General features: G+C 46.0%; 1 protein-coding gene across 1 annotated transcript; it reads right to left on the bottom strand.

The window, feature by feature from the left end:
- Positions 1-52694: 52694 nt before the first annotated feature.
- On the bottom strand, positions 52695-60055 carry LOC122937551 (ras-like protein family member 11A). Its single transcript, XM_044292670.1, has 4 exons — positions 59792-60055; positions 57659-57715; positions 56304-56383; positions 52695-53273 (listed from the first exon to the last, which is right to left on the bottom strand). The coding sequence occupies exons 1-4, from the start codon at positions 59910-59912 to the stop codon at positions 52806-52808; spliced, it is 726 nt and encodes a 241-aa protein (XP_044148605.1). The 5' UTR covers positions 59913-60055; the 3' UTR covers positions 52695-52805.
- Between the last annotated feature and the right edge of the window lie 12034 nt (positions 60056-72089).

The following is a 72089-nucleotide window of genomic DNA, read 5'->3' as shown; positions in this document are numbered from 1 at the left end:
GTCAGCACACTCCAGTTGTGGACTGGCACTCCGGTCAGATTTTGTGTTGGGGATCATCCTGTCAGTCCACCTGCTTATCGGAGGTCCGACCTGCTTCCTCGCCTACTGTACCTGTAGACCTGCCTGGACTTCCGCAGCAGTATGCCAGTTTTGCGGATGTCTACAGTAAGAAAGAGGCCAAGACCCCGCTTCATCATCGTCCATATGATTGTCAAATTGACCTTCTGCCTGGTGCTACTACTCCTTGTGGTCGAGTCTACCCACTCTCACTTCCCGAGACTCAAGCTATGTCTGATTACATCAAGAAGAATCTCGAGAGTGGGTTTATCCGGAAATCTACTTCACTAGCCGGTGCCGGGTTCTTCTTTGTGCAGAAAAAATATGTATCCTTACGACCCAGTAGCGATTATCGAGGTCTGAGTAAGGTCACAGTCAAGAATTGATACCCTCTTCCGCTAATCTCCGAACTCTTTGACAGGATCCGGGGAGCTAAGGTCATCGCAAAATTCGACCTGCGCAGCGCATACAACCTTATCTGCATTCAAAAGGGCAATGAGTGGAATACTGCTTTTAACACTCGTGATGGACACTATGAGTATCTTGTTATGCCCTTTGGTCTGTGCAATGCTCCTGCGGTATTCCAGGAGTTAGTAAACAACATCTTCCGGGACCTGCTCTATGTCTGCGTAATAGTGCACCTGGACGATATACTGATCTATTCTCCAGATTTGACCACTCACCGGAAGCATGTATGTTTAGTTTTACAGCGGTTGAGAGAGAATCGACTTTATGCCAAACTCTAGAAATGCATCCTTGAAAAATCTACCGTACCGTTCCTCTGATACATCATCTCGGATGCCGGGTTGCAGATGGATCCTGAAAAACTTAATGCAGTAATGGACTGGCCCCGCCCACAGGTCTTCATGCTATAGAGCGCTTCCTTGGATTTGCTAATTTCTATCGTCAGTTCATCCCGAATTTTTCATCTCTTACATCTCCGATCTCCGGTCTTACTAAGAAAGGGGTGAATGCCAGAGACTGGACTCCTGAGGCGGAGGCCGCCTTCATCCAATTAAAGAGGTCCTTTGCTTCTGCGCCTGTTCTGCTTCATCCCGATGTCTCCCGCCAATTCTTTTTAGAAGTGGACGCCTCCTCCATAGGAGCCAGTGCTGTTTTACTACAAAAAGGTTCCAAGGGCAAGATGTTTAAATGTGGATTCTCCTCCAAGCTCTTCTCCCTTGCTGAGAGGAATTACTGTATAGGAGACAGAGGGCTTCTGGCTATAAAACTTGCCTTGAAGGAGTGGCGTTATCTATTGGAGGGGGCCCAGCATCCAGTAATATTCTTCACCGACCACAAGAACCTTACATATCTACAGACGTCCCAACATCTGAACCCTCGCCAACCTAGATGGACACTCTTCTTCTCCCGTTTTGATTTTGAGCTTCACTTTCGCCTGGCTGAGAAGAATATCAAGGCAGATGCTCTGTCTCGGTCATTTGACTTCTCCGACCAGCAGGAGGAGCCCCAGTACATTGTAGATCCTGGTCGCTTGATCACAGTGGCTCCTGTCCTGGTAAAAAACATCCCTCCCGGGAGGACATTCATGCCATCTGCCAAGAGAAAATGTATTCTAGCTTGCGGGCGAAACTCCAAACTGGCTGGTCACCCAGGGATCCGCAAGACCACAGAACTTTTGTCTCGCCACTACTGGTGGCCCACACTGTCTAAGGATGTGCATGATTATGTGTCTGCCTGTACTGTCGATGCTCAGAATAAAGTCTCCAGGACCAAACCACCCGGGCTGTTGTTACCTCTTCCTGGTCCTGATGCCCCATGGCAACAAATTGCCATGGACTTTGTTACAGATCTGCCTTCTTCTGCCAGATGTACAGCTATCTGGGTGGTTGTGGACCGCTTCTCCATGATGGCGCACTTCGTTCCTTTGGCTGGACTTCCCTCGGCTGCTGAACTTGCTAAACTGTTCGTGAGACACATATTCCGCTTGCATGGACTACCTTGGCATATTGTTTCCGATCGCGGAGTCCAGTTTATCTCTGCTCGAAATTGAGCTGGACTTCTCTTCCGGTTATCATCAACAGGCAAGTAGAGCGGGTAAATCAAATATCAAAGAACTATCTCCAGCATTTTGTTTCAGCCCAACACGACAACTGCGTACAATTGCTACCTTGGGCTGATTTCTCCTATAACACTCTAGTGAGTCTACTGGATCCTCTCCATTCTTTGTCATTTATGGACAACACCCTCGTACTCCTCTGCCTGTTCCTACATCTTCTGGGGTATCAGCTGTGGATTCCTCTTGTAGGGATTTTGTGAAGATTTGGCGTGACACCAAGGACTGCATCAAGAGGTGACCCACATGAAAGCGAATGCAGGCAAGAGAAGAAGAAAACTGCCTCAGTTCTCGTCTGGAGATAAGGTATGGCTCTCTTCTAAAAACATCTGCTTGAACTTCCGGTTCCGGCGCCGCCATGTGAGGACGCAGCGCTCAGAGCTCCTGCATATCGCCGAATACCCGTGTCATTTTGCAGCGCAGGGATCTGCTTACCGATCCTGAGGAACGTCCGACTGACACCACTTACCTGCCTTGAGGAGCTGATGGAAAGATACCTCCTCCGGAGCGGGCAGAAGATCACAGGTGCGCAGCTAGCAGCCTCACAGAGCGCGGCAAAAATGGCGGACACTCAGCCACTGCTATTTCGGGAGGAGGGCTCTCAGAGCACCCAGGGAGAGGGGTCCCCTTTAGGTGGCTCGGCCACGCTGGATTACAAGCAGCTAGCCATCGAGGTGGCGTTACGCATAATGCCGGACATCCAGAAAACGCTGGAAACAACAATACTGGCCTCATTTAACTCCCTAAGGGAGGAGGTAAACCAGACCAGCATGCAAGTGGGGGCCCTTGAAAAAGAGTTACGCTCCTTGCAGCAGCAAGCAGGGAACACTGAGGCTGTTTTGAAATCACAGCAGCATGACCTGGAATACCTACGGTTTAAAGTTGATGATCTTGAAAACAGGTCACGCCGCAATAACCTGAGGGTGGTTGGTCTGCCTGACTCCATTAAACAACTGGACCTTTTGGATATATGTGAGAGAGAACTGCCCGAGGCCCTGGGCCTGAAGTTTTTTTGTCGAGTGGAGAGGGCCCACAGGATTGGCCCAGATAGAGGAGCTTCTAGGGACTCAAACTCTGAGTCTCCACGTGGTGGGGATGCGAGGCCTCGTCAGGTTATTTTCAAATTGCTGGACTTCAATGATAAGGTGGCATTACTCCGCAGTTTCCGTAAAAGACGGCATCAGATAACAATCAGAGGCCACAAAATCTTATTGTTTGAGGATTTCTCGGCTGAGGTGGCGAAGAAACGCAAGGCTTTCAGCCCAGTCTGCACTGAGTTATACCACAGAGACATCAGATTTCAGCTTCTTTTTCCGGCGGTTTTGAAGATTCACAGAGCAAATGGGGGGACCATTACCTTTAGATCCCCCACTGAGGCAAAGGAGGCCTTGGACGAGATTGTGGATGCGGAACCGCATGATGTGCCCCTCTCTCCCCAGCGGTCTACTTTGAAGGACTCATTGGATCCAGCTGCTCGACGAGGGAATGACCGTTTGCGCAGTGGCCTAGAAAGGCCCTCCAGAAGAGGACGTTGATATTCCTCAATTCAAAATGTGGTTGGGACTCAATCCTGAGGGGCAGTATTTGTCAGTGTTGCTGACTTTGTTCGAGATTCAGGTTGTTTTGTTATTTAGCTCTGTGCCCCACGCTAAGGCCTTTACTGTTCAGTCGCACAAATTGTTATTGTTTTAGGCCAGGTATGTGAGAGCTCTGCCATGGTGGAAAAAAGGAAAGTTTATAACTAGATCTAGTCACTGCTGCCATCATATAGCCATATCCGGCCTGGCGGGTTGGCTTCTGCTGCCACTCATCTAGGCAGGGCTATTTGGTTGCACGTGTTTTGGTTTCTGTTTTGTGTTATTTGATCTCCTTCCCTCCCTCCTTTCTCCCTCCTTCCTCCCCTCTCCCTTGGCTTTCTCTGCTCAGGGATCCGTACGTACCAGGGCTACAATGAAAATTATATCCTGGAATGTCAAGGGTTTACGCTCCCCGCAGAAGCGGTCTAAGATTTTGCGCCACCTGAAGCGTTTCCAACCTGATATAGTTCTCCTGCAGGAGACTCATTTGGAGGAGAAAGATTTCTTCCGAATGAAAAAATTCTGGGTAGGTTCTGTGTGCGGATCCTCGGCCAGGGAGCGCAAAGCTGGAGTACTCACATTGCTACATAGGAATTTTTCAGGGAAAATATTATCGGAATCCCATGACAGTGAGGGCAGGTGGCATAGGTTATTAGTAGAGATTGGAGGAATTTCTTATAGCATCCATAATGTGTATGCCCCGAATGATAATAATGCCCCCTTTTACGCTCTTCTGGAGAACAGACTGCATTTGGATGGAACTCACAACAGAATTGTGGGTGGTGATTTTAACTCAGTTGCCTCTGTTCTGGAAGACCGGAAGAGGGATGTGGGGATGGTCAGTTCGCAAAGGCTCTCTGACAAGGTTCTACCTCCCTTATTAACCTCTACAGGATTGTATGATACCTGGCGCTCTTTACACCCTGATGACAGGGAGTATACGCATTTCTCACATGCACATAATGTATGGTCCCGTATTGATTATCTTTTCCTTCCTTTGCACATGGCATCTAGGGTGGTCTCCGCCGAAATTCATGACTTACTGATTTCCGATCACTCACCTATTTCCATTTCCCTGCAGGATACCTACCCTAGAGGAACTGATTTTCTATGGCGCTTTCCTTCTTTTCTGGCCGGAGACGACAACTTTAAAGATACACTGCAAGGTTGGTGGTGGGAGTTTCAGGGTGACAATCCCCGGGATGCATCAGATGTTTCGACCCACTGGGAGACTTCTAAAGCGGTACTGAGGGGTCGAATTCTCAGTTATGTCAGCAATCTGCGCAAGGTAGTAGCTAAACAATACCAGGAGGCTAGCTCGGCTCTTAGACAGGCGTACACTCAGTTCCTTCGGGTGGACACCACTAGGAATAAGGAGGCCTGGATTGCAGCTAGAAACAACTTTGAAGTTTGGGTGGATAAAAGGGAGGCGATGTACAGGTCGGAGTTCCAGACAGATCTGTTCAGATTTGGGAATAAGTCAGGCAAAATGTTGGCTAACTTAGCGCGGGGCAGAAGGGCTCCTACAGTCATTACAGCTCTGAAAGAGGAGGGGGGAGTGACCCAAACAAATCCTAAGTTGATAAATGATCTTCTGGGAAAATATTATGAGCGTCTCTACAGTGACACTCCAGTGGACCCGGAAAAGGGTAGGCGGTTTCTGTCAGGCGTTAAATTGCCTTCCCTGACGGAGGAACAACAGGGATCTTTGAATGCGGAAATAACGGCTGAGGAGGTGCTACATACAATACGCTCCTTGCATAATGGTAAGGCGCCAGGCCCTGACGGATTCTCAGGAGAATTTTATAAAGTCTTACAGGATAACCTTACCCCCACGATGACGGAGTATTTCAACCATCTTTTGCACACGGGTAGTTTTCCAGCTCATGTTAATGTCGCCCACATTAAACTGATACTTAAACCTAATAAGGACCCGCAAGATCCAGGCTCGTATCGCCCGATATCACTCATTAACCAGGATCTCAAGATATTGACTAAAATATTGGCTGACAGATTGAGTCTCTTAATGCCTACCCTGGTGGGTCCTTCCCAAGTAGGTTTCATTAAAGGGAGGTCGGGGGTGGCGAATATTAGGAAGGTACTGGCTACATTGGACTGGGTCAGGCGCCGCCCTCAGCCAGCCTGGGCCCCTATTTTGTTGGCTTTAGATGCCGAAAAGGCTTTTGACTCAGTGCGTTGGGACTGGTTGGGGGCGGTGCTAGACAAATTCCAGATTGTTGGGGATGTCCGTACTTTTTTGGGAGGTCTTTATTCTAGTCCGGCTGCGCGCATTCACACGGGAGGTTTTTTGTCTCGGGTTTTCCCCCTTCAGAGAGGGACTAGACAGGGCTGTCCGCTTTCCCCCCTTCTTTTTGACCTAGCCATCGAGCCTTTAGCCAGATTTCTAGAGGATTCTGACTTATACAAGGGCATTACCATAGGCAAGAAGGAGGTCAAACTAACCTTGTATGCTGATGATCTTTTGATTTTCATGGATACCCCCCAGCGTCACTTGGGCCCCTTAATGGAGTTCCTGAGTTCTTTTGGGTCCTTTTCGGGGTATAAAATTAACTCGTCTAAAAGTGAGATTCTTGAGCTACACGCCGCTAACCCACCGCAGCTTTGGCGGGATGCTGGTCTCTCTTTATCTGTTGTTAAGAAACAGGTTACGTACTTGGGGGTCAAAATTGGTAAGCTCCCGGGGTCACTGTATTTGCTAAATTATCCTCCCCTCATAACGAAAATAATTTCTGAACTAGAGAGATGGCATTCACTCCCCTTATCTCTGCTGGGGAGGTGCCAGCTCATCAAGATGATGAGTTTTTCTAAGCTGCTCTACCCTCTCCAGACGCTTCCGATCCTACTGAAACATACAGATGTCAATGCACTAAATAAGGCTTTTACCAAGTTCTTGTGGTCTGGCAGGCGCCCTCGTATCTCTCTTTCGAAGCTTATGCTATGGAAACCAGAGGGAGGAGTAAAATTCCCGATTATACGGGGATACAATCTAGCATGTCTCATGCGTCACGTGTCCGACTGGGTACACGACACGGATCTTTTCTCTAATAGGGAGGTGGAACAAAACCTGGTTGCCCCATGGAACTTGGTGTCGTGCCTTCACTCTAATCTGTCTGCATTGCCTGGGGATATTAAATCTTCGCTTTTATTGAGAGATACGATAGCAACCTGGAAGGCGGTTAGGAAGACATTTAACTTGCCTCATGCAATCTCCAAATGGATGCCGTTATGGGGTCATCCGGAGTTCCCTTCCGGAACTAGTTTGAGACCTCCTGAGCTGTGGATATCTAGGGGTTTGACTAGGGCGGAACATCTGATGCATCTGGGAGACAAACGCTGGCTGACTCCAAAAGAATTGAAGGAAAGATACGCTCTGCCGGATTCCCATTTCCTGCAAATAATGCAGATTGTGGGTTTCTGTTCACATAGATTGCGTGATTTGTCGAGGGAAGCGACCAAAAATTCCTTCGATGAAGTCCTCAGTTTCTCCCCCCAAACGGTTTCACTCTCTAGGCTGTATAGGGCCTTCTCAGGAAATTTCACGAAGGTCAAGGCTTCCACACTTTTTAAGAAATGGGAACACATCACCATGGATGATGAGATTGGGGTTAAGATCCTGGAAGGTTGGAGTAAGGTACGCCAGTGAGTGGTAGGTGAGACTTGGCGTGAAACCTTTTTCAGGATGATGCACCGGGCAATCTATGGTTTTAACTTTCCGGCCTCTCCCCAGTTTCCGGATCGTATCACACATTGTCCCAATTGTAAGTTGGCGGCTACGGATTTCTGGCATGGCATTTGGACGTGTCCTGAGGTAGTCAAATTCTGGGCCGCTGTGATAGATTATATTAAGAAGAACTGGTCGGTGGAATTGTCTATGGAACCCCAGGCCCTGGTCTTTCATTATATCCGCCCGGTGAACCAGACTCGGATCCCGATTTTGTTGCACTCAGTCTTATTAGTAGCCAAAAGAGTCTTGCTCCAAAGATGGCTTACAGATGCCATGCCAGACATTCCTGATGTGGTCTCTGAATTGAAAGTTCTTTTGGGATTTGAAAGGATTGAAGCGTCTAGGCACAAAGAAGGTTCAGCTTCCAAATTCTTTAATAAATGGCGTACTTTTATTGCTGCGCACTTTAGTCCGCCAGAGACTAGGGAATTGGTGAAGCCCTTTCAGTATACCTCGTGGTATCTTAAAGCTTCTCTGGGTAATACCCTGGGACCCCTGGCAGTATAGTCCTGCCTCCCCCCCCCCCCCCCCCCTATTTCTGTCCCTCCCCCCTCTTTCCTTTCTTTTCTTTATTTCTTTCTGGTTTTTATTTGCTTTTACTTCTTTCAGAAAAATTGGAAAATGCAGTCAGATTCATGTATACTATACTCATGTTCCTCATGTAACTGTTTGTGCCCCCTGGTTTTCTCTGGAACCCATGCGGGGAAAGTGTGTGTAATGATTGATATGTGGGTACATGACCCGTGCCTTGTTTCTTTTTGATGAATCTGCTTCAAATAAACAGAATTTAAAAAAAAAAAACATCTGCTTAAGGCTTCCCAGTTTCAAGTTTGCTCCTAGGATCCTTGGGCCCTTTGAAGTGGCACGTTGCTAAGGGGCACGTTGCTAAGGCTGAGAACAATACTGTAAAACAAAACATGCAATGCAACAGCTCTCTGCAAACCAAATAAAGTACAAAAGCGAGAAGACAGAAAAAATGGAGCTCAGAGGACTCAATAGTAATAAAAATAGAAATAGGTCTCGCAGTAGATCCTGCTCGGTATCCTCTGTATCATCAGCTGGAGACTCCCAGCCACAAGGTACCAATCCAACCCGTCTGACCCGTAAAAGGAAAAAGATGGAGCAGGGGAATGGACCTGGGAGAAAGAGACAACCCGAATCAACTGTGAATGTGAGAATGCCAGATAATGAGCCAAAGGTAATCAATCTATCTGGCTATACTTTCTCCAATGTAGACATTGCTCTATTGGAGAAAGGTTTATTGTATGCACCTAGCTGCAGGTTACGTTTTACTGCCATTAAGGATTTGCACCTTTTTGGGCGCTCCTTGATGATGAAGAGGGGGTGATTCTGTTGGGGTCCTTGGCACTAAGGAGGAGCAGCGAGCCCTTCGTGTGCTGGAGGATTTACTGGCAGAACAGGCAGGACCGATTACCAATGTCACCCACACTATACCACCGGAGATTAGGAGGAGGTCCACAAAGTTACCCCCCTTGTCACTATGTCCTGCGATTGATCTCTTTGTCAAGATGGTTAGTAGGGATTTTGAACATGTCCCTACATCTATTCGATATGTTAACCTTGACAGGGATCAACGATTGAGTCTTGACAAACTTAAAAGTATCACAGATGTGATTTATAAACCGGCTGACAAGGGGGGAAATCTGGTGGTCTGGCCTCAGAGCATGTATTTGACAGAGGCATACTGACAATTAAATAACTTAATTTGTTATCAGAAATTAACTTTTAATCCCTCCATTTCCTTTAGAGGTGAACTCATGAAAATTCTGGACACTGGTCTGGAGGATAACATCATCTCCAAACAGATGTATGAAGCCCTTATTATCCAGGAACCTTCAATTCCAACTTTGTACCTTTTACCTAAGGCCCATAAGAATGCCTCTATACCTCCAGGTAGGCCCATTATATCTGGGTGTAACAGCATGGTGGAAAATGTTAGCAAATTATTGGATTTCCATCTAAAACTCATTGTGGAAACCCTACCCTCGTATGTCAGGGACACTGATTTTTTGCAGAGGATTCATATGCCAACCTGTTCCTGGGGCTGTGGGAAAGGGACCGTTTCCTGTCAGACAGACACGTCATCATGGACCGCAACATTTTATGGGCGCGGTACATTGATGACGTCTTCTTGATCTGGCAGGGAACTGAGGAACAACTTCACGATTTCTTCAGGGCACTTAATACTAACTCCAGGAACATCAAACTGACCTATACATGTCACAAACAGAGGGTTGACTTTCTTGATGTGTCTGTATTTAGGGAGACTGGTGGCCATCTTGGGACTGACGTCTTCCGCAAGGAGACGGCTGTCAATGCCTATTTGCATGCCACTTCCCTACATCCCAAAAGTACCATCTCTGCCATTCCCATTGGCCAATTTCTACGCATTCGCCAGATATGTTCCGACGATGCGACTTTTGAAAGACAGGCCAGTATTTTGAGGGACCGTTTCCTCAGGAGAGGTTATAGCCACCGGTCGATCAAAAAGGCCTATTGGCGGGCTAGGGTTCAGAGCCAGCCCCAACTACTACAAACGAAAAGTGAGAGGGTATCTGACAAAAAAAGTTAGATTTATAAGCACATACCACTCGCATTGGGATGAAATGAGGAATTGTTTGGCTACACATTGGCCTATTTTACTAACTGATCCCCTTTTGGAGAAACTCCTGTCCACATGACCCTTGGTCACAGCACGCAGGGCCAATACCCTGCAAGATAATTTAGTTATAGGGTATTTACAACCAGTCTCTCCACAGCTTTTTGCTGGACAGGGAAGTCCTAGGATTGGGTTCAGACCATGTGGCAGATGCGCTGCATGTCCCAATATGAAGCGCTCTTTTGATTTCATGGATTCCTCTGGAACTAGGTCCTTCAGAATAAATCAGTCCCTCACGTGCTCCAGCACGCGGGTGGTATATTATGCCCAATGCCCATGCCCCAAGATCTATGTGGGTTTAACAACACAAGAATTGAGGGACATCTTGAATGCACAAGAATTGAAGGAGGGTGAGGTTTACAAACCTATTGCGAGACATTTCAAGGAATTTCATTCCTGTAACCCGAGACTCCTCAAGGTGAGGGGGATTGACTGTATCCAGGTGGATTTGCGTGCAGGCAATGTATCTAAGCGGCTGGCCCAACGGGAGAGCCGTTGGATTTGGATCCTGGGGACCTTACGTCCCAGGGGCCTTAATGAGAGTTTAGGATTCTCTGCTTTTCTGTAATCGCTGGGTCCACAACTGTGGATTTCATTCTTTTAACAGTTTGTTTGTTTAATTAGTTTATGAGTTTTACTGATTTTTTCTATTTTGTCTCTCTTTCCAGCATTGCATTTTTTTGCAGGACATCATGTTCATCTACCCCTCATCGGATTACCATTCCCTATACTGAATTATAGTCCCATCATTGGAGCCTTTGCCGTATATCATTATTTTAGTTTATCCATGTGATATACATGTTTTTATGATGTGTCCAACATATTCTTTGCGTCTTGGTTTACACATTTTTCTCATGTTTTCCTTCCCCTTTTTCCAACTACGATTGTCCCCTCCCCAAAGCATATACAGTAAGCAGGTTAATGTATAGGCATAGTCCCCGTGCTTAAATTCTATTACCAAAAGAGTAAAGGGGTCATTTATCAAACTGGTGTAAAGTAGAACTGGCTTAGTTGCCCCTTGCAACCAATCAGCTTCCACCTTTCATTTTCCAAAGGAGCTGTCCAAAATGAAAGGAGGAATCTGATTGGTAGCTATGGGCAACTAAGCCAATTAAACTTTACACTATTTTGATAAATGATCCCCTACGTGTGGAAAAATGTATAATAGACTCTAATTTCAAATCAGTCTGCATAATGAATCGTATTTAGGTACAATAAATAATCATTTACACAGGCCAAGTGACACATACTTACAGCTCCAAATAGACAAAAATGGGGGATAACCAGAGCAAAGTGGGGGGTATGGACCCACGCGTTTTACCACTTTCAGTGGCAGCTTTCTAAGGGGTCAGCTGATATTGTCGGTATTTATATTAAGACTGAGAAAACATATTTTTTGCACCTTTTCCAGAAGTTCATGCTCGTGAGATGAGTGGTCCTTGACCCAAACTTGGTACGAACCCTGAGCTTAATGAAGTGCCACTTGTCCTCATGTGTAGAAGAGGATGAGTTTCATGCAGCGCATTCATTTCTCTCATTTCTATAACACTTGCTCAGTTGCCTCCTATGTCACATTACGTCCAAGCTGCAGAATGTTCCCATTTTCCGTCACCTAAGTGAACTACACTAAATGATGGCAGATATACTTAAGCAGAAACAGCTTTTAGTTTATTGCTAACTGATTTGGAAAGATGTCACTTTACTCCCATCTTTCCACCAGACTGTGCTCCGGAGGATGTCTATCTAATTTGTAGGAAGTGAAATGAATGCACACTGCGCTTTTCAAGGGACAGCCAAGTGCGTGTGCTTACCATAATGAGGATACACTCCGTACCTTTAATGTCTCCAGTCTTCACATCTGCACCAGACCTCCTTACATTTGGTAAGACAGATTTCCCCTAAGAAGGCTTTTAATACCCATTGATAAACATTCAGCAGTTTCCTTCAGACGTCAAAAATGTTGCTGACGTTGTTTGGCCCATTTTTTTTTTTCAGGCCACCACCAAGCAAATGAAATAACTGGAATCTTATCAATTTCGTACTTTTATGTTTCAAAGGCCATTTATTGGTATTTTAGTATAAGCAAGCAAGTAATCACAATAAGTTTCATATGATAACAAATCATTTTACATAGAACAAATATCTTCTCTTGGAGATATACACTTCATTAATCAGAGTATCCCATACACCAGAAAAAAAAGCAATCTACTTCCAAACAAGAAGCATGACAACGGAGCGAGGCACAGATGTAGCACAGTGTAAATTGACTGAAAGGGGGAAGTTTCTAGGCCAGGTTAGGGTTAAGGTGTTTGGGAATGGGTGGAGTGTTTTAGGGGAGGGTTTGGGGGGTGGCCTGGCAGTTCGCACGCTGTATATAGTCTGGGGTTAGAGGCGGGAACGGCACCAGTGTCCGTTGCGTCTTGGCCAGTTGCCCACCCACCCGCCCTGTTTTTGAGTTACTTTGTAGCACTTTCATGTCATAGCAGGGGGCAGGTTAACGGGGGTCTTGGAAGGCAATTCTACGTTTTAATAGGTGCATGACACGTTGGAACGTGCATCTTATGTGGTTTGGTAAGCTGAAAGCTGGGGGGCTCCTGTTGGGCTAAAAGGCCTACAGGGGTAGAGGAAGATATTGATTCTGGAAGATTCGGTGCCCTTGGGTCGGAGAGTGCGGCCGAGGGTAAAGATAAGATGTGTGGAGTGAAGATAGCAGCTTGCTTGGGTTGGCTTCTAGGATCCTTCCGCAAAGTGAATGTTGGTGCATTGTATTGATATGTTTACATATATATTAATGTATGCATTATAATGATGTTGGATAATATTGTTGTTTAATAAACGGCTGCTATGGCCTTTTCCACCAAGAATTCGGGTTCCGTGTGTTTACTGGGGAAGGGAGTAGTTGGTGGTGGGAAAGGTCTGGAATGATCTTACCTCCTTAAGTCAGTATGAATATGGTATTCCATCAGAGCTGTAATGAATCATAGTGTTAAAATCAGGACTTGCAAAGTAATGCTGTAGCGCAAATCTAAAGAATGGAAGGAAGACAGCCAAGGCTCCCACACCCTTTCAAAGTTAGGAAATGTGTCAGTGCATATAGCCGACATCTTTTCACATAGCAAAATTCTATTGATCCTATCCAGCACTGCTTGAAAGCTGAGCGAGTTAGAACGCCATTTGAAAGCAATGTGGATTCTAGCAGCTAACAATATGAATTGGGATAATTTAAATCTGGCATAGGTCAACCAGTGGGGCTTATCACTCAAAAGGCATAATGGCAGTGTCATTGGGTAGTTACAATCTAGCACTGATGATAGCAAGTTTGTTATTTGAATCCAAAAGCGTTTAGCAATTGGGCATGACCACCAAGTGTGAAGCATTGAACCATCTTCATCACAACCCCTAAAGCACCTAGGAGAGATTTCTGGATATATATGGTGGAGTCGGGTAGGGACCATATACGTTCTGTGGAGAACCTTAATACAAGTCTCCGCTAATGTAACTTGCCATGAACCCTTCGTAAGGATCCGGGAACGTTGATACCATCTGGAGGATGAGTATTCTTGTTGCATGTCCTCCTCCCATGCCCTCATATAAGGTAACTTATCTCCTTCTGAGTGTCCCATATATCCTTGACAACAATCCCTGTCTATTGAATGAATAAGTGATAGTACGTTAAAACGGTGTAAATTCTCTGGTTCGGTCAGATGTTTGTAAGGTTCGTAAAAAAGAAAACACCTGATTCATATTAAAGTGTTCCCTATCAGGAGGTGAGTATTTATCTTTGAAATCCGCGGGGGGAAGCAATTTACCTCTAATTAGGAACCTATGTAATGTACACAGACGGTTAGTTAGCCACCAAGCAAAATTGGAGTGCTGGAGGCCCAGGGGAAATGCAGGGGTTCCTAAAAGATACAATAAAGGAGAAGGTTTGGATTGTAATGCAAATTTAAATCTAACCGACCTCCAAAGTATCAGCGAATAGTATGACCGGAGGGTATTAGTGCGTATGGTAGGTGGAATAGAATTAGTATTCCAAATCAGGGCTTTCCATGTGTAGGGGGTAAGATTGGAGTAAGATTGGGGGGCGTCTGTGGGTCCAGGTGAGTTAGGAACATTTGGGCTAATCTAGCTGCCTTGTAGTATTTCACAATATCTGGGACTGATAGTCCACCTTGTGACTTGTGTCTGCACATGGTCAGTTTAGAAATGCGTTGACGTTTGTTTGCCCAAATAAACCTAAGCACATCCACTTGAATGGACTTTAAATCACTAATGGGGGCTGGTATCGGGAGCGACCTAAACAAATAAAGAAGTCTCGGGAGGACTACCATTCTGATAATATTTATCTTCCCCATCCATGCAAGGATTTCCAGGAGGTCAAATCTTGGCGCATCTTTCGGTACAGTGGTATGTAGTTAGTTTTATAAACAATTTTGTACTTTTAAAGGTAATGTATCATCGGATATATTAAAATCAGGTTTACATTGGGTTTTTATTTTTATTTTTTATGTTAGGATTAACATAAAATATTTCCAGTTTGCACACTGTCCACTAGGACAGATTTAATAGGTTGATGCTTTCTGTTTTCTATAGCTCACCTGGTTAGCTCTGCCGTATATAGTGGGATAGAATGAACAGAGTCATCTCATTATCATTAGACACTGGCAGGTGAATGATAGCTGGAAGCCTAGATAATGCAGGATAGAGGAACTGTACACACAGATGCAGTTCTGTATGCATCTTTCTTGTCAATTCTTGGTCTTTTGCAAATCTGACCAGTGTCACTTTAAGTGGTGATAACTTTAGGGACCATTTCACGTCTGAAGTCACTTTGCGAGGCTTACATAATAGAAACCACCCAAAAATTACCCCATTCTAGAAACTACACCCCTCAAGGTATTCAAAACTGATTTTACAAACTTTGTTAACCCTTTAGGTGTTCCACAAGAATTAATGGAAAAATAGAGATATAATCGTTAATTTCTAACGATAATTTGTTTTCCCTTAGTCCTAACAGCAGCACAGATGGGGTTAACTGCCCCTGTGGACTGGTAGGACCGGCGGAATTTTAATGAGCCCAAGAACCAATAAACGATCTTCAGCTCCCTGAAAGGGAGGAGATCACCCCCCAGCCCACCGTGTTTTTAACAAGTATAATGTATTTAGGGTGGGATATTTGTGTGCTGCTGTTAGGACTAAGGGAAAACAAATTATCGTTAGAAATTAACGATTCCCTTACGTCCTACCAGCAGCACAGATGGGGAGATAGCAAGAAGAAACCCCTAGGGAGGGTCCTCATGCCTGGCAGAACTAAGAACTGTCTAACCAAAAGCCGAAAACTCTGCCATCCTAGCATCTATCCTATAATGGGAGATGAAGGTTGATTCAGAGCTCCAGGAGGCCGCCTTACAGATCAACTCTAAGGGGAGAAGGCTTCTCTCCGCAACCGAGGTGGAGACCGCCCTAGTAGAATGGGCTCTCACAAACTCGGGAGGATCTAAGGATTGGGAGACAAAAGCTTCCCTAATGGCCTCCTTGATCCAGCGACTAATGGTGGCTTTAGACGCTTTACGGCCTTTAGACTTACCGGCGACAGGATAAGGAGATTCTCATCTATCCTGAACTCTCTGGATCTATCCACATAGATCTGGAGGCATCTTGAAATATCCAGCGGGTCTCTAGCTGGAGTATCAGAGGAGGAGGCTGTAAACAAAACTGGTAAAGAGATTACCTGGTTGATATTTTGGAAGGTAGGCACCTTAGGCCTGAAGTATGGTAAAAACTTCAGGAGTACTCTATCCTGTAAGAAAATAATGTATGGATGAATTGCAGAGAAAGCCTGCAATTCAGAGATTCCTTTGGCTGAAGCTATAGCCAGAAGAAAGACCATCTTTAAAGTCAAAAATTTGAAATCTACCTCCTCCAAAGGCTCGAAGGGGGGAGATGCTAACCCCCTGAGCACTACTGAAAGATCCCTTCAGGAAGCGTTTAATGAGTGGGTCCCGAGAATGTGGCCTGTTGAGACAGGCCGAGATGGCACAAATCTGTACCTTCAAGGTAGCTGGAGATAGGCCTCTGTCTAATCCATCTTGAAGAAATTGTAGTATCGCAGGAAGGGGCGGATCTGCGGACGCCACCTGTTTGGAATCACACCACGCCACAAAGATTCTCATGATCCTGGAGTAGGCCTTCTTTGTAGACTCTGCTCGGGAATGCGACAAAGTTCTCAGGACCGACTCGGAAAACCCTTCTATGTTGGGAAGGGACTGATCAACCTCCAGGCTGTCAGGTTGAACCTGTGCAGATCTGGGCAGAGGTGAGTGTCCCGCGACACCAGGATCTGCTCCGGGGGGAGTCTCCAGTATTGTCCCCGACTCATCTGAATGAGCTGGGTAAACCAGGATCTCCTGGGCCAAAACGGTATGATGGCTATTACCGAGGCCTGATTCTGACGGATTTTCATCAATACCCTCGGTATCATGGAAAACGGAGGGAAGATGTAAGCCAGCCTGAACCTCCACGGTATCGACAGAGCATCTATCACCAGGGGGTTGTCTTCCCTGTACAGGGAACAGAACCTCAGCACCTTGGCGTTGAACCTGGTTGCCATGAGATCCACCTCTGGCATACCCCAACTGTGAACTAGCTGCCTGAAGATCTCCGGATGCAGAGACCACTCCATGGTTGGTAATCCTCGACTTAAGCGGTCCGCTATCATATTGAGGGAGCCTCGAATATGAACGGCAGATAAATGGGAAAGGTTCAACTCTGCCCACCGAAGAATCACCCCGATCTCTGACAGAAGGGGCAATGACCTTGTGCCTCCCTGCTTTTTTTATAGAGAACCGCAGTCATATTGTCTGACTGGACTTTCACCGCTTTGCCCCGAATCTGAGGGGCGAAGTGAAGGAGGGCTAGCCGGATAGCTCGCATCTTGCGAAGATTGGAAGAAAGACGCCGCTCCAGGGGGGGACCAGAATCCCTGTACTGGGGATCCGTCCAGGTGAGCGCCCCAGCCTACACGCGTCTGTAGTCAATATGACCCAAGCTGGTTGGGTCATAGACTTCCCTGCTGGCAGCTGAAACCACCATCTGAGGGAATTCCGGGTTTGACCGGACAGGGAGCACAGGGAATCTAGCCCCGCAGGGCTGCCGTTCCATAGGTGTAAAACCTCCAACTGAAGAGGACGGAGGTGCCATAGCGCCCAAGGGACTGCGTCCGCAGCCGCTGACATGAGCCCCAGCATCTTCATGAGAGTCTGGATAGAGACTCGACGAGGGACGTGTAGGACTTTTGCCAGGTCCTGGATCCGTGCTCTCCTTTCTAAAGTCAACCGGAGGGACATCTCCACAGAGTCGACCACGAATCCTAAATAATGGATTGAAGTCGATGGGCTCACATTCGACTTCTGCCAGTTGATAATCCAGCCCAGGCGGAGGAGAAAGGAGATTGCGATCTGAAGATGGTGGGTAAGGATCGGAACTGAAGAGGCTATGAAGAGCCAATCGTACAGATAAGGAATAATAGTCAGTCCTTGCAGTCTCAAAGCTGCCACCACCGACACCACCACCTTGGTGAAGATAAGGGGGGCAGAAGAGATTCCGAAGGGAAGCGCGGTGAACTGAAAGTGCCTGCGAACCCTTGAAATCTGGACCGCGATCCTGAGGAGTTTCCGGGAAGCGTAATGGATCGGAATGTGAAGATACGCATCTTTGAGGTCCAGAGTAGCCATGACATCCCCGAGGTTGAGGATATGGCTGACTGACCTTATGGTTTCCATGCGAAACCTTGTTTTCCTTATAAATCGATTGAGATATCTCAAGTCGATGATCATCCGGAGATCTCCCGACTTCTTGGGAACCAGGAACACTGGTGAATAAATGCCTAGGCCTCTGTCCCCTGCCGGCACCTCCTCCAGGGCTCCCTTGGAGATATAGTCCTGAATGTAAGATTCTAGGACCACTTGTTTGGCCGACCCGAAGTTTCGTGTGGCGATGAATCTCTCTGGGGGGAGAGAGATAAGGTCTACCCGGTACCCGACGGAGACTATGTCCTGAACCCAGGGGTCTGCAATCAACCGGCTCCAAGAGTCTTTGAAATGGGAGAGACGGCCCCCCACGGGAATCTGGGGGAGGGGTACGGGAAAATCTAGAGGAGACACTGCAGGGGCAGCAGGGCTTATCCAAGAGTCTCGAAGAGGCCCATAGTCAGGAGGGTTTTGCCTCTCTGGTGGGTTTCGCATCACAGAGAGAAGGGTCTCATCCGCTCTAAAGACACGCTGTGTCCGTCCGGCGGGATCGGAGGACTCCCCCATGTCAACATCCTGGTCCCCCGACCTGATGGACTTAAGTAACTTCTGCGTCTTTTCTGGAGGGAAAAAGCAAGAAGTAAATTCTTCTTCCTCAGAAGAAGACCCCACCGAACAGGGGGTAGGTCTTTCGACTGGTGCGACCACATCCATGGAAGTCTGAGAGGGTCCTGGTAACCTCTCATTAAGCAGTCGCACCACTCCCTTAATGGAATCATCCACGTATGTCTTCGTCCACTGAAACATTTCTTGCATCGTGGGTTCCGTGGATGCCGTGCGACAACTCTCACATCTAGAGTAGGGACAGCTGTCGTCTAAGGGCGTGTTACACGCGAAACACGCCAAATGCTTCCTCTTGGCCCCAGCCTTTCGCTGATCCGGATCCTTAGGGGAAGCCATAGTCTGTAATTAGAAAGAAAACAGGTCATAACACCTTCAATAACTGGAGGTGGTGAAACAAGACCTTAAGGGGGCCCACCAGCACTAGAAGAAATAGAGCTGTGAAAGAGGAACAACAAACCCAAGCCAAGCAATACTACAAGAATATCTCAAGGCACAGGGAACTCTGGAGCTAGCTTGTCAAAGTGATGCAACCAGAGCACTGACTGACAGGCTCTGGGCGCTAAAAAGGAGAAAGCCCCGCCCCCTGGGCGGGTCCTCGATCGTAAGTAGCCCAGAGATATAAGAGAGCCTATACTGGCTCAGATTGCTCTAAGTGACTCCCCCGATTAATCCTGGATCCCAGGATGTTTATAGGGGGACAGTTTAAATAAAGGTGGTGAGGTTAAAACCCCACACCGCAACGGCTACGAAAAACCGGAAGTGACGTAGCGCACCCAGTGCGCGTCACTTCCGGAAGATGGCGGCGCCCATAGCGCCGCACACATGTGGCGATGGAAAGACGGGACACCGCACTGAGTTGAAAGAAGAGGGGAGGGTGACACCCCACTCCCCGACGGTACCCCAGACACAAAAATCGCCGCAATCAGGCCTAAAATAAAGGCAATGAGAGCCAAAACGGGGCGATCCTTCTAAGGAAAAAAGAGCCCCTAAGCACTCTTCAGCTCCCTGAGGGGGAGCGATACGCCAGTCCACCTGTCCAGAGGACAGAAAAAAACACGGTGGGCTGGGGGGTGATCTCCTCCCTTTCAGGGAGCTGAAGATCGTTTATTGGTTCTTGGGCTCATTAAAATTCCGCCGGTCCTACCAGTCCACAGGGGCAGTTAACCCCATCTGTGCTGCTGGTAGGACGTAAGGGAATTTCTAAATTTCACTTTTTGGCAGATTTTCCATTTTAATAATTTTTTTTTTGTTACAAAGCAAGGGTTAACAGCCAAACCAAACTCAATATTTATGGCTCTGATTCTGTAGTTTACATAAACACCCCATATGTGGTGGTAAATAGTGTTGAGCGCGAATATTCGAATATCGAATTTTTTTCGCGAATATCGGCACTTCGCTAATTCGCGAATATTTCGAATATAGTGATATAAATTCGATATTTCGAATATTCGTTTTTTTTTTTTTTTTTTTAGTGTTATATTTTTTTCTTTCCCACTTCCCTAAAGTTGTGCTTACCTGTCCTTTGGATTCCTGGCTTCCTGGCTGCTCCAGTCAGTGCCCGTTGCCGCTTCTGCCGACTTCCATGCTCATGGAGCGTCCCCATCACCATGGGAACATCTCCATATACTAGAATGTACTGTCGGATTTGAGAATTACGTTGAAATCGCAATTCGATTTTTTCAAGTTATAATAATCGAATTTCGATTTTAACTTAGCACTGCTATATGCCATATTAGTTAGCCTAATATGGCATATAGCAGTGCTAAGTTAAAATCGAAATTCGATTATTATAACTTGAAAAAATCGAATTGCGATTTCAACGTAATTCTCAAATCCGACAGTACATTCTAGTATATGGAGTCGTTCCCATGGTGATGGGGACGCTCCATAACTAAGCATGGAATATGGCTTCAATGGCTTGGTAGAATTAGCGAATTGACGAATATATTCGTTATATTCCACAAAACGAATATAACGAATGTATTCGTCATATTCCACAAAACGAAGATAACGAATGTATTCGTCATATATCACAAAACGAAGATAACGAAGTATTCTGCATCTTCATTTTAGCTACCTATTCATCAATTTCGCTAATTCTAGCAATGATATAGGAAAGTTGACTATAGAGACAGCTAAGTTTAATTCGCTATGCGATTATATGACTGCTTTTTTTTATAAACAGTATAATTATAATAATTATCAGGTATTATAATTATTCTATTTATTTAAAAAAAAAAGCAGTAATATAATCGCATAGCGAATTAAACTTAGCTGTCTCTATAGTCAACTTTCCTATATCATTGCTAGAATTAGCGAAGTTGATGAATAGGTAGCTAAAACGAAGATGCAGAATACTTCGTTATCTTCGTTTTGTGGAATATGACGAATACATTCGTTATATTCGTTTTGTGGAATATAACGAATATATTCGTCAATTCGCTAATTCTACCAAGCCATTGAAGCCAACCATATAGTAAACCAGGTCCAAGTTGGAATCGCAATTCGATTATGTCAAGTTATAATAATCGAATTTCGATTTTAACTTAGCACTGCTATATGCCATATTAGGCTAACTAATATGGAATATAGCAGTGCTAAGTTAAAATCGAAATTCGATTATTATAACTTGAAAAAATCGAATTACGATTTCAACGTAATTCTCAAATCCGACAGTACATTCTAGTATATGGAGATGTTCCCATGGCGATGGGGACGCTCCATGAGCATGGAAGTCGGCAGAAGCGGCAACGGGCACTGACTGGACAGCTAAGTTTAATTCGCTATGCGATTATATTACTGCTTTTTTTTTAAATAAATAGAATAATTATAATACCTGATAATTATTATAATTATACTATTTATAAAAAAAAGCAGTAATATAATCGCATAGCGAATTATACTTAGCTGTCTCTATAGTCAACTTTCCTATATCATTGCTAGAATTAGCGAAATTGATGAATAGGTAGCTAAAATGAAGATGCAGAATACTTCGTTATCTTCGTTTTGTGGAATATGACGAATACATTCGTTATATTCGTATTGTGGATTATAACGAATATATTCGTCAATTCGCTAATTCTACCAAGCCATTGAAGCCATATTCCATGCTTATGGAGCGTCCCCATCACCATGGGAACGACTCCATATACTAGAATGTACTGGCGGATTTGAGAATTACGTTGAAATCGCAATTCGATTTTTTCAAGTTATAATAATCGAATTTCGATTTTAACTTAGCACTGCTATATGCCATATTAGTTAGCCTAATATGGCATATAGCAGTGCTAAGTTAAAATCGAAATTCGATTATTATAACTTGAAAAAATCGAATTGCAATTTCAATAGGAGAGTAGCCTTTAAGTTAAAATCGAAATTCGATTATTTAAATCGCATATTAATCGCGATAACAAGAATAATGACGAATATTCGATTTCGACGAATATAAAACGAATATTCTATCGAATATTCGCGAATTTCGTCGAAATCGAATATGGCACCTGCCGCTCATCACTAGTGGTAAACCGCTGTACAGGCACACGGCAGGGCGCAGAAGGAAAGCAATGCCATATGGTTTTTGGAAGGCAGGTTTTGCTGGACAGTTTTTTTGGACACCATGTCCCATTTGAAGCCCTCCTGATGAACCCCTAGAGTAGAAACTCCATAAAAGTTACACCATCTAAGAAACTACACCACTCAAGGTATTTAAAACTGATTTTACAAACATCGTTAACCCTTTAGGTGTTCCACAAGAATTAATGGAAAATAGAGATACAATTTCAGAATTTCACTTTTTTTGGTAGATTTTCCTTTTTAATATTTTTGTTTACTTTTACAAAGCAAGGGTTAACAGCCAAACAAAACTCAATATTTATGGCCCTGATTCTGTAGTTTACAGAAACACCCCATATGTGGTCGCAAACTGCTGTACGGGCACACGGCAGGGCGCAGAAGCAAAGGAATGCCATACGGTTTTTGGAAGGCAGATTTTGCTGGACTGTTTTTTTTTTTTTACACCATGTCCCATTTGAAGCCCCCCTGATGCACCCCTAGAGTAGAAACCCAAAAAAAGTGACCCCATTTTAGAAACTACAGGATAGGGTGGAAGTTTTTTTGGTACTAGTTTAGGGTACAATGATTTTGGTTGCTCTATATTATACTTTTTGTGAGGCAAGATAACAAGAAATAGCTGTTTTGGCACCGTTTTTATTTTTTGTTAATTACAACATTCATCTGACAGGTTAGACAATGTGGTATTTTTATAGACCAGGTTGTCACGGATGCGGCGATAACTTATATGTATACTTTTTTTTATTTATGTAAGTTTTACACAATGATTTCATTTTTGAAGCCAAAAAAATCATGTTTTAGTGTTTCCATAGTCTGAGAGCCATAATTTTTTCAGTTTTTGGGCGATTACCTTGGGTAGTGTATGATTTTTGCGGGATGAGATGATAGTTTTATTGGCACTATTTTGGGGTGCGTGTGACTTTTTGCTTGCTATTACACTTTTTGTGATGTAAGGTGACAAAAAATTGTTTATTTAGCACAGTTTTTATTTTTAGGTCATGTGATATTTTTATAGAGCCGGTCGATACGGACGCGGCGATACCTAATATGTATACTTTTAATTTATTTATATAAGTTTTACACAATAATATCATTTTTGAAACAAAAAAAAATAATGTTTTAGTGTCTCCATAGTCTGAGAGCCATAGTTTTTTCAGTTTTTGGGCGATTGTCTCAGGTAGGGGCTCATTTTTTGCGGGATGAGGTGACGGTTAGATTGGTACTATTTTGGTGGGCAAACGCCTTTTTGATTGCTTGCTGTTGTACTTTTTGTGATGTAAGGTGACAAAAAAATGTTTTTTTTTAGCACTGTTTTTATTTTTTATTTTTTACGGTGTTTAGGGGGCTGGATCTCACAGGCTTCTCACCGGAAGGCAGCGCAGATGCCTCAGGAAGGCATTGCGCTGCCTTCCATGCCATCGGGTCTCCTGCACAGCCCCATGGGGACCCGATAGCACCGCCCGCTGCCGCCGCCGCAATAGACAAAAGCCGCAAACTGACATGGGGGGGTCACGGGACCCCCCGGGCATTTAGCCGAAGTGCGCGGCGGTGATCGAAAATACACAGGGCGTACAGGTATGCCCTGTGTCCTTAAGTACCAGGACATAAGGGCGTACCTGTACGCCCTATGTCCTGAAGAGGTTAAGGGGATGGGGCTAACTTGCAATTTACACATTTAAAGAGGACCTTTCACCTCTCCTGACATGCCTGTTTTAACAACGTCATGCATTCCCTATGTAATAACAATTCTGGAGCATCTATTCTTATGGCTCTATGTTGTGCCATTCCTTTATTATTTCTACTAGAAGTTATGAATGAACTTCAGTAAAGGTACAGAGTAGTGGTAACCAGTTGGGGGGGGGGTGTACCTGCACAGTCTGAAAATGGCAGCACTGATTGGATAGAGTCAGACTGTGCAGGTACACCCCAAACTGGTTACCTCCCCTCTGTACCCTTACTGCAGACTGCTAGCAATTCATGCATAACTTCTAGCAGGAATAATAAAGGAATGGCACAACATACAGACATAAGAATAGATGTTCCCAAATTGTTATTACATGGGGAATGCATGAAGCTATTAAAACAGGCAGGTCAGGAGTGGTGACAGGTCCTCTGTACTCTTTCTAAGTTAAGTAGCCATGTGGGTGGTCTTATCAGTGACTGACAGCTATCTTTGTATACACACTTTTACAGGGAAGGCTGTCAGTCACTGAAAAGACTGCTCATATGGCTGCTGAACTCAGGAAAGGTACAGATTTAGGCTACTTTCACACTAGCGTTTTTACTGGATCCAGCAGGTTTCAGCAAAAGCGCTTCCGTTACTGATAATACAACCATATGTATCCGTTCTGAACGGATCCGGTTGTATTATCTTTAACATTGCCAAGACAGATACTGTACTTCATGAACTCCATTGAAAGTCAATGGAGGACGGATCCGTTTTCTATTGTGACAGATTGTGTCAGAGAAAACTGATCCGTCCTTATTGACTTGCATTGGGGGTCATGCTGGATCCGTCTTGCTCCGCATCCCAGGATGAAAAGCGGTATGGGAATGCAACTAAACAAAATGGAATGCATTTTGGAGCATTCCGTTCAGTTCAGTTTTGTCCCCAATGACAAATAATGGGGGACAAAACTGAAGTCTTTTTTTTCTGGTATTAAGCCCCTATGACGGATCTCAATACCGGAAAATTAAAATGCTAGTGTGAAAGTAGTCTAAAATGAATACATTACAAATAATAATGCTGAATAATTTCCCATAAAACTAAACATCAATCTGCTCACCTGCTCCCGCTCTACAGGGAGTGCAGAATTATTAGGCAAATTAGTATTTTGACCACATCATCCTCTTTATGCATGTTTTCTTACTCCAAGCTGTATAGGCTCGAAAGCCTACTACCAATTAAGCATATTAGGTGATGTGCATCTCTGTAATGAGAAGGGGTGTGGTTTAATTACATCAACACCCTATATCAGGTGTGCATAATTATTAGGCAACTTCCTTTCCTTTGGCAAAATGGGTCAAAAGAAGGACTTGACAGGCTCAGAAAAGTCAAAAATAGTGAGATATCTTGCAGAGGGATGCAGCACTCTTAAAATTGCAAAGCTTCTGAAGCGTGATCATCGAACAATCAAGCGTTTCATTCAAAATAGTCAACAGGGTCGCAAGAAGCGTGTGAAAAAACCAAGGCGCAAAATAACTGCCCATGAACTGAGAAAAGTCAAGCGTGCAGCTGCCAAGATGCCACTTGCCACGAGTTTGGCCATATTTCAGAGCTGCAACATCACTGGAGTGCCCAAAAGCACAAGGTGTGCAATACTCAGAGACATGGCCAAGGTAAGAAAGGCTGAAAGACGACCACCACTGAACAAGACACACAAGCTGAAACGTCAAGACTGGGCCAAGAAATATCTCAAGACTGATTTTTCTAAGGTTTTATGGACTGATGAAATGAGAGTGAGTCTTGATGGGCCAGATGGATGGGCCCGTGGCTGGATTGGTAAAGGGCAGAGAGCTCCAGTCCGACTCAGACGCCAGCAATGTGGAGGTGGAGTACTGGTTTGGGCTGGTATCATCAAAGATGAGCTTGTGGGGCCTTTTCGGGTTGAGGATGGAGTCAAGCTCAACTCCCAGTCCTACTGCCAGTTTCTGGAAGACACCTTCTTCAAGCAGTGGTACAGGAAGAAGTCTGCATCCTTCAAGAAAAACATGATTTTCATGCAGGACAATGCTCCATCACACGCGTCCAAGTACTCCACAGCGTGGCTGGCAAGAAAGGGTATAAAAGAAGAAAAACTAATGACATGGCCTCCTTGTTCACCTGATCTGAACCCCATTGAGAACCTGTGGTCCATCATCAAATGTGAGATTTACAAGGAGGGAAAACAGTACACTTCTCTGAACAGTGTCTGGGAGGCTGTGGTTGCTGCTGCACGCAATGTTGATGGTAAACAGATCAAAACACTGACAGAATCCATGGATGGCAGGCTTTTGAGTGTCCTTGCAAAGAAAGGTGGCTATATTGGTCACTGATTAGTTTTTGTTTTGTTTTTGAATGTCAGAAATGTATATTTGTGAATGTTGAGATGTTATCTTGGTTTCACTGGTAAAAATAAATAATTGAAATGGGTATATATTTGTTTTTTGTTAAGTTGCCTAATAATTATGCACAGTAATAGTCACCTGCACACACAGATATCCCCCTAAAATAGCTAAAACTAAAAACAAACTAAAAACTACTTCCAAAAATATTCAGCTTTGATATTAATGAGTTTTTTGGGTTCATTGAGAACATGGTTGTTGTTCAATAATAAAATTAATCCTCAAAAATACAACTTGCCTAATAATTCTGCACTCCCTGTATAACATGCTGCTTTATAGTATTATGTATTTTATTGTACTAGTTAGGAGCATTTTATGAATGATAATGGAAATTATTTTAAATGGAACTGTTTGACACATGCAAGACCTTTCCTGGCTCATCGGGTAAACAAAACTAGAAAACCCAGGTGTTCTATCATTTGTAGTTCAGCACCCCTTCCCGCCAGTGGCCTTGTGCTGTGTTTGTCCTCTATACATTCTAGAGCCGCTTTCCTGCTCCCTGCTGATGGTTTCCTACTCCTACTCGACAGCCTCATTATGTCAATACAGGCAGTCGATTTAATAAGAAAGCAACCTATCACACCAGAGGTGCACAGCCTGCAGCCTGGTGGCCACATGTGTCCTGGAAACCCATTCTTTTCAGCCCTTAATCATTTGGTCACAGACATGCTTGTCTGTGTCTGTTGGCTGCTACCACAGATATTCCATTGTGGCACTTGGCACACCATTGATAGTTTAGTCACTGCTTACCCCCATATGGACACCCAAATATTAAAAAGCATGGGGCCTCCTGACTCCTGTGTGGCACTTTAGAAAGGAGCACAGAAGGTGGCCATGCATGCATGCTACTATTTGCATTGTAGATTTATGGGATTCATGAAATATGTGGCTGTTTCTTCCTTTCTGGAGTGTGAACAGAAGAGAAGGAATCCCCAATTTTTCAAAAAGTGGGAATCCTGTAAGTGGAACCAGCACCTATCAGACTTTTATGGCATATATTTTATACCCCTTAAAGTTTTTGTGTGGTCCTTGGGAGTGTTCATTATGATAATGTAGTCCTCAGACCAGAAAAGGTTAAGCCTCCTTCCTTCAGACCCTGCCTGAATCTCAGGTTGATATCTCCTGTTTGTTTGCTGTACTGTTCCATTTCCATTGCTTTGTGTTTCTTTGGGTTATGAATCTGACCTTTGTTCTTGTCGGCCATCTTACCAAATTAAACAGAGTGGGTACCAGATGTAATTCCAGATGATGACCCTGGCCTTCTTCTGGCTACCTCTCAAATCATCTCTAACACTTCTATCTCTGACTGGCTTCCTGGTATCAACCCTTGGCCATCCTGACCTATGCCATCCTCAAGCTGCCACGTCTCCATTGCCAAGTGGTGACTACTCCAGGGACTGCAACCTAAGGATCTGATAAACAAATACAGTTTATTCCTCTAGGAGGGTGAAGAACAGAAGGGCTCCTTAGACTTCTTGGTGACTTCCATAAAAAAGTTGTAGTTCAAAATATGTTGTGTGGTTGTCACAATATTAAGTTGAGTTATTCTAGATCTTTTTTGCTTCTTGCAGCTTGACCTTGAACAATTTGGGTACAGCGACTCAATGCCAGTTTAGTGCCATGCATTGTCTACTTTTTTTGTGAACAGGGCCACAGATTATTCTAATTGCCACCTCTAGCTTTCAATATGCTGAACCTAAACAGTTTTTGAATGAAAACCACAATTACCCTGAATAGTTGCTTAATTTACAATACGGTATATATTTGGGGCTGATTGGATATCTAGAGTTTTACAGACTATGTATGAAGGATTATTCAGAGTTGTAGTGTTGTTTCTGTACTTAATATGCATATAAAATACCAATATTAGGGGAGGACATCCCTTTTTGCACTTGCAGTTTAGTAAGCAGGCAAATTAAAGGGGTTTTCCACCTAAGACTGTTATGTAATAGTGACGGCATAGTGGCGATCTACCTGCTGGCAGTGGCGTTTTTACATCTTATGCAGCCCTAGGCACTAAGATTGTTGTCAGATTTCTGCCTGTAGAGCTCATAGATCTGGAGAAGGGGACAAAAAAATTCTCATGCACTGAAAGTTCTCAAGAGCACAGTGGCCTCCATAATTCTTAAATGAAAAATGTTTGGAACAATCAACTCTTCCTAGAGCTGGCGGCCACACCAAACTAAGCAATCAGGGGAAACAAGATTCTCTGGTGATAAAACCAACATTGAGCTTTCTGGTCTCAATTAGAGACGAGCAAATTTTTCAAAAACCAGTTCGCCAAATTTTTCGAAAAAAGTTCGGTTCGATCCGAATTTATTCGCGGCGAATCACTTTACAAACGGCTATTTCCTGGCTGCAGAGAGCCTTTATAAAGGTGTAGAACACTGTGCCTTGCAGTAACACGCATAGGGAGTCTGCTTTGGTAGTGAAACAATACTGTGAGTCTGTATGACATGCAGATGACAGGCGTCGCTCTTAGAATAGGGCCTTATTTTTTTCCACTTATACACGCCACAGAAGGCTTTAGAACATATAACTAAACGGCAAATATATTTTACTTTTGCCACTAATACACAACAAAAAGGGTTGTAATTTTCGCACTTCACCACACAACGGCTAATAATCCCTTTTTTCCCAATAATACATGCCAAAAAATGCTTTAGAACATATAATTGCACCGCACAAGGGCAAATAAGACTTAGAAATATTTCCTTGTAATAAACCCTGTTAATGGCTGTATCAATCAGCACTTGCACCCCAATAAGAACGGTTTGCTGGAATTACAGAGCTGTGTAATGGCAATTTGGATCCCCAGTCAGTGCAGCAAGGTGTAATAGGATTGTTTCTATTACCCAGGCTGTAACCTCCCCTACTGAACCCTGTTCTGCTTCAATACTGTGGAATGATTCCTCCCTATCCTTTCCCTGAACTTCTATACAGCAAAATAAAAGTTTTCAAGTCTTTCCTAGCACTGTCCCTAGCGCCTGCTGACGTCTCTCCCTGCACTAAGTACACTGGAAAATGGCTGAGGCTATTTATAGGGCTGTGAGATCACAGGGCTGGCTGGCTGCTGATTGGCTGCATGCATGGAATTATGGGTAATCCCGCGTTCCCAGAGTTCCTTGGTCCATGTCATTACACGTGCAGCAGCCATTTTAGGAAATAATGCCATTCGTTACCACGGAGTGTGAGGAAATTTGGATTCGATGCGAATCAAATTTTTCCTGAATTCCGGATCAAATTAAACTTTGTCAACTTTGATTCGCTCATCTCTAGCCTCAATTCTAAGAATCATGTCTGGAGGAAACCAGGCACTGCTCATCACCTGCCCAATACCATCCATACAGTGAAGCATGGTGGTTGCAGCATCATGCTGTGGGGGTATTTTTCAACAGCTGGAACAGGCAGACTGGTCAGGGTTGAGGGAAGGCTGAGTGGAGCAAAAGATTGAGATACTGAGATAATCTTAATGAAAACATGGTCCAGAGTGCTCTGGACCTCAGACTAGGCCAAAGGGTCGTCCTCCAAGAAGATAATGACCCTAAGCAAACATCCAAGATGACACAGGAGTGGCTTAGGGACAACTATGTGAATGTCTTTAAGTGGCCAAGCTAAAGCCCTGACTTGAACCCAATCGAACATTTCTGGAGAGACCTGAAAATGGCTGTCCACCAATGGTCCCCATCCAACCTGACAGAGCTTAAAAGGATCTGCACAGAAGAATGGTAGAAAATCCCCAAATCCAGGTGAGGAAACCCTGTGGCATCATCCCCAAGAAGAATGGAGGCTGTAATCGCTGCCAAAGGTGTTTGAATTAAGTTTCAACATTCTGTATTCACTTTTTCATTATGGGGTATTGAGTGCAGAACGATTGGGGGAAGAAATGTTTATATATTTTTTTATTTTTATTTTAGAATTTTAGCACAAGGCTGCAATATAACAAAATGTGAAATAAGTGAAAGGGTCTGAAGACTTTTCAGAATACATTGTACATTTATTACATACTTCTACATACACTCATTACACACTGGCACGCACATATGCACACTATATACTAACACACAAATGGTGGCTCCTTAGCTCTTTCCTAAAAGAGGGATTTGGGGATGCCAGGAGACTTAGAGGGAACTTCTGAGCCAAAGTAGAGTTCTTAATGTACAGTTTGCACAGTGTGGACAAACCTTCTCTGAAAGAAAAAAAAATTATAAAAGTGCTGCCGCCTAAATTTTGCTGCCCTAGGCACCTGCCCTCTGGTGTCTATTGGCACATACAGCAATGACTGCTGGGACCCGACTGATCCAAGGAACCCGGTAATAGAGGTCATGCAGCTGTTTATATCATTTCCATTCACATATTAGTAGGGACTGTACATGAAATCCTATGCTAGGAATGGGGAATGGGCTCCCACCTTCTCAAGACTTTGATATCTGTGACACAGTGAGGGTTTGTGTCTGGCAAGGCAGGTATTTTCTTCCCAGCATGTGCGGCTGGGCTGGTTTCCAGCCAGGTGAGGTCAAATACCGAACCTGAGTTTAAGTGCCGGTCCGGGTTTTGGCAGCACCTGGCTGTCCTTAAATAGGCAGCTGGGCTCAGCAGAGATGTCTCTGTTTTAGGGTTTGAGGCTTGGTGTCGTGCTGGAGGGCTGAGAGCCGCATGCTGGGGAAACAGGCCCCCTAAAGCCTGCTGTGGACTACTCGAGGCAGAGCTGCCAGCAAGGTGACTTGTGTTATATGAACTTTCTATTGGGTGTGAATTAACACCAAGACTGCAAAGTTACGTGCTGTTTTGTGCAATTGCCTCAAGTGTGAATAAACATTGATATTTTGAGTTAAGAACTTGTATTTTGTCTCTGTACCGCGCCCACTTACCCTATCTACCAGAGCGAAACACCACAATTGGTGGAGGATGTGTGCACGAGTAGTGAGGCTGGAACGCCTATATTTTTGGATTCTGCATTTTTTAGGCATGGTTGTATATTGTACAATAAACTAGCTGTATTACAACCAGTGCCCTATGACAAAATGGAGGCTGTTGTGAAGGCCCTCATGGAAGCTAATCAGCAGCGAGAGACAAACCTGCAGCAACACGAGGCTAATAAGCAGCAGCAGGAGACTAACCAGTTGCTGCTATAACATGTACTGGCTTTGCAGACAGCAGAAGCAACCCTGAGCGTCCACGATGCCCAGAAAGCAGTCCATGCCGCGATTACTAAGATGACCCCCGCAGACGACATCAAAACCATCAGGAAAAAGCTACCCCATGACCAGTAGGCTGAGGTCGTCGCTTCATTCCTGGCATCTGATTCCCAGCGGGTGTATTTCGACTTGCCGGACGATCAAGCAGCTGACTACCAAAAAGAAAAGGGTGAGATTTTGGCAAGACTGGGGGTGAATGTGTTGGTCCGGGCCCAGCGGGTAGATCAGTGGGGGTTTAGGCCGGCTGAGCCAGCGAGGACTCAGTATTATGACTTACTCCACCTCTTGCAAAAAATGGCTACAGCCTGATGTGCTGAGTCCCATGGCTATGCTGGATAGACTATTGACTAATATGTTCTGGAGGGCTCTGCCACCCCCTCTCCAGCACTGGATCACCCAGGTGTCTTCTGGCAATGCCCTATAAATGGTGGACCTGGTGGAGCACTACGAGGCTACTAAGACTGTTACAGGGGGTTCTTTTGGGAGGGGGGCAGTCAACCCCTGTAAATCTGAATCCCAGACCCGGCGCCTTGAACCAACCAAACCCACACGGGGTGTACCCTATACAGACCTGGCGGTGTCATGAAGCTGGGCCATGTAAGAGCTGACTGTCCCCATCAGGTGCATCCCATGGATACTAACTATGGCTACCGTCAGTCGCTATATGCCAGGAAGCTGTGTGCAGCAGGTATCCCAAAAACTCTAAACCACATGTGCCAGGTGGAGGTAGGAGACACTCCAGCGGAGGCTCTGCTGGACTCGGGGAGTCTGGTGTCCCTAGTATGGGCTCCCCTGGTATGGTCAGCGGAGTATACTGGCTGGAAAGTTGGGGTCATGTGCATCCATGGAGACCTAAAAGACTATCCCACCGCCTTGGTGTCTCTAACCACAGGGGCTGGCAGATGCCCCAAATTTACACTGCAACTTTATAATAGGGAGAGACTTCCCGGGCTTCCCGGCACTGTGGCCTGCTATAAGAGTGACTGATACCCATGAGACAGGGGTAACCCTAGCAGAGTGGCCCGGCTCAGGGGGGAGACCAGAGCCCTGGGAACCTGAGACCGAAGGGCCAGCAGTAGGGTTGACCGCCACTTCAGTGGAAGAGGGTGAGACAACCCCGCTAAGTGTGATGGTGGAGGACTTGGAGGGATCATTTTGGTACCGCCCAACCTCGGGACCCAACCCTATCCCATGCCTGGAAAAATGTGCTAATAGTAGATAGTGAACCACAACAACCTGGGGCAGAGTCAGTGTTTCCCTGTTTTGTGGTTCATCAGGATATGTTGTATCGGGTAAACCAACTAAGGGGTGAGCCTATTGAACAGTTGGTGGTCCCCAAGGCTTACCGCAAGCTTGTGTTAGATCTAGCCCACCAACACGTTCTTGGGGGTCACCTGGGGCAGCAGAAAGAAAACTCAGAATCGTATTCTACAGCGGTTTTACTGGCCCAGCATATTCAAAGAAGTGGAAGAGTTTTGTAAGTCTTGCCCCGACCTGCCAGATAACTCGCCCCCAGCCACATTTCTGTAGTCTACTAGTACCTCCCGATTATCGAAGTACTGTTTGACCGAATAGCTATGGACCTCATAGGCCCAGGACCGAAGTCCACCAGAGGGCATCAACACATCTTAGTCATTCTAGACTACGCCACTTGGTACCCGGAGGCGGTGCCACTGCGACATACCTCGGCCAAACTCATAGCTAAGGAGTTAATGGAGATGTTTTCCCGAGTAGGACTACCTAAAGAGGTTCTGACTGACCAAGGGACCCCTTTTATGTCCAAGGTGATGAGGGAATGCTGTAAGTTGCTGCACGTAAAACAACTACGGACATCCGTTTACCATCCGCAAATGGAAGGTCTGGCAGAACGGTTTAACCAAACATTAAAAAATATGTTGAAAAAGCTAGTGTCTAAAGATGGGAAGGACTGGGACCTCCTTCTGCCGTATCTCATGTTCGCAGTGAGAGAGGTACCCCAGGCCTCTACTCGGTTCTCGCCCTTCGAACTGCTATATGGCAGACACCCTCGTGATCTCTTGGACATGGCCAAAGAGGCGTGGGAACAACAACCCACTCCATATAAAAGTGTCATAAGTACGTTACCCAGATGCAAGATCGGATAGAGACATTGTTGCCTCCTGATAGGGAGCATATGGAGGCAGCTCAGCGATCCCAAAGTCAGGTCTTTAATCGGCAGGCTCGGGTCCGGATCTTTAACCCGGGTGATCAGGTTTTGGTTCTGGTGCCGACCGTGGAAAGTAAGTTCCTGGCTAGGTGGCAGGGGCCCTACGAGGTACTCGAGAAAATTGGAGATGTAAACTACAAAGGTACACTAGCCAGGGCGGCGAAAGCCGGAACAGGTTTACCATGTGAATTTACTCAAACCGTGGAAAGATAGGGAAACCTGTACAGAAGACAGCCTGCGGCCGGGAGGTAGAGGTACCGGCCCTTCTGTCTGATGCAAGTAAAAATTGCTGACAGCCTCTCCTTCAAACAGACTCATGAGGCCAGGGAGTTCATCAGCAGGAACACGGATGTATTCTCAGACTTCCCTGGACGCACTTCCATAATCCAGCATGACATTGTCATTAAGCCTCAGGCAAAAGTCTGATTAAAACAATACCGGGTACCCGAGGCTCGGCGACAAGCCATATCAAAGGGGTTCAGCTAATGTTGCAGCTAGACTTCATTGAGGAGTCAAAAAGTGAGTGAGCCAGTCCTATAGTATTGATACCCAAGCCAGACAGGACATTGCGGTTTTGTAAAGACTTTCGAAAACTTAACAAGGTTTCCAAATTCGATGCGTATCCCATGCCCTGGGTAGATGAGCTCATCGAGAGGTTAGGACAAGCCCGGTACTTTTCTGTTTTAGACCTCACAAAAGGGTACTGGCAGCTGCCATTAACGGAGGCTGCCAAAGAGAAAACTGCCTTCATCATGCCTGAGGGGCTGTATCAATATAAGGTCTTACCCTTTGGTCTGCATGGCGCCCCCTGCCACTTTTCAGCGACTAATGGACATTGTGCTTTGTACATATCGTCAGTACGCTTTAGCTTATTATCATCCACACTACCGACTGAGAAAGTCACCTACTCAAAGTGCAGGCTGTAGTTGACTCCCTTCGGAAAGCTGGCCTAACTGCTAACCCAAAAAAATGTGCGATAGGGTCAGAAAAGACTAAGTACCTGGGGTATGTCATTGGGCGCGGAGTCATCAAACCCCAAGTGAACAAAATAGAGGCAATACAGAATTGGCCCCGACCTGTCATCACTAGGCAAATAAAGTAATTCCTAGGAATGGTGGGCTATTATAAGAGGTGTGTTCCCCACTTTGCTACTCTAGCCACATTAAAATAAGTGATGGTTCACTGGGATGATCGGGCAGAAGAGACTTTTGCCGCTTTGAAGTCGGCCCTGTGTGGTAGTTTGTGGTACAAACGGATGCCTCCGAAGTAGGCCTCGGTGCTGTACTATCTCAGGAAGTCAACGGGGAGGAGCATCCTGTTGTCTCCAAAAGCCACAAGCTCACTCCAGCCGAAACCAGGTACGGTATAGTGGAGAGAGAGTGCCTGGCTATCAAGTGGGCCCTCGAGTCTCTCCGCTACTATTTGTTGGGGAGAAAGTTCCGCCTGGTGACCGACCACTCCCCTCTCAAGTGGATGAGCCAGGCCAAAGATAGGAATCCCGGGTCACCAGATGGTTTTTGTCTCTGCAGAACTTTAAGTTCTCGGTAGAACACAGAGCAGGCTGGTTGCAGGGAAACATGGATGCCTTGTCCTGGGTGCATTGTCTAGCGTGTGTCCACCCCCTCAGGGTTGAACAAAGGGGGGTGGTATGTGACACAGTAAGGGGTTGTGTCTGGCAAGGCAGGTATTTTCCTCCCAGCATGTGCGCCTGGGCGGGTTTCCACCCAGGTGAGGTAAAATACCGAACCAGAGTTTAAGTGTCGGTTCGGGTTTTAGCAGCAGGCTATAGCCTTCTTGCTGCCTAAGCCCCTCTGGCGCATTCTCTCTGGCTTTGAAAGACCCTAATCCTCATTAACCAATGACTAGTCACCTTGGGGTGCTTAAAGGGTTTCTGTCATGAGAATAACGTTATGTAGCTGACTGACATTAGCGATGTGCTAATGTCAGAAGTACATAACAGTATGCTTTATAACTCCTTGCCTATCGCCGTTCTCTTAAAATAAAGACTTTTAAAATATGCTAATGAGCCTCTAGGTGCTATTTGGGCGTTGCTTTAGCACCTAGAGGCTCGGTCTATGCACCCTTTGGCACGCTCAGGTCCAGTTGATTGACTTTCGAGTTCTCCTCAGTGTCCCGTAAATCCCGCGCCTGCGCCATCCTGTTTAGTATTCGGCACAGGCGCAGTGAGGGAAGGACGCACTCCTGCTGCCGGCTTCCTCACTGCACCTGCGCCGAGCATCAGGCCCTAGTCTACAAGTGTCCTACTAAGGTGTTCTATTATACATTTGTCTGCATGTGTATCGACTTCTGCCTGTTTCCTGGATTTGACCCTTTGCTGTCTGACCTGACCTGTGCCTGATCTCCGTACTGACCCTGAGCTGCCTGACCTAACATCGGCCTGTATTAGACTATGATATTACCTGTTTGCCTGCTCTGCACCAGTGTCTCTTGATCTCCACGGGTCAGCTGTCAACCAGGGACTTCTCTCGGAGGTAGCAGCCTGGTGGTTGCCCCTGCAGAGAAGTCCAGATCTTGTATGGGGGGTTAAAGGGTAAAAAACAGAGGACTGCCAGGATAACGCCCTTAGGAGTAGCCCTAATTTAACTCTGTTTGGTTGATGCAGTGGTGTCACACCCACTGAGTAACAATAATAGAGGAGTGGCACATTGGAGGGTTCATCATGAAAGGAATTATAACTGATACTTTTCATTTTATAATTGCTAAAACACAAAATTATCAAGATAAATGAATATATCACAATCCTTTATTCTTGTGTGGCCACACACATAGCTCAGGCACTCTGTGAAGAAAATTGCATCCATCTGTTGTTCACTTACACGTTCCACAAAAAATAAGACGTGTCTAATGTGATTTGATTAAACATGCTGGAAAGTATTCCAAAATTTCATGTCTGACAATCTGAAATCAGAGACAGCCGGTCTAAAGATTGTAAAACATGGCGAGCCAATGATTACAATATGGGATCCAGGGCAGATCACATTTCTTGACGTTTTGTGTTTAAAAAAAAATAAAAAAACTACGCCAAGTGCAATTATATTAAAACCAGTTGTGCAGATGTGGATTCTGATTCTAACATTCCTGTCTCCTGATGTAGGTAATCGAAAGAGGTTCTGCTTCAGTGCACCCAACCAATATCCCCGTAGGTCTTGTAGGAACAGGTCTGTCCTCCATGTACCCATGGTACGAGTCTATGGAGCGACTGAACGCAGCTGAATCAATGCTAACTGAATGTTTACTCTGAATAATCCCCCGAACCCAGCTCTCCCATCATTAACAAAGAAGGTTCATTGAGTTCAATCTGTTTTTAGCTGAAAGGAAAAAAAAGTAACATGGTTGACCCGTTTGGACAGTATTTTCGAAATTTCCTGTAAGGATAAAAGCCACACGTACCGAAATTGCTGTGGGATTTTACGTGAGAATTACAGGACAATCCATGGGGATGAGATTTTAACAAATCTCATCCACATGCAGCAGAAAATTCCCACATAGATAATGACCTGCAGATTTTCACTGCAGATTTCTTCCCTTTTATATGTGAATTTTGCTCTGGGTTTTCCGTGGATTTGCCTCGAAATCCACCTCCAGATTTGCAGTGGAAGAATCCTCCATGTTTTGCCCTTCTGCTCCATGGCAATTTTGATGGTTGTTGATGTGATTTTGATGGTTGCCTTGTAGAACTCCAGGACTTTAATATTGCTATGCCTTCAAACAGCTGATCGGTGTGGGTGCCAGGAGTTGGACTCCCCACCAATCGGATATTGATGACCTATCTTGAAGCTAGGTCATCAATATTAGTCCACTTCACAACCTCTTTAATACATCTTACTATATATTGCAGGACTGCCCCTTTAAGAAAGTTACTCCATTTTTTATATTTACCCTAAACTGGTGACAATAAAAACTACAACTTTTAAAACAGGCAACATCAGAAAAAATGTAGTGCTCTTTGCAAAAACAAAGTAAAATAGTATTCAAAAATTTGATTCGGCTGCTTCGATGAATTTTTTGTTTATTAAATTAGCTTTGTGACAAATTCCTTAGTCACGATGCGCATTTCTTTGATTGCGAAGAATTGGCCGTCGCCATCTTGATTGAAGATCCAGTGCAAAATCTCACGCGGCCCATGATGACGTCGGCCGACGTCGTGACGTCATTTCTCACCGCACACTGGATTTTACGTGAGATCTTCAATCAAGATGGCAGCAGCTGGTTCTTCACACTCAAACGGATGCGGTAAGTATGTTGTTTTTTACCGCCATTCAGGGAAAGTTGATTTGCTACCATGAAAATTCAGATCGAATTCCACTTCGTCCGGATCAATTCGCTTAACACTAAAAATAAATAGTTATTTGCTAAAGGTCGAAAATATTTAGCATCCTTCAAGGGATTTTCAAGGATTTTTATATTGATGAGTTGACTAATCCCAACTTTAAATGGATCCATACCAGGGCCGTTACTGGTCCTTTAAATGCTAGTTTCCAAGCTGCTCTGTAACCTGTGCATGGCCGCATAGGAAGGTGGCATCTCTGACATGAAGTCAGCGCAGTGCAGCTCCCTTCATTTTGGCATCTGCTGCTGTACAGTCCAGTAACTTGCAGCAGCTGCTGCTATTGCCTCTGGAGCCATGGACCCACAGGAGATCTATCAAGGCTTTTATGCCACCTTTGTGGCATTATAAAAGTCACAAATAATGGCACACATTTTTTATGTGCCACCATTTTTTTTTACTTTTTGTGCTTTTCGCCACCTTTCAAATGTGGTGAGAAAGGGAGCAAGGCTTAGTGGGAGTTAGAGGAGCCTCTGGTGGCTGGCAAAATTACTATAAATGACACCAGAAACTGGCATAAATTATATCTCAAGCTTACACCAACCTCCAGCTGGCATGGATTTGAGCTTCTGGCGCACGAGGGCTAGAGACACCTAATTTGTCAGAGGCAATTAAACAAATTGCACAGGGAGTCAAGACTGATGTAGGAAACCCCAGTCTTTGCATTAAAAAAAAGCTATACAATTAAATAATAATATTCACAAGTAATGCTCAGATAACGAGGCAGATTTGCTGCCAGAAAGTTCTGGGATCTGTCGGATTTATCCGATTGTGTAACACCTCACAGTGGCATTACCACCTTTGTGCGTCCCCACCATCTCTTTTTGGTGATTCTGTGTCATCTTACATACCAATTTCCATGTCCAACAAAAATGTGTATTTTCTGTTTGCAAATGACTGTTTAAGTGTAATATGCCTGGTTCACCAGCAGATGGCGGCACCTATGGCAGAGCTAGTTTACATAGAATGGAACTTTCTATTCTAGCCCTCTCTAGAGAGGGAGGAGTGTTAGGTCTCTTTCACACGGGCGTTCCGGATTTGCTCCAGATGTGTTGCGTGTGCATTGCGGGAAACCCGCGTGAGTAGGCACGCAATTGCAGTCAGTTTTGACTGCGATTGCGTTCCGATGTTCAGTTTTTTCCGCGCGAGTGCAATGCGTTTTGCGCGTGCGTGAGAAAAAACTGAATGTGGTACCCAGACCTGAACCCGGACTTCTTCACTGAAGTTCGGGTTTGGGATCGGTGTTGTGTAGATTTTATTATTTTCCCTTATAACATGGTTATAAGGGAAAACAATAGCATTATGAATACAGAATGCTTACTAAAATGTGGCTTGAGGGGTTAAAAAAAAATAAAACATTTACTCACCTCATCCTCTTGTTCACACAGCCGGCATCGTCTTCTTTCTTCTTCTTTCTTCTTCTTTCAGGACCTGCCAAAGGACCTTTCATGACATAATTGCGCTCACCACGTGGTGAGCGCAGTGAAGTCAGCACAGGTCCTGCTGAATGAAGATAGAAGGATCTTTCAGCAGGACCTGCGCTGATGTCACCGCGCTCACCACGTGGTGAGCGCAATTACGTCATCAAAGGTCCTTTGGCAGGTCCTGAAAGAAGAAGAAAGAAGACATGCCAGCTGTGTGAACAAAAGGAGGAGGTGAGTTAATTTTTATTTTATTTTTTTAACCCCTCAAGCCACATTTTACTAAGCATTCTGTTTTAAGAATGCTATTATTTTCCTTTATAACCATGTTATAAGAGAAAATAATACAGTGATTTGACTTTAATGGGGTTGCTCATCCCTATCATCTCCTAGCAACCATGCGTGAAAATCGCACTGCATCCTCACTTGCTTGCGGATGCTTGCGATTTTCACGCAGACCCATTCATTTCTATGGGGCCTGCGTTGCGTGAAAAAAACCGCACAATATAGAACATGCTGCGATTTTCACGCAACGCACAAGTGATGCGTGAAAATCACCGCTCAGCTGCACGGCCCCATTGAAGTGAATGGGTCCGGATCCAGTGCGCGTGCAATGCGTTCACCTCACACTGTCACGACCATGTTTATGGCCGTGACTCCTTGGGAGCCGCATACAGTTGCCTGCGGTTTGGGTTGTAGTGTCAACCGCAGCTGGAGACATAATGTTGTTAGCCTCAACTGCGGTTGCCGCGGACAACAGCTATGTGTGCGGTTCCCTTGGAGTTGTGTGCGTGTTTGTAAGCACTTTTGTATGTCTGTGTGCACTTTGTTTATGTTTGGTGTGCACTGACATGTTTCCTGCACTGTGGTTGCCCATGGCAACGTTTGGTTGTATTGTGTACATGTGGTGGCAGTGTCCCGGCCTTCGGGCTGACTCCCAGGACACGACTGCCACCCATGTCGTTGCCTGCGGCAACAGCCACAGTGTGTTTGTTGATTGGACACTTCCCCTTTAAGTTGTGTTTTCCCTTCTGTGGTTTTGGAAGGGTTAACTCCCTTTCTGTGTGTGTGAGTCACGGGGTGTGTCTGACCGTTGGGTGTGGCCTCTTGGCCCTATAAAGCCTCAGTTGTAGGCAGTAGTCAGAGAGGGTGCTTCAGCCATGCTGGCTGGAGACATCCTCCTGGTTACTTGCCAACTGCCAGTGGGGGCCATCCTTTTGGTCATAGTAAAATAATAATGTTGTTTGGTGTTTGGAAGATGTGTTTGGTTTTATGCTTCTTTATTGCACCTATGGTCCTGGGTTCCCGTGTGATGTGTGTTGTGTGCTGAGTCCTTTTGTTTGTGGATAGCAGTACTTCCACATGGGTTCCAGGCTTTGTGTCTGTGGCAGGTGAGTGTTATGTTTGTGGCAAGTACCTGCCATTGCCATAGGTTGTATTTGTTCTCCCTTCCTTGCAGCTTGGCCAGTGAGACTCCTGTTCCTCCGTATCCAGAAGGAACAGGTTGTCTTACCCTGACTCCTAGTCCAGGGACCGGTCGGAGGGTGAGTTAGGGATCCGAGGTTCCTGAGCATGGGTCCTCCTACCTTAAAGGTCGGCCCATGGAGTTAGGGTCAGGTTAGGGACTCGATAGGAGGTGACCTGCTCCCTAATCCTGTTGTCCTGGTCAAGCAGCGACCATCTTCCATCAACACACGGCTGAGGGTTTTCCCCATCCTCAGTCGTGACACACACATTGCACCTGCGTGGAATTCTCGCCCGTGTGAAAGGGGTTAGTGAGGGTCAGTCTAGCTGATCCCCTCCTTGGGGAAGGAGCAGGCTCTCGTCCCTGTTGGGCGAGCCTGCAGAAGACAGTTGAGCTTACCCCCCTGTAAAAGGGAAGGCTGTAATCCGGCCAGCAGAGCCTGTCTGCTCTGTTGGGCCCAGAGGCCTAAGCTGAGTGCCTCCAAAGTCAGGAGAAAGATTCCCTGAATAAAGACAAAGATAAAGAGAAAGGTACGGATAAAAATAAAGACCGAGTCAGACTACAGAAAGTTAAGTTGCAGCCTACAGCAGAAAAGTTCCTATTTAATTCAGCCAGCAAAAAAGAGCTGAAAGAGTACAGATGTAGCAGAGCTGAATGTGTTTGTCTGCCAAAACCTGCTGATAACCAAGATAAAGTTGGAAGATTGTTCCCTGATGAAAGTTTATTCAAGTAAGGGTACTTTCATACTAGCGTTAAAGTTTTCTGGTATCGAGTTCCGTTACAGGGGCTCAATACCGGGAAAAAAACGCTTCAGTTTTATCCTAATGCATTCTCAATAGAAAGCATCTTCAGTTCAATCCGTCTTACGGTATTTGGCCGGAGAAAATACCGCAGCATGCTGAAGTATTTTCTCCGGCCAAAATTCAGGAACACTTTCCATTGAAATGTATTAATGCCGGATGCGGTACTAAGTGTTCCTGAAAAACTGATCCGGTTTGCTTGTATGTGCATGCGCAGACCTTTAAAAATGCGAAAAAAATAAATACTCGATCCGTTTTTCTGGATGACACCGGAGAGACGGTATTTCAATGCATTTGTCAGACGGATCCACATCTGGATCCGGAAACAAATGCTATCAGTTTGCATATGGATTTCCGGATCCAGCAGGCAGTTCCGGCACGACAAAAACTCTAAAAACTCTCAAAACACCTGTAGAAAGAGACCCCTGGCGCAGGACCTGCCCGTTGCAACTGGGGCTTGGAGAAATCCATATTCTCAACTCCATAACCCATTCAGATGAAAAAGATTTCTGCAACAAATCTGCCACGTGGGAAAAAGAAAAGTTAACAAAACAGATGTTTGCACCTAGTAAAGGGCACAACATTGAGTTCCACAATGCACTAAGTTTATTACCGGTGTGCACCTATTTTTGGTGCGAAATACTAGTCTAATGCATAACACCCAAGAGGTGGCATAAAAAAAAAGGCAAAAGTACATGTGCCAACTTCCCAAGTGATAAACTTGGCACATCTTCCGACTCCAAAGTCTAATAGATCTGCCCCAATGTAAGGACTAGAAAATGAATTTGGCATCTCATAAAAATTCCCATCACTCAGCGCACTTACCCTACACTAGACCGCCAGGACCCGCATTCTCACTGAAACCTAAAACAGCTAAAATTCCCAGAGAGGACCTTAGCGACTGCGATGTCACATTCCATCCATCAGTGGAAAAGAAAATTAGACATTTCAAGAATGCCAACCGTCCTAAATATAACCCCATCAGATTAATGTTACCAGAGCGTCTGGTTGATAAGAGGTTGGGAAGTGATTCTGTATATGATAACCATACAGAAGAATGTTTCCAGAGAACTTCCATGTAGATAAGTGTCTGTGAAATCACATCTTATATTTTATGGCTGTTTTCTCATAGAATTTGACCACCAAGAAATTCATTAAAATATCAGGATGTGGGATATGGATTTATAGCTTCTAGGGTGGGCATGTTACGGGGGTGGTTGGGATAAGCTATCTGCAACCTTGATCCATCCCCCTTACAAAGATGTGTCTGAACTGGACTCTATTTATTGTGCATTGAACGGTTATCCTCCAGTTAGGGCAACTGGGTCATGTTTGCGGTGTTTTGTACCAATGTTTCTTACGACCACTTTAACTGTACCTTTCACAGTTCGCTGTGGGTGTGATGTTAGAGCTCGGCACCGAACATGAACTGCTTCTGGTCACAGGTGCGAACACTGGAGCATGGCACCACTCGGCTCAGTTGACTGCAGAGCAACATAACTAGTGATGATCAAAGTTCTTGAAAATTCGATTCGGCCGCTCCACGGATTTTACAAAAATAAAATTTGCTTTATGACGAATTACTTTGTCACCAAGTGCCTTTCTTTGTAAGTAGTGGGTGCAATGACAGGGAGCGGCAATTGCGCCATTCCCCGTCATTGTACCCTTCAGATGCACACAAGATTTTGCGTCAGGTCTTCAATCAGAATGGCGGCGGCGGGCTCTTCACACTTAAACAGATGAGGTGAGTATGTTTTTTTTTTTTTTTTTACCCTATTTCAGGGAAAATTTATTGATTACCACAAAGCACAAGGAAATTTGACTGTGCGGCGAATTGAATTTTCCCTGAAATTAAGATCGCAGTCCGCTTCATACCGTTTCGGTCAACACTAAACATAACGTATATATAGGGCAGAGGTGGGGAACCTTTTTGCTGCCAAGGCCTATTTGGATATTTGTTCGCGGGCCACACAAAATTTCAGTGCGCTATATTCTCAGGAATAACAGAAATGCGTAAGCAGAGGGTTAATCTACTTTTATACTCCAAGGAATAAATTTGGGCAGCTACTTGCAGGACAAATAGCACTTTTATATGTTTATAATTCACCAAACTGGTTTGCCACTAACAGACAGAAATTGCGCTTAAATAAAAAAAAATCCGGAGCACTTTATTCTTGCAGCACAAAATGGCGCCTGCACTATATATATATATATATATATATATATATATATATATACATATATATATATTTAGCTTTTTATTTGGCATTAATGGCAGCCAAGCTCATCCCAGAGGGGTCCAGAGAGAGGTTCATCCAGCTTCCTCTGTCCCTTTCTCAGCGGTTAGAGCGGGATATCGGGGAGGGGACGGGGAGCAGCGCTTCTACAAACGCCGTGAGAAGTGATGGCTTCTGTCCTCATATCACACTCGCAGCGTTACCAGCGTATAGCTGGCAGACGGTGCTACAGAAGCCATCACATTTCACGGCGCATGTAGAAGCGCTGCTCTTACCCTGCAGTCCGCCAGCTGGGAGCAGCGCTTCTACAAACGCAGCGAGAAGTGATGTGATGGATGAAGTCATCACTTCTTGTGGTATTATTAGTGTATAGTCAGCAATCTGCGAATGCTCTGGCAGGGGGGCAGGTAGCTGGCGGCCATATGAAATGATCCCGCAAGCTGTATGTAGACCGGGGGCTGGAGGTTCCCCACCCCTGATGTAGGGTAACCCCGTGTGCCTCATGGCAAGTTGTGTATGTGTACAGTGTAACAGGTGTGACCTCACATAGGAGAGATCATAAATAGCAGTGCCTTTTTGACATAACTTATTGATTAACTTTTTAAAACTCTTTCTGGGAGGGAGATGGGAAAAAACAGCAATACCGCCGATGAGTTTTTACGTTATAATTTTTTCGGCATAAATAACACGATAATCTTATTCTATGGGCCGGTACGATTACAATGATACCAAATATATATATATAGGGGGAGATTTCATAAACTGGTGTAAAGTAGAACTGGCTTAGTTGCCAATAGCGGCCAATCACATTCCACCTTTCATTTTCCAAAGGAGCTCTGAAAGTGTTTTTTATGTTTTACTACTTTTGCATAATTAAAACTTAAAAAAAAAAAAAAAGGAGAAAATGTTTTCGCATCTCCGCATCCTAAGATCCATAACTTTTTTTTTTTTATTTCTACGGAGTGACATAAAATGCAGAGAGCATGTGGCTGTCTGCAGATGCTTATATGACTATGGCTATTTTCCCTTTTCATATTCCAAGTCTTGTAAAAGAGAAACTGACATCTCGGCTATGCAATTTAACCTGCGGTACCTTATTCATGTGGTTATGGAGCCCTGGAAGCTGTTCTTGTTGCGGTATTCCTAAACTAGTAAATGCGCTGAAAATACACTTTTAATCTTCTTCCCGCCAAATGGAAATGAGTCGGTTCAATTCAAGGAGGCCGACGCTTTACTCCTCCAAGTCATGGTTTCCCCCCCCCCCGCCCCAGCTTCCTGTATCATGATTGACGTTCTCTCAGGCAGGGAACGTTATCCCCGGTTTCATTACATCCCACACAGACATATCCAGAATGTCAGGTTCCCTTTAAAAAGTGAAATATTAACTCATAGCAAGCCCCTTCCAATAGGCGGCACTAGTGTGTTGTCTCTCTCTTTCTCTGGGAGATACCTCTTTGTATATTTTATCGCCTAGAACATTGCCGCTAAGTCTCCATACACATCTGGTCTACTTAACGGGGTTATGCCATAATTGATAGAAAAAAATGAAAATCAGACGTTCTATTGTACTTGGCAATCTATTTCTAACAAAGCTAGAACCAGCCCTGTACCTGACATGGGTCCAGAGATCTCCCCATTCATTCCTTCAATTGTTCTGCTAAATTCTCTTCAGGCTCTTTTCCTGTAACTGCCACAGCTTCTAACATAACATATGGCTGGTGGCAGTTGAAGATTTAAACTGAGCATGTGCGACCACTTCAGTCAGGTGGACATGAAATAAGGAAAAGAACAAACAGCAGGTGGCGCTATACAGATACATTATATTGAGTAGCTATACAAAATTTTTAATTTCATGCAAGTAGAAAAGTATTCAGATCCAAGTGCTGGTTGGTGTTTCATGGCAGAACCCCTTGAAGGAGAGCCAGTAGCTCCCCTATGCTGTATCCGAGGCATCTTACCAGCTAGAATACTTTCCATACTGATCAGGGGCAAGCACCCTGAACCTGCTGCTCATGAATGGATATATGGCCGGGCTATTTTCTGTACCAAGTCGAACATTGGCTCATAAGGACCCCCTTTCAGTATGTGACACTGGCGAGATGGTTCTCTTCTTTTTTGGAGATACTTCACAACACGTTTGTGAAAGAAGTTCTGCAGTCAACAGAGATTATTGCAGAGATGACTGGTTCTTCTGCACTGTAGATCTGAGATCATCATCAAGACAAAACTGTATACTTGAAATTTTATCTGGCCTTGGTTGGACATAATTATAGGGGTATTCCCATCTCAGACATTGATGGCATATTGTTAGGCTATGCCATCAACATCAGATAGGTGCGGGCCCCTGAAGTGAAGGACCACACAAGCACAGCCACCCTCCACTCACCGCTATGGGAGTTCTGAAAGCAGCAGAGCATTCAGCTATTTTCAGAACTCCCATAGCAGTGAATGGAGAGGATGCCATGCATGTGCAGTGCACTTATCTTCACTTCGGTGGCCCTATTCAGAACATAGGAGCAGGTCTCAGAGGTGGGACATTCATGGCATAATCTAGCGATATGCCATCAATGATGGGTGTAACCCTTTAAAACAAACTTTCAATTTTGAGATTAGATTCTCAAGAGTGTTCCCAGCTATAGTCTCTCCAGCCTGTGACATGCATGCTGCTGCATTCAGCACAGTCTGCCTCCTCTCCTGTGCCTTAGGCCTCATGCACACGGCCGTTGCTCGGCCGTGCCTGTATTGTGTTCCGCAAACAGCAGGTCCGCAATGTGCGGGCACTGGCCGTGTGCTCACCGCATCACAGATGCTGACCCATTCACTTGAAAGGATCCACAATCCGGGAGGTGCGGCGCGGAACGAAGGCAAGGAACCCTACGGAAGCACTCCGTAGGGTTTCTCTCTGTGCCTCCGCATTGCAAAAAAAATAAAACATGCTCTATTTTTTTGCGGTGCAGACGGATCATGGACCCATTCAAGTTGAATGGGTTTGGACCCATCACGGCAGCCGCACGGATAGTGCCCGTGCATTGGGGACCGCAAATTGGATTGGACGAAACGGCCGAGCAATGGCCGCGTGCAGGAGACCTTAGACTTGAATCTCTGGTTCTCCGGCATCCTGCTCAGAAGTCGAAATGATCTTTATAACTATAGTCTGACATACATTTCCCTACAGTTGGAATTCAATTAGAACTAATCATTTTGTTACCAATAATTGATAATATCGCTAATTATTGGTATCTCTATATGCACTTTTATATGAAAATGGTACTACATGCATGCTTTGCATCCTTATCTCTGACTTAGTTCAGAAAATCCTCTTATTTAACAAATATGGATTGTGAAACCTGGCACAAGGGCCAAAATGTGTTTCTCGTTACGATAAGCGCCATGAAACGGACACTAGGTTGCAAAAATAGATAAAAAATAGGCCCATAGGATTGCAGACAAGTCTAGAAGCAGCAGGGTGGCGAAAGATCAGAGGCTTGTGTGTCTGCGTTTTGTCTGACAGCAGGAAATTGTGCTACTAGAGCACTGGGTGTGCGCCATTTCAGGCATCTGGCTTATGTTGATGCGTGAAAATAAATTCCAAGAATAATTGATATGAAATCCCTTGATTTTCAACTAAAAGGAGTAGGTGGAGAGCTGGACCTAGAATTTGACATTCCTCCAAATGTGTGGTAACCAAATATGTCCAAGCAGTCCAAAATATGTCCAGTTGAGCAATGAGATGGTTCTAACTAAACAATGAGAGAACTTGCTTTGCTTTGTTTGGTCACAACTCTCGCCACGTTCTTAAAGGGGTTTTCCAGTACAAGAAAAATTTGCTGCAGTTGGCTCAGAGAGGGTCAATGCTGCTTAGGTCCTAGCTGCTTTCTAGATGTTGCTCCTGTCGCAGAACACAGTATCTATGCTCTGCCATCACTGGACCAGGGGAGTTACAATTATACTGCGATACAGTTATCATATAGTGGTCCAATATCAGGTCTACACATGAGGTTTGCAGATTGCAAACTATGCAAGAGGATGCAGCAGTGACTCACAGGTGACACCTTCTCTGATTAGAATTTTTCTATTTCTTTTTCTTCTGCATCTGGCCCACACCACCATGATGACTTCTCCTTATCAAAATCATCTTTGGTGCACCCTATCCCCACCCTCTACAGCACTACATACCCCGGTCCTTTAAAAAGGGTTCTCCGGGAATGATTTTAAATGGCCACAAGCAACCTACCTTAGAATATGAGCAGGACAGATTTCTGCCACTTGCAGATAGCGGGGCCTCACTACACTGTACTCTCTGGCACTTGCATAGACTACACATTGGTGACCGTTCCTGTCAGGCTGCTCAGCCATGATGGCATATCATAGGTAAGATCACATCATTACTATCTATTGTACAGCAGTGCAGTGAGACCCGCACCCTCACTTTCCTAGACAGCTCTGCAAGCAGAGGCAACCAGTCCTACCCACATTCTAGGACAGGCTGCTAGCAGCCATTTTATATAATTCCCAGAGAACCCTTTTAAAGAAGACCTAAACCTTTGCTGAAACCACAAACGGGCAGCAACATTTTCTAGAGCACTCTGTACTCTGGGGTTTTATCAGCTCTGTTCTTCCAGTGCATAGAGCAGGGGTCAGCAACCTCCGGCACTCCAGCTGTTGTGAAACTACAACTCCCAGCATCTATTCACCTCTATGGGAGTTCTGAGAACAGGCAAGCAAGTGTGCATGCTGGGAGTCGTGGTTTCGCCACACCTGGAGTGCCGAAGGTTGCTGATCCCTGGCAGAGTATGGATTCCATATATACTTTTCTTCGGATCCATTTTCCACACGCTGTATGGCGATGAAGCCAGAAGGTGCAGAGCACTGCCTGGGTACCTGTGTATTTTATTATTCCAGGCTGTGATAGGATATGAGAAAAAAAATGCTCTGCATCCTGTATACAATCAGCATATGACAGACGGATGCTGACAGGGCATCACCGGGCCAAGCGGACATCAAGCTGCAGGGCCGTCCTGGTACTAATACAGAACAGAAGAGGAATGCTCTTTAGCGTGCAGAGACCAGCATTGAAAACATATGCCGACAGGACTGCGCTTACTGAATATAACAGCACCCTGGTACAGGTATACTATAAGGGTGAATAATAAGAGTCACTTTATATCACCCATAGTGCTTGAAGGGATTCTGTCACCTCTTTTTACCCTATAGAGATGCGGACATGCACGGCTAGATCGGCACTAGCATGTCCGCCATATACCTGTCCCATATCTCTGTGTGGTTTTATTGAGTGTAAAAACAGATTTTATATATATGTAAATCAGCCTGGTAAGGAGCCCAAGGGGCTGCACTAACCGTTCTGGAGACCAGCCACGTCCCCCTGTGAAGGAGCCCAGCACCGCCTGTATCCACGAATCTCCTCCTTGCTCAGAAAGTCAGATCGCCGCGGGCTCGCGCATGCGCAGTGCTAGCATAGTGTTCCTCCCCTGTGCTGACATCAGCCTCAGGGAAGGAACTGCGCATGCGCGAGATTACGGCGATCTGACTTTGTGAGCAAGGAGGAGATTGCTGGATACAGGCGGTGCTGGGCTCCTTCACGGTGGGCCGTGGCTGGGCTCCAGAACGGTTACTGCAGCCCCTTGGGCTCCTTACCAGGCTGATTTACACATATATATAAAATCATTTTTTACACTCAATAAAACCACACAGAGATATGGGACAGGTATATTGCGGACATGCTAGAGGCGATCTAGCCGTGCATGTCCGCATCTCTATAGGGTAAAAAAGAGGTGACAAATTCCCTTTAAGGACACCTTCACACACGCCAGATTTTGTGGCAGAAAATTCCGCGACTGAAAATCAGTTCCATTCATTCATTTGAATGGGGCAGTAAGCACATGGATTTCTGCAAGCCCCGTAAAGGTAAATGGAACTGATTTTCAGTCGCGGAATTTTCTGTCACAAAATCTGCCGCATGTGAAGGCGTCCTAAAGGGAATGTTTCATATATTTTTTTCCTACTAATTAAAACCAGAGTGAAACCTACACCTAAAACTACAACTCCCACTATGCCCTGCTATAGGCGGTAGGGTTGTTGCGATACCAAAATTATGATTCGATTTCGATACTATAAAAAAGTATTGCGATACTCGATACAACGTGAAAAAAATAAAACACCAAAAAAGCCGCGTGCATTCCGCATGGAGGACATAGGACACATAATAACCCAACCATAAATATAACTAATAAATTAGACACCAACCACTTTATTAGAAAAATTAGGCCGTGTTGCTTTATTATGGGGTTACCGAAATTTAATGAACCAGTAAATCTGTAATAATAAACCATGAACCAAGATCAAGTACTAGACCAATAAAACCAATGACCACCAAGTCCACCCAGCATTAGCTGGGTGACTTTTACCCCCTAATAAGCAACACGACTGAAAAAGGGAGGGTGGGCGAGGCTCAGGTCCGGATCTTCTTGACACTGCAGCAGCTGACAGCGATGTCCTCTCTTATTTCCACAGGGATTCCCGCCGCAGGACTGCTTCTCCAATCAGCTGATCCCGCCGCTGTACATCTGGCCAATCACCTTCCTGACAGCTGTCAAACATCCATCATCTGACAGGACCAGCTGGATAAGACCTGTCAAAATAGAAGAGGGGGGGGGGGGGAGAAGCAACTACACAGACACTGAACCAGCCAGAATATTAAAAACACCTGACAGGAAAAAGTGCCCATGTCCCCCAAGCTATCCGCTCTGGGGGGCCCCTGCCTTCTATAGAACATCCAGCCAATAATAGAACAGTCCGATCCTATTTTTAGGGGGGACAAGGTGACAAAAAAAATGCGATGTGGCGATATGTAATATGTTTATTTACTTATATACAAAACATTGGGAAAGTGGGTGATTTTTTCCCCCCTTAGGGGTTAGAACCTCAGATCTTTTCATCCCTTGTCCTATTCACCCTAATAGAGATCTATCAGGGTGAATAGGACTTCACACTCTCCCTGCTGCCCTGGGCTTTGTGCACACAGCAGCAGAGATTACCATGGCAGCCAGGGCTTCAGTAGCGTCCTGGCTGCCATGGTAACCGATCGGAGCCCCACGATTACACTGCTGGGGTTCCGATCAGAAGCTGCCACCAATGAGGAGGAGGGGAGGGGACCCTATGGCCACTGCCACCAATGGTTATAATACTGAGGGAGGCGCACTGCACCAATGTTTTTAATACTGGGGGAAGGGGGGCGCACTGCGCCACCAATGAAGATAGGTAACCTTTTAATACAAATATAGGCGCCGGGTGCCGGCGACAGAATCACATAGCTGGCACCCGCCGCCTATATTTGTAGTAATGGATGAGTTATCATCATTGGTGGCGCAGTGGCCACAGTCTCACCCCTCCTCTGCCCCTCTCTCTTTTTATTGGCGGCAGCAGCGGCACAGGGGGAGGGAGAGACTGCTTCCTTCTCCCCTGTGCTGCTGAGGAGAACATGGCACGCGCTGAAAGCAGCGTGCACCATGTTCTGATACTAGGCTGCGCAGTAGCGCAACCTAGTATTGGTAAATGTCAAATCCCGGCATCGAATCAATACCAGTAGAAAAGTATTGATAATTCAATACCCTCTACAACCCTGATAAGTGGATAGCTGTAAGCTGTCCACGCATGCTGGGAATTGTAGTTTTAGAACAGCTGGAGGACCACATTGACAGGAGATGTTAATTGATATCTGTGGAAGAGAGGGGAATTAGATAAGTTGTGACCATGACCTAGTGTGAATAGTAGATCTAGTGTTATTTATACAGTGGTGTTATTTTTCATTGTAATCCTACCTGTGATTATACTGAGATGACTGCTCAGAAGTGATCTCCACAGAACAGGAATTGTCAGCCTATTGGCCTTTGAGGTTTTCCAGGATTTTACCATTGATGGCCTATTCTAAGGATAGTTTATCAATATCTGATTGGCAGGGGTCTGACACCCTGCACCCCACAGCTGTTTTTGGGGTAACTCCAGTGCTAGAAGTGGGCGCTAGAACTACACTGCGACATCCATTGCGTAGTGCAATAGTAACCAGCTCTGTCCAGTACACAGTGAGCTGAGCCGTGTAGTTTCAGTGCCGACTTCCGGTGTTGGAGCTGCTGCAGAACAGCAGTTTGTGGGGATGTTGGGTGTCAGATAGATAATGATGAAATAAGCAATCAATAGCAAAATACTGGACAACTCCTTTAAAAACCTTTAAAAAAAAAAAAAATATATATATATATATATATATATATATATTCTGTGAACAACCCCCTTTAAGGGATTTTCTGATTGTTAATCTGTACTCGGGATAGGTCATTGGTAAGCTCTTTGAAGAGGAGGCGGCGTGGCGCTGAGTGCTATGGCCTCCCCACTGCTTACCAAGCACAGTACCATCCATTGTATAATGGCTGTACTTGGTTTTGCAGCCCAGACCCATTTACTTGAATTGGGCTCAGCGCCACCTAGACCACGTGGCATCACAGGCCTACGAAGAGACTACTGCTACGGCCTAATCATGCCAGGGGTCAGCCCACCACCAATCTGGTACTGATGACCGATGCTGAGGATAGGGCATCAGTATAAAGCACTCAGAAAACCCCTTTAAGCAATAAGGGGAAGCTGTGTGTGTGGGGGGGGGGGGGTTATTCTCATAACTCCCCTACCCTTTAACGTGCTATTTGCAGTTCTTTGCATATGTATACTACTTGATGTAGGATTTCACTGCGCTAGTTATGCTATGTTTTTAACCCCTTGTGCTAAGATGTTCCCTTCACACTGGTTTCCCTCCATGCATCCAGATACCAGACAGACACGTCACGATTAAATAAATACGGATTTATGATGTATGCATGCCGACATACACGCTGCAAAGTCCATACAAAAATAAATTACTCTGTAAAATTTGGAAAATAAGTCTTTAGTCCACAGGTTCCAGGCTACGCCATGGCAGAGGGGGTCTTGACTTTCGGCGACAACGCCTGTTTGAAGCGTCGCTTTAGGTCTTGCATGTTTGGGGACTTTGGTCGGGGGATAATGGAGCCTCGTCTTTTCTCTCCGTTGCTGCTGGACTGATGCTTGCTGATCTCTTTGCAGAGATGCTGGAACACATCACAAACGTCCTGACAGTTTTCGCTGGTGGAAATTTCCACAAAAGAGCAGCCCAGTTCACTGGCGAGCTGGATCCCGGCCTCCGAGGGCACTTGCCTCATGTGGAGGAGGTCCCCTTTATTGGCCACTAGGATGATGGGAGTCTTAGTGTCGGAATGGACTTTTCGGATGTGCTGATGAAGGTGACGTATGTACTCGAAGCTCCTGTAGTCTGTGATGGAGTAGACTAATAGGAAGCCTTCTGATGACTGCACGCACCGCAACATATCTGCCACCTGCGACACGTCATCGTCCACCTGCACAAAAACACAAGAGCGAAACTATATATTACACGACATCCGAAAAAAGAAAGCCTGGAAACAGGCTACAGAAATTCTATAGTTACACAAAAAAAAAAAAAAAAAGGGTTAAAAACCGGAGGGTATTACTGCAAGTTGTTCTATTATTCCTTGTAGAAGTTATGAATAAATTGCTAGTAGTGTACAATGAAGGTCCAGATGGGTGTTACCACTTAGGGGTGTGTCCCTGCACAGTCTGACATTATTCCATCAGTGATACCTGGTCAGGGACGAGCCCCCAAGTGGCAACTCCCATCTGAACCTTCATTGCAAACAGCTGGCGATTCATTCATTACTTCTAGCAGGAATAATAAAAGGAATGGCACATCATAGAGCCATAAAAATAGAGGCTCCAGTGATTACATGTAGGATGCAAGTAACTACTAAAACAGACATCAGAGAGAAGATACGAGCGGCACTACTGCTTACAGCGGAGCGGTGCGCGTGTCCAGGGAAGAAGATCCACAGATAATGGTATAGTAAGGACCGGCACTCGCTATTGGTAGTGATATCAAATAAATTTAATGGTCACATACAAATGGTTAATGTGACGCGTTTCGGCTATTAGAAGCCTTAAAGGCTTCTAATAGCCGAAACGCGTCACATTAACCATTTGTATGTGACCATTAAATTTATTTGATATCACTACCAATAGCGAGTGCCGGTCCTTACTATACTACTAAAACAGACATGTCAGTACAGGTCACAGGCTGTCTTCAAGGGGGGTCCATGTTATTCAGAGTCTGGAGTTGTGCTAAATAAATGCACTCACCCACTTCACCCCCTCAGATTCCAGTACCGCTGCTCTGCTACTCCATGCTGGACTTTGTTTACTTGGCTGCAGCGGTGACATGCCAGTATACCCCATGGGACTACTGCAGCCAATCATCCGCCTGAGAGATATAGAGCACAAGACTGATGAGGCCAGTGATTGGCTGCAGCGGTCAGATGGGTATATGGCACGTCACGTAAACAAAGCTCGGCAGGGAAGGCAGTAACTCAGACAACCCCTTTACAAGATTTCTCCAAAATTCTGATATATAAAAAGGTACCAACATGTCTTCTCACATGACTATATTCCCCATGAAATAATAATTATGGAGCAGCTTCTCTTAGAAGTCTGTGTTGTGCCATTCCCCTATGATTCCTCCTGGAAAAGTATGAATAAACTAGGCGTCTTGTCACTGGCACTGTCAGCTGTAAATGGACAAAGTTAGGCCTCGACCGTATGTATTTTGAGGTCCGCAAAAATACGTACGACGTCCGTGTGCTTTCCGTATTTTGCAGAACGGAACAGCTGGCCCTTCGTAGAACAGGACTATCCTTGTCCGTAATGCGGACAATAATAGGACATGTTCTATTTTTTTGCGGAACGGAAATAGACATATGGAAACGGAATGCACACGGAGTAACTTCTGTTTTTTTTTGCGGATCCATTGAAGTGAATGGTTCTGCATACGGTCCGCAAAAAAAAAAAAGGAACGGACAAGGAAAGAAAATAAGTTTGTGTCAAAGAGACCTTAGGCCTCCTGCACACGACAGTATTTTTTAACGTCCCGCAAAACGTGGATCCGTTATACCGTGATCCGTGCCCGTTTTTTCTTCCGTGGGTCTTCCGTGATTTTTGGAGGATCCACGGACATGAAAAATGAAAAAAAATATCTAAGTCAAGTTTGCCATTGAAATTATAGGAAAAAAACGGACACGGATGACAATCTTGTGTGCATCCGTGATTTTTCACGGACTTATTGACTTGAATGGGTCCGTGAACCGTTGGCCGTGAAAAAAATAGGACAGGTCCTATTTTTTTTCACGGCCAGGAAACACGGATCACGGATGTGGCTGCCAAACGGTGCAGTTTCCGATTTTTCCACAGACCATTGAAAGTCAATGGGACCGCAGAAAAACACGTTAAACGGGACAACGGCCACGGGGGCACACAACGGTCGTGTGCAGGAGGCCTTACTTGGTCAGTTATTGTGAGACTGTACCAGTAGTGAAGCCTACTCAGAGAGAAGGTATAATGGAAAGATCTGCACTAGGTTTGACCTGCACCTGGTTTTAGCTCAAAATAACTTATGGAAATAACTGACCAAATAAATGAAGTGTGAACTTAGCCTTAGGGCTCGTTCACACGACCGTATGGCTTTTTCAGTGTTTTGCGGGCCGTTTATTAACAGATCCGATTTTCCGTTTCAGTAGTTTTTCCGGTTCCGTTTTGTTTTTCCGTATGGCATATACAGTAATTAGATAGAAAAATTTGGGCTGGGCATAAAATTTTCCACAAAAACGGAACGTATACGGAATACATTCCGTATGTGTTCTGTTTTTTTTTTTTTGCGGACCCATTGACTTGAATGGAGCCACGGAACGTGATTTGCGGGCAATAATAGGACATGTTCTATCTTTGAACGGAAAAGAAAAACAAATACGGAAACGGAATGCATACGGACTACATTCCGTATTTTTAAGTAAAAAATAGCTCCAAAGTTGTTATTTCGTGAGGGAAGTATCTATAAGGTTCTAGTCCTGATTACAGCCTGAAATAAGGGATAGAGCACATACGGCTTTGTAGCCAGACCCACGTCAAATCTGAATGGATTATAAAATAATATATGAATGCTATAAAATGCAATTACTAATATAATCTGCACATATAATGTGACATATCTATAATGACATAAGAAAGTTGCCATTACGAGTCACTTCTCCCGATACTCCTTGAGTCAGAAGGATCAGTGACTCACTTTGGTGGAACCGATGTCATTTTCCAGCACAATACAGACATTGGGGGGGCAGGAGATGAAAGTAATACAATTATTGCATGTGAATGTGTCACCACAACATAGGAAAGGAGCTTCTGAAGACTAGGGTACCGAGGATTAGACGTCTGTCCAGCGGGTGGAAAACTACAACTCCCATCCGGTCCAGACAGCCAAACAGACAGGGTGGAGGCTGCTGCTTTAGAGGATATTATGGGGTCTTTACCTTGACATAACCCGGAGTGTCCTGGATCTGCACAGACATGTGCTCTCCTTCTACGCTCACGAGCCTGGAGTACAGGTTTCCTGATTGAGAAAATACTGAGTATTAATGATCAAGTCACGTCTGAGCTGAACTGATGGTAAAGAAGATCTGTCATGGGAGCAAACCTTAAAGGGGCTGTGCCAAGTTTAGCTGTTATCCCCCCCATCCACAAGATAGGGAAAAACTAACTGATCGCTGGGCCCCCCCCTGATCCGGAGCCGATTGTGCGGCAGGTCAGGCATGCACCCTGCCGCTTCAGTCATTCTCCATGCGAGTGTCAGAGATAGCCGAGCACTGTACTCCGACGCTCCCATAGAGAATGAATAGAGCGACGAGGCGTATGCCTGACCTGCCGCTCCATCAGATCGGGAGAATAGATCCCTGTTCTCAAGATCGGTGAGGGTCCCAGTGGTCGGATCCGCAACAAACTTAGTTAGTTTGTGGATAACTTCTAAACTTGGCACACCCCCTTTAATTTTTTTTTTTAAGGGGTTGTACGACTTGGGCAGAAACTTGCAGAATGGGGGAATTGTGACAAAACATCAAAAGGAGCATTATTCACTAGTTTTTGGCCCTGGATATTAAACAGCCCTAGCATACTGTGTGGGATATCAGGGACCAATGTGCAAAGGTTCCTTTACACAAGGCGATTATCGTGTAAATTATCGTTAAATCGAGCGAAACTGCTCGACTGTAAAAGCAATGAACCATAGAGCGACAAGTCGGTAGATTTCTCGTTGGCTCGATCATTTGTGTGGGCACAGAAATCATTGCACGTTAACGATCTCTTACGTGTAAACAGAAATCGTCCATTCAAATTTCGATTTGTGGAAATGCCAAAGTCTGATGTACAGACAATGGAATATGCGATCAAAATTACGATTTTGTGAACGATAATCGGCGCATCTAAAGGGTAATTATTGAATACAACAAGAAACGACTCGTTCGTCGCTCAATCGTACTAATCACCGCCTTGTGTAAAGGAACCTTAAAGTATCAGGGACCAAAAAGATTTATTAGGAAAGTTTGTTTTGACCCCAAAACGAATTGGTTTAGCATGTACCTACCCCCCTGGGGCAGTGATGGCTAACCTCCGGCACTCCAGCCTGTGGTGAAACTACGACTCCCAGCATGCTCCATTCATTTCTTTGGAGTTCTGAGAAAAGCCAAGCAAGTGTGCATCTTGGGAGTTGTAGTTTTACCATAGCCGGAGGTTAGCCATCACAGCCCAGGGTCACATTATCACTAGGGTTTTAAATTAGAGACTCAGCATGTACCTAACCCCCTGGGGTACATTATCGCTAGGGTTAACTCACCAGTATTAGATTCATAGTCTCCAATAAATCGTTTTGTGAGGAATCGGACAATCATTGCTGGAAGGAAAAAAAAAAAAGGGTTAGGAAAGTGCTTCAGGAATGAACAGACCAAAGCTAGAAGTTTCAGTGACTAAAACAAAAAGGGATCCGAGCGGGGTGCTAATCCGATAGATCTGACACTGCCATAATCAAGTAGTGAAAATAAAGCATATATCTCTTAGGTCTCTTGCACACTAACGTTTTTTTACCCCGTTTCTGTTCCATTTTTTGCGTTCCGTATACGGAACCATTCATTTCAATGGATCCGCAAAAAAAACGGAAGGTGCTCCATATGCCTTCCGTTTAAAGATAGAACATAGTACTGTTCTATCAGGGGCCAGCTGTTCCGGTCTGCAAAAAACGGAATGCACACAGACGTTATCCGTATTTTTTGCTGATCCGTTTTTTTTGCAGACCGCAAAATACTGAAAAATCCATACAGTCGTGTGCAAGAGGCCCTACACTTCAAGTGCCCATAGATGTTCCTATAACGGACGATCTGGGAGTGACCAGCAATAGGAAAAGTACTATAAAATTCACACTAAGAGAGTAGTTTTTAGTGGTCTGACTAGAAGTATTATGATGAGCATCAAACAAGCCAAATAGTAGCACCCCTAGGAGCATTGGCTACCTGGCACTGAAAGGGTGTCCTGCCCTGATTTGTGGCATCTATGGGGACATTGTATTTGACTCATTGAAACCTATTCCAGAACGGTTGAAAAATTAAAAGAAGTCACTAAAGTCGAGATTTTCCCAGACGGGAGACAATACACATGTTTATTTTTAATTAGGTTTGAGACAATGCAATCATATGTATCTTATCATGTATGTGGTTCAAGGCCCCCAAAACAGTAAAAACAGCCAAAATCAGCCGATTTCGGTAAGATTTGTGTGTATGGGGGGGGGTGCTCACTCTTCCCTGTGTGTCAGGGGAAATGAGTTGTCGGGCAGCCTTTTCCCCGCTGCATCCTCAGCCAAGTCTAAAAACTGTTGAAACCAGATGATTTCAACACGTGTGTTGGGGGGGGTCTTCACTCTTCCCTGACATGATGTTGGGATAAGAAGGATTGGAAAAGTTCTCTGATCACAGGGGATATACGACTTGTCTGGCAGCCTTTCCCCCTCTACTCCACTGAGAACACATGCATCCTCAGCCAAGCCATGGTTTATGTCCTTCAGAAGAGTGAAAACAGCGGATATTGCCAAGACTTATGTGTGTGTGTGGGGGGGGCTTCTATTTACTCTTCTCTGACTCGATGTGGGTGGTAGGAAGAATTTGGGAAGGTTTCAACCTCTGATCACAGAGGAAATAAGAATTATCTGGCAGCAGAGAACACATGCATCCTCAGCCAAGTCATAGTTTAAGACACCCATAAGAGTAAAAACAACCAAAACCAGATTTGGGAAGGTTTCAATTAGAGATGAACGAATTCCATAAGCGGAAATTCACTCACGTTTCGTTTGGTGGTTAAAGGTGAATGGCGTTATGGATTCCGTTACCACGGACCATAACGCAATTCTATGATGGAATGCCTTTAGAGGCATTCCATCATACTAGAAGTATGGGCTGCAAAACGGATCCAACCCGTTTCCGTTATGCATTCAGTCAGAGAATTGCGTTATGGTCCGTGGTAACTGAATCCATAACGCAATTCACTTTTTACCACCAAACAAAGCGTGAAAAAAAAATCGAAATTTGAAATTCGCTCATCTCTAGTTTCAACCTCTGATCCCAGGGGATATAAAAGTCGTCCGGCAGCCTTTCCCCTCTTCCCTTTTGAGAACACATGCATCCTCAGCCGTGTATGGGGCAGTTAGGAAGAATAGTGTTGGGTTAACAGCTATTGGGGCTTGATTCCCCCCCCCCCCCCCCCCCCCCATCTCTCCTACCACATACAGTACTCCAGTCCAAAAAGTAATAATTAGCATTTTCTATAGTATCTACAGTAGAGAAGATCTATCCAGGACTTATTCCCTTCTCAATCAGACGCCCTGAGACATGGTTACAATGTGATCAGTAAGTGCAATTCTAGCAGAAAACTATCAAAAATAAATTAGAACTGAAGAATGCCCATGTGTGAGGAGGGCACTTACCGGTCTTGCCCACACTGCTTGCCCCCATCACAACCATTTTTATATCCCGGACAGTGAAATAATCCGCAGACTCCGGGATTGGCGCAAGTAAGAAGTTGCTGGACATGGTCGGTAGACGCATGAGAGAGGCAGGAGGTGAGAGGCGCAGTCACACAGAGCGGCTCATCCGAGGGCTGCTGCACAATGCGCCTCCTCAGCGCCGCCCGGCCACTTATATACCCGGCCCCGGTCACCGGCGGCGGCGCGGCCAGGAAAGGCAATCAGGGCGGCTCCGAGGGGAATGGCGCTGGTTACGCAGAATGACGCTCCCGCTGTCATCCGCCGCCATCACTCGGCCCCGGGGACCCTCTGTCTGAGGGACAATGGAGCCGCCAGGGGGTGCACTGTGACAGGGGAGGCTGCATCATGGAGAGGGGGAGCGGGCGAAGGGTGGGGGCACCCATATTCTGTGGAGGAACAGAGCGGGCAAAGGGTGGGGGCATCCATATTCTGTGGAGGTACAGAGCGGGCAAAGGGTGGGGGCACTCATATTCTGTGGAGGAACAGAGCGGGCAAAGGGTGGGGGCATCCATATTCTGTAGAGGAACAGAGCGGGCAAAGGGTGGGGGCACTCATTCTGTGGAGGAACAGAGCGGGCAAAGGGTGGGGGCACACATATTCTGTGGAGGAACAGAGCGGGCAAAGGGTGGGGGCACTCATATTCTGTGGAGGAACAGAGCGGGCAAAGGGTGAGGGCACCCATATTCTGTGGAGAAACAGAGCAGGCAAAGGGTGGGGGCACTCATATTCTGTGGAGGAACAGAGCGGGCAAAGGGTGGGGGCATCCATATTCTGTGGAGGAACAGAGCGGGCAAAGGGTGGGGGCATCCATATTCTGTGGAGGTACAGAGCGGGCAAAGGGTGGGGGCATCCATATTCTGTAGAGGAACAGAGCGGGCAAAGGGTCGGGGCACTCATATTCTGTGGAGGAACAGAGCGGGCAAAGGGTGGGGGCACTCATATTCTGTGGAGGAACAGAGCGGGCAAAGGGTGAGGGCACCCATATTCTGTGGAGAAACAGCGGGCAAAGGGTGGGGGCTCTCATATTCTGTGGTGGAACAGAGCGGGCAAAGGGTGAGGGCACCCATATTCTGTGGAGAAACAGAGCGGGCAAAGGGTGGGGGCACCCATATTCTGTGGAGGAACAGAGCGGGCAAAGGGTGGGGGCACTCATATTCTGTGGAGGAACAGAGCGGGCAAAGGGTGGGGGCACCCATATTCTGTGGAGAAACAGTGGGCAAAGGGTGGAGGCACTCATATTCTGTGGAGGAACAGAGCGGGCAAAGGGTGGGGGCACCCATATTCTGTGGAGGAACAGAGCGGGCAAAGGGTGGGTGGGGGCACCCATATTCTGTGGAGGAACAGAGCGGGCAAAGGGTGGGGGCACCCATATTCTGTGGAGGAACAGAGCGGGCAAAGGGTGGGGGCACCCATATTTTGTGGAGGAACAGAGTGGGCAAAGGGTGGGGGCACTCATTCTGTGGAGGAACAGTGGGCAAAGGGTGGGGGCACCCATATTCTGTGGAGGAACAGTGGGGGCACCCATATTCTGTGGAGGAACAGTGGGGGCACCCATATTCTGCTGAGGAACAGAGCGGGCAAAGGGAGGGGGCACCCATATTCTGCTGAGGAACAGAGCGGGCAAAGGGTGGGGGCACCCATATTCTGTGGAGGAACAGAGCGGGCAAAGGGTGGGGGCACCCATATTCTGTGGAGGAACAGAGCGGGCAAAGGGTGGGGGCACCCATATTCTGTGGAGGAACAGTGTGGGCAAAGGGTGGGGCACCCATATTCTGTGGAGGAACAGAGCGGGCAAAGGGTGGGGGCACTCATTCTGTGGAGGAACAGTGGGGGCACCCATATTCTGCTGAGGAACAGAGCGGGCAAAGGGTGGGGGCACCCATATTCTGTGGAGGAACAGAGCGGGCGAAGGGTGGGGGCACCCATATTCTGTGGAGGAACAGAGTGGGCAAAGGGTGGGGGCACCCATATTCTGTGGAGGAACAGCGGGCAAAGGGTGAGGGCACCCATATTCTGTGGAGGAACAGAGCGGGCAAAGGGTGGGGGCACCCATATACTGTGGAGGAACAGAGTGGGCAAAGGGTGGGGGCACCCATATTCTGTGGAGGAACAGAGCGGGCAAAGGGTGGGGGCACCCATATTCTGTGGAGGAACAGAGCGGGCAAAGGGTGGGGGCACTCATATTCTGTGGAGGAACAGAGCGGGCAAAGGGTGGGGGCACCCATATTCTGTGGAGAAACAGTGGGCAAAGGGTGGAGGCACTCATATTCTGTGGAGGAACAGAGCGGGCAAAGGGTGGGGGCACCCATATTCTGTGGAGGAACAGAGCGGGCAAAGGGTGGGTGGGGGCACCCATATTCTGTGGAGGAACAGAGCGGGCAAAGGGTGGGGGCACCCATATTTTGTGGAGGAACAGAGTGGGCAAAGGGTGGGGGCACTCATTCTGTGGAGGAACAGTGGGCAAAGGGTGGGGGCACCCATATTCTGTGGAGGAACAGTGGGGGCACCCATATTCTGTGGAGGAACAGTGGGGGCACCCATATTCTGCTGAGGAACAGAGCGGGCAAAGGGAGGGGGCACCCATATTCTGCTGAGGAACAGAGCGGGCAAAGGGTGGGGGCACCCATATTCTGTGGAGGAACAGAGCGGGCAAAGGGTGGGGGCACCCATATTCTGTGGAGGAACAGAGCGGGCAAAGGGTGGGGGCACCCATATTCTGTGGAGGAACAGTGTGGGCAAAGGGTGGGGCACCCATATTCTGTGGAGGAACAGAGCGGGCAAAGGGTGGGGGCACTCATTCTGTGGAGGAACAGTGGGGGCACCCATATTCTGCTGAGGAACAGAGCGGGCAAAGGGTGGGGGCACCCATATTCTGTGGAGGAACAGAGCGGGCGAAGGGTGGGGGCACCCATATTCTGTGGAGGAACAGAGTGGGCAAAGGGTGGGGGCACCCATATTCTGTGGAGGAACAGCGGGCAAAGGGTGAGGGCACCCATATTCTGTGGAGGAACAGAGCGGGCAAAGGGTGGGGGCACCCATATTCTGTGGAGGAACAGAGTGGGCAAAGGGTGGGGGCACCCATATTCTGTGGAGGAACAGAGCGGGCAAAGGGTGGGGGCACCCATATTCTGTGGAGGAACAGAGTGGGCAAAGGGTGGGGGCACCCATATTCTGTGGAGGAACAGAGCGGGCAAAGGGTGGGGGCACCCATATTCTGTGGAGGAACAGAGTGGGCAAAGGGTGGGGGCACCCATATTCTGTGGAGGAACAGAGCGGGCAAAGGGTGGGGGCACCCATATTCTGTGGAGGAACAAAGCAGGCAAAGGGTGGGGGCACTCATATTCTGTGGAGGAACAAAGCAGGCAAAGGGTGGGGGCACTCATATTCTGTGGAGGAACAAAGCAGGCAAAGGGTGGGGGCACTCATATTCTGTGGAGGAACAGTTCACAATTACAAGCTATTGGAGCCATGCTTAGGGAATTGCATGATCAGCCATTGCCTTACAGGACAGAACTTCATGCAGCGTGCGCAGGACCGTATTTTCCGTCACATTGGTGCTCATGCGCACAACCACATGTTCAGTCTATGCATTTTTTTGGGATTGGATGCGGACTCAGTGGGGCTACACCGTGTGCTATCTGTATCTGGGCCTAATTTTTTTTAAAAAAAATACATGTCTGTGGCGGCATGTACGTGGCCGTGATCCTTTCTTTGCAGACCACAAAATGGATACTGTCAGGTGCATGAGGCCTAATAGAGACAGGCCTCGTTCACCTTTCCATGTCCGTTTGACGCCTGTGGAAAATCCGCCCGTGTTCTATACGTGAAGGATCCGTGTTTGGCCTTTGTGTCCGTGTCCTTTGTGTCATCCGTATTCCACGGACACCGCTCAGCTGAAAGTCATTTTCCAGAGCATCTCCTACCAAAGGTCTCTGGAAAACCGCTGACAGAACGGGGCGTATTTGGTCCATACCCCTGACCGCGGTGGTGCACGTCTCTGATGTGTGAACAAGCACAGTAAGGCCTCATGCACACGGCCGTATTTTCTGTCCACGTCCGATCCGTCTTTTTTTTTTCATTGCACATGGACCAATTCATTTCTATGGGGCCGCAAAAAATGCGAACAGCACCCATGGATACATCTGTGTGGCCATATGTCCGTCCGGCAAAAAACAAAAATGTCCTATTCTTGTCCGTTTTGCAGACAGGAATATCCAAGAGGGAGGGACGTGCGGAGCGGGAAAATGCGGGATGCAGTGGGTACGTGTTTTGTCTTTGGAGAACATGGAACAGCACACGTCTGCGATTCACTAGTGTGAACGAGGCCGCGCAGAACTCCGCATACAGGGACTCTGCATACAGGGACTCTGCATACAGGAACTCTGCATACAGGAACTCTGCATACAGGGACTCTGCATACACGGACTCTGCATACAGGGACTCTGCATACAGGGACTCTGCATACAGGGACTCTGCATACACGGACTCTGCATACAGGGACTCTGCATACACGGACTCTGCATACAGGGACTCTGCATACACGGACTCTGCATACAGGGACTCTGCATACACGAACTCCGCATACAGGGACTCTGCATACAGGGACTCTGCATACAGGGACTCCGCATACAGGGACTATGCATACAGGGACTCCGCATACAGGGACTATGCATACAGGGACTCCGCATACAGGGACTCTGCATACACGGACTCTGCATACAGGGACTCTGCATACACGGACTCTGCATACACGGACTCTGCATACACGGACTCTGCATACAGGGACTCTGCATACACGGACTCTGCATACAGGGACTCTGCATACACGGACTCTGCATACAGGGACTCTGCATACAAGAACTCCGCATACAGGGACTCTGCATACAGGGACTCTGCATACAGGGACTCCGCATACAGGGACTATGCATACAGGGACTCCGCATACAGGGACTCTGCATACAGGAACTCTGCATACACGGACTCTGCATACAGGGACTCTGCATACAAGAACTCCGCATACAGGGACTCTGCATACAGGGACTCTGCATACAGGGACTCCGCATACAGGGACTCCGCATACAGGGACTCTGCAGCCGCAAAGTCTGAAGTTCCGAACCATAGTAACAGTTTATAAGGCTGGAAAAAAGACATCTGTCCATCCAGTTCGGCCTGTCATCCTGCAAGTTGATCCAGAGGAAGGCAAAAAAAAACTGTGAGGTAGAAGCCAATTTTCCCCACTTAAGGGGGAAAAAATCCTTCCCGACTCCAATCAGAATAACTCCCTGGATCAACGACCCCTCTCTAGTAGCTATAGCCTGTAATATTATTACGCTCCAGAAATACATCCAGGCCCCTCTTGAATTCCTTTATTGTACTCACCATCACCACCTCCTCAGGCAGAGAGTTCCATAGTCTCACTGCTCTTACCGTAAAGAATCCTCTTCTATGTTTGTGTACAAGCCTTCTTTCCTCCAGACGCAGAGGATGTCCCCTCGTCATAGTCACAGTCCTGCGGATAAATAGATGATGACACGGATTTTATCATGTAAATGCTGCAGGTTTGCAAAGGGTGAAATCCACAGCAGATTTAAAAAGCCATGTGCAGATTCTTTTGTGGGAAAGATGCAGATTAGTTTTTTTGTATTTTTTTTTTTAACTCCTCCACTTTGCTGCTACTGTAATATGCTGCAGAAAATCCACCATGTGTGGTCGCACCCTGAATGTAAAGGTGGAAGCATGCTGCAGTGTGGACCTGAAAGCTCCTGACACATATAGTAAGATATCCTAGGGCCCCACTGACCATTGTCTGCTGCAGAAAGTCTATGGCAGTGATGGCTGAGGCTACTTTCACACTAGCGTTCGGGCGGATCCGTTCTGAACGGATCCGCTCATAATAATGCAGACGGAGGCTCCGTTCAGAACGGATCCGTCTGCATTAAAATGGCAAAAAAAAAGCTGTGTGAAAATAGCCTCGGACGGATCCGTCCAGACTTTCAATGTAAAGTCAATGGGGGACGGATCCGCTTGAAGATTGAGCCACATTGTGGCATCTTCAAACGGATCCGTCCCCATTGACTTACATTGTAAGTCTGGACGGATCCGCACGGCCAGGCGGACACCCGAACGCTGCAAGCAGCGTTTAGGTGTCCGCCTGCTGAGCGGAGCGGAGGCTGAACGCCGCCAGACTGATGCAGTCTGAGCGGATCCGCTCCATTCAGACTGCATCAGGGCTGGACGGCTGCGTTCGGGTCCGCTCGTGAGCTCCTTCAAACGGAGCTCACGAGCGGACCAGCGAACGCTAGTGTGAAAGGAGCCTAACCTTGGCACTCCAGCTGTGGTAAAACTACAACTCCCAAGATCGCCCCCCCTTGCTTGGCTGCTCTCAGAACTCTATAGAAATAAATGGAGAAAAGATGTATACGTCAGTAACTATATGTGATGTTGGCTGCTCATTGCCTGGTTGTCACCGCAAATCATCAGAGCTGTGATCTGTGCCTACAGGATGGCTGAGGTGGTCTGAGACACACCCACTGTGTCATCATTGGCTCAGGCTGCTGCTGTCTCCCGCCCCCTCCACATCTGGCTCTTCGGATTGGCTGCTCACCAGGAAGTCAGTGCATGGACTTTCATTACTGGGAGCGCAGAGTTCGCAAAGAAGCCAATCAGACTGAACCTATTATTTTCCACAGGAGCGCTATAAAATTAAAGGCTGAATCTGATTGGTTGCTATGGGCAAAATCCAGAGAATGACTGTCTCCTCCATGCATTTCACTAAAAATGTTTTTACTAACCCTATGGCGTCCTGTTTTGTATCTAGAGAGCGGACGTGCTCTTGTATCCTATACAGTGGTCTAGGGCTGCAACGATTAATCAGTGTTATCGATAATATTCGATAACGGGATTCGTTGTCAACGAATCCCGTTATCGAATAATCGGCCGATTCGTTGCTATGCGGGTGGTCAGGCTCTATGCCTGCGGGTCCTTGAACTTTAGATCACTGCATCTTTATTACCTTACAATGAAGCTCCAGTAACAGGCAGTAGCTTACTCACGTGACGCGCATGCTATGCCGGCTTCATTCATAAAGCAGGTGGAGCAGGCGCGTCACGTGAGTAAGTGACGTTACGCCGCCGCCCGCTCTGCCTGTTACTGGAGCTTTATTGTAAGGTAAAAGAAGATGCAGTGATTTAAAGTAAAAGTTACTGCCGGTTAAGGAATACTGCTGTGAGCGGCGGGGCCAGGGCTGTTATGGGGAGGGGGATCTGTGGATGACACATATAGCATAAGAGGCTATATAGTGTCATCCACAGGTCCCCCCTCAAAACAGTGCCATCCTCAGGTCCCCCCCATAAGTGCCATCCACAGGTCCCCCCCATAAGTGCCATCCACAGATCCCCTCCATAAGTGCCATCCACAGATCCCCCTCCATAAGTGCCATCCACAGATCCCCCCCATAAGTGCCATCCACAGATCCCCTCCATAAGTGCCATCCACAGATCCCCTCCATAAGTGCCATCCACAGATCCCCTCCATAAGTGCCATCCACAGATCCCCTCCATAAGTGCCATCCACAGATCCCCTCCATAACAGTGCCATCCACAGATCCCCCCCATAACAGTGCCATCCACAGATCCCCTCCATAAGTGCCATCCACAGGTCCCCCCCATAAGTGCCATCCACAGATCCCCTCCATAAGTGCCATCCACAGATCCCCTCCATAAGTGCCATCCACAGATCCCCTCCATAAGTGCCATCCACAGATCCCCTCCATAAGTGCCATCCACAGATCCCCCCCATAACAGTGCCATCCACAGATCCCCCCATAACAGTGCCATTCACAGATCCCCCCATAACAGTGCCATCCACAGATCCCCCCATAACAGTGCCATCCACAGATCCCCTCCATAAGTGCCATCCACAGATCCCCCCATAACAGTGCCATCCACAGATCCCCCCATAACAGTGCCATCCACAGATCCCCCCATAACAGTGCCATTCACAGATCCCCCATAACAGTGCCATCCACAATTTTTTTTAATATGGCTTTTGAACATAATTTTTCAAGTAAAATCATATAAACCCCTTTTTTTGTAATTTTGGTGTTTTTTTCCGACAACTAATCGATTATTCAAATAATCGTTAGCTGCAGCCCTACAGTGGTCTAATTGTCTTCCTGATGTGGTAAAACCGTATATAGATCACAAATTCTGATCTACATATAATAGTGCCGTACTGTGTGTAATACAGGGCCCGACCAAAGTTTTTTGTTTGTTTTTGCATTAAAGGACAGCACATACTAGGATTACCCTGCGCTATCGTATAATGAAGCCATGTTGATTTTTGGGGGGAAAGTGAAGAAAAAAAAAAAGGTAAATCAGCCTCAGCCAGATCACCGACGGACCCCATTATAGGCAGGGGGTGAGATCTAGTAGCCACATCAGGATGCCATATTCCAAATGCTACTGTAAACGTAGACTAAGGCCTCATACACACGGCCGCTGGGTGGCCTTGCGTGCATTGGGGGCCGCAATTGCAGTCCACAATGCACGGCAACATCTGTGCAGCGGGCCGGACCCATTCAACTTGAATGGGTCCGTGGTTATGTCTGCACTGCAAAAATAAAAAATTAAATTATTTTGCGGTGCGGAACCACTCAGTTAGTGCTTCCGGTGTTCCGTGACTCTGTTCCACATCTCTGGAATTGCGAACCCATTCAAGTGAATGGGTCCGCATCCATTTGCGGGCCGCAATATGGCCACCCAACGGCCGTGTGCATAAGGCCTAAGGCTACTTCCACACTAGCGTTTTTGCTGGATCCGGCAGTGTACAGCAAAAACGCTTCCGTTACTGATAATACAACCGTCTGCATCCATTATGAACGGATCCGGTTGTATTATCTATAACATAGCCAAGACGGATCCATCATGACCCACAATGCAAGTCAAGGGGGAAGGATCAGTTTTCTATTGTGTCAGAGAAAACGGATCTGTCCCCATTGACTTGCATTGTAGGTCATGACGGATCTGTCTTGCTCCACATCTCATGACAGAAAGCAAACCGCAGCATGCTCTCCGGTATGGGAACGTAACCAAACGGAACGGAAGGCATTTTGGAGCGTTCTGTTCAGTTACATTTTGTCCCGGTTGACAATGAATGGGGAAAAAACTGAAGCATTTTTTTCCGGTATTGAGACCGTATGACCGATCTTAATACCAGAAAATATTAATGCTAGTGTGAAAGTAGCCTTAGGGCTGTTTCAGACGAGCGAGTCCATTGCAGGAATCGCGCTCCGTGTGGGAGTGTGATCCTCCGCTCTGGACTTGCCGGAGCGCACGGCATTATCATGATTTATGATGCTATGTGTCTCTGCATGGCCTTTTTTCCACAGAATCGTAGTGACATAAAGCTGTCAGTATGATTCTGTAGAAATAAGGTCAAGCAGAGACACACAGCATCATAAATCATGATAATGCCGTGCGCTCCTGCAAGTCCAGAGCGGAGGATCACACTCACACACGGAGCGCGATTCCCGCAATGGACTCGCTGGTGTGAAACAGCCCTAAGTGAACTATAAACACTGGAGAGCGGCCAACCTCTTTAAAGCCTGAACAGGTCAATGGCTCAGTTCACACATGACATATTTGCTGCATCGTTTTGCTTCAGCCGCAGCAATAAACACTATGCAGCCGTCATATATTAATAGTAGCCACAGATTTCTCCTAAAATCCTCATGTAAACCATTTTACGCTATATCATTGTTTTATAGACCGCTAGAATACAAATAAAAGGTGTTATTTACTAACAGAAATACATCTATATTAGGCTGGGTTCACATGACATTTTTCCAATCCGTTTAACCCTTAGGATACCAGAGGTTTTTTCATTTTTGGCATTTTCATTTTTCTTTCCTATATTTCTTGAGCTATAACTTCTTTATTTTTCCGTTCACATAGCTTTATGAGGGCTTGTTTTTTGCGGGACAAGTTGTTCTTTCTGCCACCATTTAATATGGCATACAATGTAGTGGGAAGCAGGAAAAAAAAAATTCAAAATAGGTTAGAATTGGAAAAAAAAAACATTATTCCTCCACTGTTTTGCAGTTGTTGTTTTTTTATATCACCAGAATATAACTTTTTTACAGGTTTATCTAATGAGCTGTATTGATACCATTATGGAGTGTGTGTGACTTTTTTTTATCACATTTTATTGGGTAAGAGAAGCATTGAAAATTGGCCATTTTGGCCCTTTTTTCCGTTACACCATTCGCCGTATTGGAAAAATATTAATTTAATTATATATATTATTTTAATGGTACAGGCATTTTCAGATGTGGTGATGCCCATGTTGTTTATATTTTTTATTTATGTATTTTTTTATTCTACGCAACTGTTATATTTAAAAAAAAAAATTTTTATATATGTATATTTTTTTTTTACGATTTTGAAGCTTATATTTGAGCCTACAAAATTCTGAACAATCATGGGTCATTATTTGTACAGAATTGCTCATTTCTTATGTTGGCCTGCCATCTGCTGGCCAAAATAAAAATTGCAGCTTCAATACCCTGGGTCTCTTAAGAGACCCAGCGCATTGAATTTGATTACTGGCATCCTCATTGGCCGCTGAGGATGCCGGTCACGCTTCCGGGTCTTTCACCCTTTAGATGCTGTGATCTCACTTGATGACTGTGATCGGCATTATTGCCGATTGCTGTCATTAGCACCGGGTCTCTACTGTTTGAAACAGCCGAGACTCACCGGCCATGACGCCTGCCGCACTTGCAAGCGGGTGCCATGTACAGAGCTTGTAGCAATGGGGTTAACGTATACAAAAAGTATACCTTAAACTGATGCCATACAGTGGCAATCATTCACCATTGGAAAACAAAAAAAAGTATATACCGTATTTTTTTTATTTTTTTATTTTTTACCAGACTCTGCAGGATACAAGAACATGGTTTGCTGCGTGTTTGTATATATATTTTTTTCTAATGTATATGTCAAAGGTAAAAAAAATGTGATGTGAACCCACTCTAAGGCGTATTTCTGGTGCAAACCTTCAATTTATACCCAAACATGCAAGGTCTTAACCACCTCCCGACCGCCTAATGCAGGGATGCGTCCTGCGGGCGGCCGGGTTATTCTTGCTTGACGCATCGATGCGTCATCTCGCGAGACGCGAGATGACGCGCATATCCGGCCCGCACATGCGCAGTGCGGGTCGGCAAAAGGCGCAGAAGGAGTTGGTCACCAGCCTGCCAGCCAATGATCAGCGCTGGCAGGTTGGTGACTTAAAATAACGAACCACCAGCCATATAACACATTATATTTATAAATATAATGTGTTAAATGGCTTCTGTGCGCTCTGTTGGGTCCTTTTCGTCGGTTGGTCCCAGCAGATAGCACAGATCACTGTGAGTACACCAAGCACAACACACTTAGGCCCCATGCACACGGCCGTGTGCGGGCCGTGGAACCGCGGCCTGGATCCCTCCTGAGAGCAGGAGCGCACGGCGTCATTGGTTGCTATGACGCCGTGCGCTCCCTGCTGCCGCCGCAATACAGTAATACACTGGTATGATCTATACCAGTGTATTACTGTACTGTGCCGGCAGCAGGGAGCGCACGGCGTCATAGCAACCAGTGATGCCGTGCGCTCCTGCTCTCAGGAGGGATCCAGGCCGCGGTTCCACGGCCCGCACACGGCCGTGTGCATGGGGCCTTAGCCCCAGATCACACCCCATCACCCCAATTAACCCCTTGATCACCCCTGTCAATCACTAGTGAAAGGGAAAAAAGTGATCAGTGTAAACTGTCACTTTTTTTTTTTCACCAGTATTGACTGTTAGGTTTTAGGTTAGTTTAGACCCCTTTGGTAGGTAGTTAGCTTCAGTTAGCGCCCAGCCCACCGCACCGCAGTCACTGATTCGCTGATCAGCATTGGTACTTTATAGTATCTGTATGCAGTAAGTAGAGAGAATAACGATAGCGGCACTCACCCAAATGTTGCAAGTTGTATCTTTATTCGTGTACAATCGAATACAAAGTTCAGCAGGCTGGGGCGGACATATTCGTGTGTTTGCTGAGTGATCAGCTGGCGACGGCCGTTTCGCGCACCTTGCGCTTCCTTTGACCTCATCACTCTACCTGTGCGCTCCCTTTAAGCGTGTCTCAGTTGCCTAGGCAACCACCGGCGCTCAAGCATATCAGCAATCAATTGCCTCGCTTGCTGAACTATG

Source organism: Bufo gargarizans, chromosome 1, assembly GCF_014858855.1.
Source record: "Bufo gargarizans isolate SCDJY-AF-19 chromosome 1, ASM1485885v1, whole genome shotgun sequence".
Lineage (NCBI taxonomy): Eukaryota > Metazoa > Chordata > Amphibia > Anura > Bufonidae > Bufo > Bufo gargarizans.
The sequence above is the reverse complement of the archived record's forward strand: the minus strand, read 5'-3'. Positions and strand labels throughout refer to the sequence as shown.

Excerpts from the sequence above, each read along its gene's own strand:
- LOC122937551 (XM_044292670.1), bottom strand. The coding sequence starts at position 59,912 with ATGCGTCTACCGACCATGTCCAGCAACTTCTTACTTGCGCCAATCCCG. Across the intron at positions 56,384-57,658 it reads AGACTATGAATCTAATACTG|GAAACCTGTACTCCAGGCTC; the intron begins GTGAGTTAACCC and ends TTTCTCAATCAG. Across the intron at positions 53,274-56,303 it reads ACACTCCGGGTTATGTCAAG|GTGGACGATGACGTGTCGCA; the intron begins GTAAAGACCCCA and ends GTTTTTGTGCAG.